This window comes from Acanthochromis polyacanthus, chromosome 19 (assembly GCF_021347895.1).
Source record: "Acanthochromis polyacanthus isolate Apoly-LR-REF ecotype Palm Island chromosome 19, KAUST_Apoly_ChrSc, whole genome shotgun sequence".
Classification (NCBI taxonomy): Eukaryota; Metazoa; Chordata; class Actinopteri; family Pomacentridae; genus Acanthochromis; species Acanthochromis polyacanthus.
Genome location: NC_067131.1, coordinates 8,085,615 through 8,156,649, shown reverse-complemented (window position 1 = coordinate 8,156,649; position 71,035 = coordinate 8,085,615). Strand labels below are relative to the sequence as shown.

General features: G+C 39.5%; 5 protein-coding genes and 1 long non-coding RNA gene across 7 annotated transcripts; 3 read left to right on the top strand and 3 right to left on the bottom strand.

The window, feature by feature from the left end:
• Positions 1-21,263: 21,263 nt before the first annotated feature.
• On the top strand, positions 21,264-31,260 carry LOC127531167 (uncharacterized). The gene is made up of 3 exons (XR_007938158.1): positions 21,264-21,591; positions 21,889-22,025; positions 31,151-31,260. It is a non-coding gene; the product is annotated as an uncharacterized LOC127531167 (long non-coding RNA).
• chst3b (carbohydrate (chondroitin 6) sulfotransferase 3b) lies at positions 29,846-36,652 on the bottom strand. 2 transcript variants are annotated; one of them, XM_022190968.2, is made up of 3 exons: positions 36,109-36,652; positions 32,219-32,434; positions 29,846-32,067 (listed from the first exon to the last, which is right to left on the bottom strand). In XM_022190968.2, exons 2-3 carry the CDS (start codon positions 32,296-32,298, stop codon positions 30,846-30,848), a joined length of 1,302 nt encoding a protein of 433 aa, XP_022046660.2. In that variant the 5' UTR covers positions 32,299-32,434; positions 36,109-36,652; the 3' UTR covers positions 29,846-30,845. The 2 variants fall into 2 exon arrangements, with proteins under 2 accessions (XP_022046660.2, XP_022046661.2); XM_022190969.2 differs by having other exon boundaries at positions 36,113-36,652.
• Positions 36,653-36,889: 237 nt separating this feature from the next.
• On the top strand, positions 36,890-42,201 carry ghitm (growth hormone inducible transmembrane protein). The gene is made up of 9 exons (XM_022190967.2): positions 36,890-37,009; positions 37,450-37,611; positions 38,382-38,484; positions 38,802-38,913; positions 39,018-39,159; positions 39,306-39,414; positions 39,648-39,836; positions 41,080-41,251; positions 41,343-42,201. Exons 2-9 carry the CDS (start codon positions 37,480-37,482, stop codon positions 41,428-41,430), a joined length of 1,047 nt encoding a protein of 348 aa, XP_022046659.1. The 5' UTR covers positions 36,890-37,009; positions 37,450-37,479; the 3' UTR covers positions 41,431-42,201.
• A 3,881-nt stretch (positions 42,202-46,082) lies between these two features.
• Positions 46,083-59,844, top strand: LOC110949104 (cadherin-related family member 1). Its single transcript, XM_051939424.1, is given in 17 exon segments — positions 46,083-46,155; positions 46,158-46,214; positions 46,571-46,716; positions 46,793-46,843; positions 47,178-47,267; positions 47,442-47,528; positions 48,642-48,758; positions 49,768-49,911; positions 49,997-50,075; positions 50,235-50,335; positions 50,437-50,640; positions 51,078-51,230; positions 51,759-51,923; positions 52,593-52,660; positions 54,146-54,374; positions 55,840-56,094; positions 58,153-59,844. Coding segments are annotated over 17 exon segments (2,559 nt in total). The 5' UTR covers positions 46,083-46,097; the 3' UTR covers positions 58,708-59,844.
• Positions 59,845-62,045: 2,201 nt separating this feature from the next.
• LOC110949088 (leucine-rich repeat, immunoglobulin-like domain and transmembrane domain-containing protein 2) lies at positions 62,046-64,352 on the bottom strand. Its single transcript, XM_022190946.2, has 3 exons — positions 64,139-64,352; positions 63,127-63,908; positions 62,046-62,917 (listed from the first exon to the last, which is right to left on the bottom strand). The coding sequence occupies exons 1-3, from the start codon at positions 64,246-64,248 to the stop codon at positions 62,130-62,132; spliced, it is 1,680 nt and encodes a 559-aa protein (XP_022046638.2). The 5' UTR covers positions 64,249-64,352; the 3' UTR covers positions 62,046-62,129.
• A 1,456-nt stretch (positions 64,353-65,808) lies between these two features.
• Positions 65,809-69,248, bottom strand: lrit1b (leucine-rich repeat, immunoglobulin-like and transmembrane domains 1b). The gene is made up of 4 exons (XM_022190940.2): positions 68,928-69,248; positions 68,127-68,584; positions 67,603-67,908; positions 65,809-67,452 (listed from the first exon to the last, which is right to left on the bottom strand). Exons 1-4 carry the CDS (start codon positions 69,047-69,049, stop codon positions 66,389-66,391), a joined length of 1,950 nt encoding a protein of 649 aa, XP_022046632.2. The 5' UTR covers positions 69,050-69,248; the 3' UTR covers positions 65,809-66,388.
• Positions 69,249-71,035: the final 1,787 nt, after the last annotated feature.

Here is a 71,035-nt window from a genome sequence, read left to right as displayed (position 1 = left end):
CTGATAGTTGTTAACAGTGTATCTTAGAACTCTATCCACAGCTATCAAATACATATTCTGCAAGGTAAAAACATCCATGCAGATATTGACTGATGTATTCTTGTTGTGGCTCTGGTAGTATTATGTGGTATCTGGTAAACTATAGAGGTGACTCAACTGCACAGCACTGGAATAGAAAACTTAACTTAACAGGCCTATGCATTAAACATATTGTAGAATACAGTGTAACATTCATCACTGTCAAGGAGAGAGTTTGTATAAATTTAAATGCACTGAAGCGTTCAGAGCATTTTTTTTTCTCCTCTTCCTTTGTCTATGGGTGGGAGTATATTTATATCACTATCAAGCTGCCTTATGTGTTGTAACCCTGCAGGATTAAAAATGAAGACTTCAACGGCACACTGTTCTTGTTGTTTTTTTTAGCACGGGTCAAATTCAAATTATTTTAAATAAGCTTAACTATTAAGGCTGCAATGCTTTGTCTTAATGTGACCTGGAGTCAATTCAATGAAAACCCAAGCAAAAAGAATTGCATTGAGATTTGTGGGAATAGCTTGTTCAAAGATGTAGCCTAGTTTAAAACCAATCATGGCCCCAACTGCAAAATGTATTGGGAACCAAGACATGGCTGTGTAAGTGCCTGACAGTTTTAACATTAAAATAAATTGCCTAACCTTTCCAACATCCAGTGACAAAAACAGGAAAAATGAAAGATAATGGGTTATTATTCACTGAGGGATCCTATACATAATAATGATCTCATCAATAATGTTACTGGGACTCATATACTAGAGCTCCTGTGGCTTAAAAAAAACATTTAATGGAATTACTTATTTTGAATCATCAGTCCTAGTCCGGTCTTTAGGTATTTGAATGGAACACGGAGAAAGTGATGTGTAAAGAGAGAATGTATTTGCTGCGATGAAAGAAAGAGGAAAAACAGAGAAAGGGACAAAGAGCAGGAGAATGTAACGCGTTATAATTCTTTTCAGCTCTGCTTCCAACCTTCAGCCATGAGTCAATTTGCCAAATAGCACAAGCAGAACCACACAAAAGAGGCACATCAGTGCAGGCTTAAAGTACATGGCAGTAAGTGGGCAATAGACTTACAAAGTATTGCCGCGTTCGCCTGACAAATGCAATAAACAGCATTATCCTTCAGAGGCGATGCTGGTGGTGGCGGCTGTGCTCCACAGCCCTGTGCCCACCTCCTCCTCACTGTGGAGGCCGGGGACAACACAACACTTGGGAGAGTTGGGGAGCAGTGGGGGTAGCAGGGTGGAAGTGAGAGTATGGAGGGGGGCGGGGGGGTCCTCATGGATGGGGGAGAAATAGGAGTTGCTGGTAGACCGAGACTGGCACCGACATGTGGGGAGGTGTGTGTGAGGCAATCTACAGAACAAATGAAGGCACTATCGCCTGTCATATTTCACATTTTCTTCGTTCTAAATAAGACAAAGACCATGTGAGGTGGGTGAGCAGAAAGCTCTTAGGAGGCATAAACATCTGGAGAATGCTGCACCTCCACTGCACCGTGACCCACGCTGCAATAAATCTGTATAAAAGTGATTATGAGGAGGCAAAGTGATCAAGCAAATGAAATATCTGGGCTTTAGCATATAACTCAGTGAGGTGAGGTGAGCTTTATAGCCCTTGCTCTAGGGAAGCCATTCCTCGCATGTCCTGGGCAATTTGCTTCTCCTGCTGCATGTTCTGTTTTTACTCTCAAAGTGTTTGTCTATAGCGTTGTTCAAGAGCTTGCTGATGTTGTTTGGATACTTGAAGGCGGTAAAAATAAAGCCTGGAATAATTTGTTTGTAGGTGCTGGAGCCAGATGCATTCTTGCTTCTTAGCGTGAAATATCTGAAACTATTTTTTCACCCACTTGCTGAGTGAGTTGACTACACTGCAGGAATTCAAACTGTGTTTGCCTCGTTTGGGTTTAGCCGGAAGCCACAAACGAATGGAAGCTTTTATTTGGTGTCGTTGCTTGTTTTTTGATTGTAATAGGTATTTAAAGGTGGATTTTTGCTGTAGTGTATAGAACATCTGAGTAGGATTTGGATTTCTATGAGACTTTTATGCAGATACAATGCTAAATTTGGTAACTTGGCATCCTGACAGATTACTACGTTGTAGGAAATTCTGAAATTTCACAGATGTTATGCCGAATTTAGAGGGTGCTGGGTGCAGATCGCAGATCATCTTCAGAGCTCCCACAAAAACTGGGCCCAGCCCTAGCTTGGATGCTGTTCTTTTTTCTTTTTTTGCTTTTCATTTTTTTCTCCAGACCAATGCAGAATCTTGGCATTTACCTCCAGGCAGTCACTCAGTCAGTGTTCCCCTCGTCAGTTCAGTCACTCAGAGTCCCAGCTCTCTCTGCTGCTGAGTCTATATAGTGATGATCTAGCAATGATAACTGGATCAATACCTCCAGCCATGTGGACAGCCGGCTGGGAGCTGCATCGCTACTCTCACAGGCGACCGAGTAGCAAACACCTCACCCCACCACCGCCACCAACCCCACCTACTCCACCCGCCGCCTGCCGAGCCTGACGTGAGCTTCACAACTCCTCTGACACACTTCATGTAATAATTTGATCAAGAAAAGTGTCACATTAAGCAGATCTTTCGGTCATAAATGAGAAATATGTGGATTTTATGAAGTGTAAATGAGTGCCCCTTCATGGATGGTTATTTTAGTGTCAAAATATATTAAATACATAGGAAGGAGAGGCTGTAGCTGATTACTGATTCCATGCAATTTGCACTGTACCGTAGTTAATTGTGTATCTGGTTGCTCTTTTAGTTATTTAGAATCATCTTTTTAGTGCCATTTCTTCCCCAGAATGTTGTAGGATAACCAGCCAAGGAATAATCAGGCATGGATAAAATAGTAAGAAATCTAAAATCTAAATCGATGTTAAGAAAATTCATAAAAATACAATGTTACTTGTGTGCTGGGTATAAATGTGAGCCAGCAGCATAGGTAAAACCAATGAGATGTTACTTGTAGAGGAATGAAATTGGTTAATACAAAGGCATGTCGGTAATAACAATGTCCTTTCTCCGGTGACAAAGACAAAGTGCCTGCGTTTGGAGCGTACAAGCGCAAGAGACAAGTGATGGCTGAAGGTAGACTTTGGGAGAGCATTTGAATTTCATGTCCAAGAAGAGGCAGCCCATCATTAAAAAACCCTAATTTCTGTGTCAGGTAGAGTTACAGGTAATCGATCATCTTGTCACACCGATTTATTTTTTTCTGCCCGTTCAAAGTGAATTCTACTTCTTTTCAATTAAACTTGTTGCTGAAAAAGAAAATGTCTCTGGCTATTAAAGGCACATTTTGCCATGTTAGGCCTTTTTCTACCAACGGTAATTTCTGAACATTTGGAAGAAAGGAGCCCAAGGGAGGCTGTGGCTTCAAGGCAGTTCCTAATGTAGAGCTGATCTGAGCAAAGCTGACCTTTTGAGATTAATGCTGGATGTCTTTGAATGTATTTGCATTGTCTTAAATAATTTGTTTGATCTTTTTAGTGGCATTTGAATCACATAGAAAGTTACCGTAGCACTGAGCTGGAGCACGAATAGTAATTTCTTGCATTATTTGTACAAATGTCACAGTTTGTCATGTCTGCAGTTATAAGCAGGGTCTAAGATGCTAAAATGCATCCTCAACTAAATTTTAAATGGTGGTATGAATGATAAAGGACAACATTCATTAGTTATTCTTAGTTTCTAGCTTATTACAGCTGATAACAAATAAAATGTAAATACATAAAGTGTGTAAAAAACTCCATATTATTGGTTCAGACAAGCAGAAATGTGGTTTCACCAAAGGACTGATAGATGCTTTAGGTCTACAGAGGGTCTTATTTTGCGAAGGGTTTCCTCCTCTGACAGCTTCACTCAATCTGACACTCGTGAACAGTGGCTCTGGCCCTGACGCTGTGTGCCACTAAGGCATTGGGATATGTCTGCATAAAAGCCATTTATTGGTACATTTCTAAATGTTAAGGGTTGTCAGCTTCAATTTCTTTAAAGACGCTTGGCTCACCTGGTGGATAAAATGCTTGTGGGGTTCTGGGGAAATACTCCTCTGCCCCTGACAGACAATGACAAAAATGCCACCGCTTATGGCCTCTGCCAGTAGCAGTGAGTGTTCACATGGGAGCTGGAGCTCTTTTGTCCCTGGGTCTAATTTATTTATGTGGCTAATCTTCAGGGGGAGCAGCTATGCTCAGAGGTGTGTCATTTGACAGAGGGGACCCCCCAGAAGAATCAGTGACCTTGCAGAGACATTGCCATATTTGCTCACCATCACATAAATACTGATTATGAACGAGCACTTTGTCTCCCAAAAAAGTCCTCAAAAGTTCATACGGCTGTATATCAAGTATCGCATTGGAGCACTTGCTGTAAATCTTCTTTTATGGTCAAATTACTTAATGAAAGTAAGAAATGTTGTTAAACAAATGTGAAACTTCTTCAGTTTGAAAGTTGCAGTCTAGTTTAATGTGGCTTGAGTGCTGCATCTCAAGGCTTCCATAAGATTCAGTGTCAGAGCCAAGACTGCATTCATTCTTACCTAACAGCATTTATTTGGACAGAGGTGCAATGGCAGCAGAAAACGAGTGGAGGAGATGGAGTCTTGATTAGCAGCAGCCTTCCCAGCATGCTCTGCTATGACAAATGACTGACTTCGAACAATATCTAAGGCGATCAGGATAAAGTACCAACCATTTCAAGGCTCAGCAAAATTCTAATTCTAATTAGACTTTGCACCACACACCAAATAAAAATTGTTCCCAGGACATTTTGGCCTATCAACTGTTTCTCCGTTCGCTGAAACAAAACGAATAAAGAAAATGATTAAAGTGATAACAAAGGCATAAAATTTAAATTATTGAGGCACCACATCTGGGATCTGTATGTCACTGCGCTGCCATTTTTACCCTCTCAATCAGCACTCCATTCTTTCTGCATGAGAGAGACTGCAAAACAGAGGGAAGCAAGGAAAAGGGAGAGAAAAGAGCAGGAAGAAACTGTAACATTAAAAGGTAGAAAGCGAGAACGCAAATAGGCCTTCAGCTTTAGCGTTATTAATGACTCTTCAAAAATCTCCGACTTTTCCAATCTCTCAGAGAAGCGCATGAAGGAGTCTGCAGATGAAGCTGACCTTCAAAATGTTCTTTGGTCTTTAGTTAAGAAATTCACTCGCCATTATGGCATCATTAAGGAAACAAGGATAAAATTACTCCATGGTTAATGGCCTATAGGATCCCCCACCAAAATTTGTTTCAGATCTAATAAAACTGTGCTTAACACACTCGAATGAATTATGAGGACTGTTATGCAGGGTATTAAAATGTGGAAAATAGATTTTCTAGAGCTTGGAGGACTGGACTTTTCAAATCAGATAGTAGAATGGGATTTTCTGGGCAATAAATTCCACCATGTCTCAATTTAATTTCTTTCAGCCCTTAAATCTGAAGATATGATTTATTGTGTGCTTTTGATTATCTTTAAAATACACTGTTTTCCACTGTAGCTAACTTTGCTACCCCAAGAAGAACAAATAGAAGTATACATTCACATGTTACACCGTAAAACATAAATCAGCTTGTTTTCAGACGTTGTTTTGCATATAGAACTACACTTAAAAGCTGGGTAATTCAGACGTGCTATTTGAGGTAATAAGTTATTATTAAGTCTTTTATTAAATAGAGGTTTGCATTTACATTTGCCTAACATGCTGTTGAGAGAAAGGATGCTGAACTGGTTATTAGCATATTGCATCAGAGGGTCGGGGAAGCAAGCAGCAAGCTGTTAAGGAGAAAAATGAAGCTGCAGGGTACTGAGGCTCTCCATTGTCTCATATACAACCACACCGCAAACCTACAGAACCGTCTCATTTTCACCACTTATTACCTGCTATTGTAATCCAGACCCTGATGCCATCGTGAAATACAGACTTATTATAAAGAGGGGGAAAAGTTAGCCCAAGATGGTGCCACAGAGAGGTGGTTTGTGTGGTAATGGCATTTGCTCTCTTTAAACTTTAATCTTTCCTATTAATTCTCTGCAACTGGAGAATGTACGAGAGTTAATGTTCCATGAACGTGTTTCTCACTCCGCAATCTCTTCAAGCTAATTACCTTCAGGTGCTAAATGGTGGGAAATTGCCATCCATTTGGATGAGAAAAATTTCACCTCCTGCTCCCTAGTGAAACATTTTTTTGCTGGGCACATTAAGAAAAAAAAGGAGGAAAAGAGGCAGGCCTCCACCAAGGTAAACAGTGGTCATAAAACTACTTCTTCCTGGTTTTTTCTGTACTCCTGCCTGAAACAGGAAACCACAGTCCCTCTCTCCCACCACATTGCTTACCGGCGGAGGTCAGGTAGAGGTCAACAGGTGCTCCTCTTGACAAGGGGAATGCAGAACAGATGTTTGATTGGCATGAATCATCTAAACTGCCCATTAGAAACTTATGATGTGAAAGGATAGGACTCCTGGTGCTAGGACACTTTTTAATTTGTCGACTAAACAGGAAGATCTTGAAGTTGCTGCATTTTTAGACGGTAATTGTTGATGTCTAGCATTGCTGCAGCCGTTTGGGCGAGAAGTTTCTCTATGGAAGGCAGCAAGCTCTTATTCAGATGTTTTTATTTAACTTCAACACATTTACAGGCAATTTCTGAAATGTCTCAGTCAATTTTATGTGCTGTGGTTATATTTCACTGTGTTCAGTAGCTTCACTTTTGAAATGTGGGTATATACATGTGACATTGATGGCATGCGACACATACGTATTTTAGTATATTCTATAAATGTGTATATTCCTATTGGTTCCGGCTGCAATAACTACACTTTCCTTAAAAATAGAAGTAGGTCAACAGTTCAAGTAGGTCAGCATTAACGAAAAAAGCTTGAATAGTAATCTTAAAATTTTTCTGTCAGTTTGTAATGTTATTTTAAAGATACAATTAAATTAGGAAGTTGGGGGGGAAACAGTAGCCAAAACTATAACAGTAAGACCGTGGCTGTTAAATGAAAATAGAATTTTCCTTCAAGCATATAACACAAACTGAATATGTTATTTTCTCACATGTAGTGAATTGTTTCCATGCTGCAAACTCACAATCAAACCATTTAGGAAACCTTAAGCACCGACTCTGTCCAACTGTATTCAGTCCCCTGTGAACCACACATGAAACCCTTACGGTGCAGTTCAGCGGGTTCTCAAAAAGAGTCAGGAAGATGCATCATACGAGGGGAGTAAAAAGGCCAGCTGGGATGGGTGGGCCACATTGTGATCACTCACCTTCATCCCTGATTTGTAGTCATTATCCCTACCAGCGTTTGAAGATCAAAAACAAGGACAGGGAGAGTGATGGGGGACAGAGAGAGGCAGCCGGAGAAAGAGAATGGGGGGAAAATGACTGAAGGAGGGAGGGACAAAGAGACGGCTGGATGTGTGTTTGCACGTCTGTCCCAGTGACTGCCATTTGCCCCTGTTTGGTGGATATAGCAGTGTAGATGGCAGCGATGTTGGGAGTGGGTGGGGTTGGGAGGAGGGTGGATAAGGGTGATAGCACCTTAAAACCAACCAAGCTGCAAAAGCAATGAATATTAAATTCACGCCTAAATAGCTGGGTCTATGTGAAGCATTACTGTATTATAATTTTAGATTTGTCACCGATGGGATGCAGGTTTGAGTTGGAACAACAAGGCACGTCAGAACAGGCTTTACTCCTCTGATAACAGCTGGTTAATATGAATTTGAGTTTTGGTGGTCATGCAGTCGGACAAATGCAAATAGTGTGTTTTATTTGTGCTGGAAAGTGTGATAAGGTGGGACAGTAAAAATAGGGACATATAACAACTATAAGGAAGCATAATATTCTCTTTACCCACCCATGTCCCAGGCTGAGTGTAAATGTTGAAGGACTCCCATCAGGCCTTTGTATAAATTAGCCAAACCCTTACTGTGCTGAAATCTATCCCCAACTGTTTGAGTGAGAAAGCAGAGATTTTTCCCTCCTTTTTTAGATTTAATTATCTTTGTTGTTCTTTTTATCTACCTTCAAGGATTGTCCTCAGTGGGGGGTTAAAAGAATGGGAAGTGGAAAAGACGAGGGGGGTGTCTGATAGCAAGCACTGGGTATGTAGGGCTAGTTTGTCCTCTGTTTGATCTGATTCCTTACAATGACACAGCGGGAAATTAAATATGAAACCGAATTTAAACCACTGCTTAATGAACAACAGGGGGAAAAAAAAAAGTTGGCTCCATTTCAATTTAAGTGAAAGTCTTTAACTTCTCCTCGGAGCATTATCTCTTTAGTTCAGCTTAGTCTGAGGTAATTTTTGCTTCATTTAGACACCACATTTAGGGAAGTGTTTGATGATTTGTAATAAAATCCCAATTTCAAGGCATTTATTTTGCAAATACATGCGGAAATAGTTCACAATACAAGACATGTACACAGACTTTGTAGTGCAAAATTTAGCAGTTTAATTGCTCCGTTTCTGTGCGACCTGGTAGAGGTGCACAGTGGCAAACCTTCCCACATATTGATTTAATAGACCTTCTGAAAGAGCGTACTTTTGTCCTTTGAGTAAAACATTGATGCTGATGTTGGTGAATAATTCAATGTGAACCTACGATGTATGTGCAGGCATTCAAGTAAAAGCACAGAAGTAGAGGACAGAGATAAAACACTGTCACTGGCAGAGGTGGACAGAGTAGCCAAAAAATCGTACTCAAGTAAGAGTAATGTTACTTCAGAATAATATTGCTCAAGTAGAAGTAAAAGTAGTCATTCAAAAAATGACTCAAGTAAGAGTAAAAAGTATTTGGTGGAAAGACTACTCAAGTACTGAAAGTACTGAGTAACTGTTTGACTGTAATGTCTGATTTATATCTGTAGAAATGATGTGATCAGACAGACAAAAATTTTAAATAATGTGCAAATTCTGGTATTTCCAAATAATAAAATAAAAAATAGCTAAATTAAATAACATCTTTAAAAAATGACGAGTTCAGGCACAAGAAACACAAATTTCCAAATCTTGGTTTTTCATAGCATACAGCCAGTCAAACAGTTACTCAGTACTTGAGTAGTCTTTCCACCAAATACTTTTTTACTTTTACTTGAGTAATTTTTGAATGGCTACTTTTTACTTGAGCAATATTATTCTGAAGTAACATTACTCTTACTTGAGTACGATTTTTTGGCTACTCTGTCCACCTCTGGTCACTGGTCGTTCCATTTGTTTTTCTCTTGTTTGTTCTATACTTCTACTCTCGTTGCTCTTTACAACATATTACAACATCAAAAATATTTGACTTCACTTGAGTTATTATTTTGCTTCATTAAACATTGAGACAAGTTAATAAAATTGTCAGAAGCTTGTATGCGAGCTAATGATAAATTACATTACTAAAAAGCTAAATCATTAAAAATTATTCACATAAACATAGTTTGATATGAGAGTTGAGGCTCTTATTCTCATTTTTCTTCACCTTGCTGTCACCAACGATATTATTCTACCTGTAAACAAATCAGCAAATTGTTTTACTTCTGACAGGTGGAAATAAGGGGGAATAATTTCAAACTGAAAGAGTACTGGATGCAACAAAAACAGTGTGGAATGATGCCTTTGGCAGGTGGAACTGCTCCCCTGCCAAACTGTCACCATTTAGGCCCTGATAACGCAGGTAATTGCATTTCCAGAAGAGCAGGAGCAGATGAAACATGCTGTGGACAGATACTGCTGGCACACTGGCCCCTTCTGTTGGAAAATTTCATTTTTCCACAAGGAAGCCATGAATGCTAAGGCTGAATCCAAATCCGTTTTTCCGCACTTTATCAGTGTGTGGCCCACCAAGTGGGGAGATGGAGGTAATTCATTCAGCTGAGACTCACCACCCTAATCCAATTTCCAGCCTCCCCCAGCAAGAGATAATTACAAGTATTAAAGCTGTTAGGACAGGGGGGAAAGGGCCCTCTCTCTGAAACTCTGCTGCAGGCCCTGGAAATATCGACTGAGCGGGGGGATTTCTGCTGGGAGAACTCAAGCTAAGGTATTGTTCAAAACTAAGAAAGTGTGTTAACTAATGAGGCAAAGGGAATCTCGAGGTATAAAAGGACACCCATAGCCACATGTCATAACAGACCCCAGGACTTTTTTTTTTCTCTTTTTCCTCGTGCATCACTTAAGCCTGCATGAACAATTGGTCATTCCATGTGTAAAGACAAGTAGGGGTTCCTGCACAATCAGTATGCATATAATAGTCCTTGGAATGTCCCCTTGCTTTTGAGTCCATATGAGCTTCAGGATTGTATGCACAGAACTTTACTGTCATTGCAGCATTTAAGAAATGCTCTAAAGTCAGTTCTAAAACCCAAAATAGGATGCATTCTGCTGTGTAATGTCCTCTTTCTTTTGCTGTTAAATCCCACTTTGTCATTGTTTTCATTGCTTTGCCCACTCCAACATCGCAGCCTCCTTTACCCAAACTAGTGGTAAGCTATACCTTTTTCATGCCTTTGAAGCCACAATGGAGGACTGAGGTTGGAGCAACACAGAGGCTCTCTTTTTTTTTTTTTTCCTCCACTGGTTCAACTTTGACTCCTCAAGGAGCGGAAGCTGCATAAAGCTCTAATTAACGGAAGCAGAGACGCTCCTGCACTCTCCCATTCAGTGCTCCACAATAGACAAACCTGTGAAGCAGAACCAGGAATGGAATATTGAAGGAATGAAAAGAAACGCACCCAAATAAGAGACCTCAATATTACCCCTGTCCACGCTTAGCTCCTGCTCTTTATTGTGCATCTTTGTTGAAGAGGGTCTGCCACAGGAGTCCCATTCACCGTTAATTACTGAAGATCAAAGAGGCACGGAGAAGAAGCATGCTAACTGAAGGAAAGGCATTTCAGAGATTTTACATGATGATTTTAAATTATTTCTAGCCGATTATATTTTGAAAAACAAACACCCTATCCTTGTAGAGATTTTAAAGGGTAATAAAAATGCTGCACAACCCTCTATAATGATTTTCATTAGGAGTAGAAAACTTTTAGACATTTTCTCTGCTCCTTCGTATGCATTTGTAGCAAAGGATGAAAAAATAAGCTACTTGTGCATTTATTAAAAACCATGAGAAATTAGCCAAAATATTCAAGAATGTTGGATCTCACAGTCTTCTTCTTGTTTAATCTTAATCTATCAGAAAGTCTGTTAGATATCCCACTAAGAGGTCGGATAACTAACCCTACAAGAGGCACTGCTTTACTTTGCCACTCGAACGTACAACTCTGTTCTTTATTTAGGTGTACTTAGTTACCTGAAGCTGACAAAATCAACATTGTTTCCTGCAACTGGCATTTTAGAGACATCCCACGGCTCCATGCATATTAATACCGGCCGTTTTAAAGAAGTGCTAATCCAGTTAATGAAACCAACCCTCCCCATTGCTATTTAGGTGTATTTAGACACCAAAATGAGTCAGTTATCCCTGTTTGAATGTTGTGGCAAATCGAGGAATAAGCTCGAAATGTTTCTATTACAGGTTCCATCAAAATAGATGGAAAAAGAAATGCGGTGTTTTTCGGAACAGTATTGTTCTAATTCTGCTCTGACCTAGTTTTAATGGACGAAATCACATTCTCCCGCCATCCAGAGTTTTAGGTCATTATTTTTCCCTCAGGTGTAAACCATAAGTACTTGAAAGGCAGTGACAAATGTTGTTTCGAAATGTTAATAAGGCAGGGCGAGCTTCGTATGTATAGCACCTTTCATCAACCTTTCAGGCATTTGAAAGTGCATGAGACATAAAGAGGTATGAGAAACACAAGGACACATGGAGGATTTAAATGAAGTAAAATTAAAAAACAGATATGAATACGCTAAAATAGAATAAGGCAGAATAAACATGAGATCAACTTGTACATGGAATACTCGATTTCATATTACAGGTGTACTTCAGAAAAGTATTGCTTTCAGTTTGAGTAACACGGGTGCTGCTAATTGTCCCTGTCATTTAAAGTAAATAAAGAAAAGAATCTAAATGTTTTATTGTCGATAAAGGGCAAGAGATAGCCTAGCTGCTTATATTATTTTAAACAGTGACATTCCTATTTTTTACCAAGAATGTCTACTATTGTTTGCAAGCTTTATTTCCTTGAAATATTACCAGCCTTGGTGCAGGGGGGAAAACTGCACAGGGTTTTGTGTGAAGTTTTTAATATGTCACAGGCATAGTGCTGCTTGGAAATGCAGTGTATTTTACTCAGCCCCCAATAATCTATTCTGTTCAGCCAGGCGCATACATTGACAAATGTTTCCAGCATTAGGTATTTACCTAGTGGAATGTAATGGATGTAAAGAGTTTGAAAATGCCTGGCGCACTAACAGCATGGGCAGTAGCAAGACTATCTAGACTCTGGAGGAAAAAAAATGCACTATTCAGAACAGAATCGATGGTTCTGAAGGATGTTTGTGTGAGCGCGTGGTCATCTGCGTGCATGCATGTGTTTGTGTTTAGCTCTGTCTCACTGTGTGTGTGTGTGTGTGTTTATATCTGTTTGCGCTCCAAACCGCTGACTGTAAACTTACCATAAGTCACTCTCGACACAGTAATAGTTTCAGCACAATCCATGCAGTGGAAATGTAAATAGGTTTCCTTATGCAAAGACAATATGGAGGTATTAATTGTCACAAAGTGTTCCTGCCTGAAAGAATAAATGGATGCCATCTCCAGGAGTTGAATAGTGAGAACTTATAGAATGAGTAGCGAGCTGCAGGTTTTTTTTTTGTTTGTTTGTTTTTTTTTCTTTTTTAGAAATACTGAGGTGGTCATTCAATTCTCGCACAAAAAAGTGGAAAATTTTGACCACACATTAAAAACCGTATATTCTCTTGTTTCTTGTGATGTGTAATAGATTTATTCTGTAATCTCAAGAGCTCTAACCGTCCCAACTTGCGTTCCTGGTGCTGTAGCTGCCGTTTTCCAGCAGCAAGAACCATCTACAAGATTTTCATTCATTTTTAAAGCATAAAAATAATTGATAATCAATAGTTGCTTGATAGTAAATGTCATTTGTGGAATTCACACCACCTCCAATCATTCAATTTTCCAATTTAAAGGGCGGAACATAAAGGACGATGTTGTGTCCTCAGTGGGCTCAGTATCATTGCTAACTTTAACTCTACTGAGTATCAACATGTTTTTTGAATGTAACAGTGTGTTTTTAGCAAAATAAGCAGGAGCATTTTGTCTGAATACAATCAACAAAATTATGATTTCAATCAGGAATCATCCTATCAAATTCCACATTCAGTATGACAGTTTTCACGTCCATTTTTTTTTTATATCTGGCTCTATAATCCACATATTGAAGCTTCATATCCAGGTTTAACGTGGCAGCTCTATGGTCCTGGCAGGCTGAGAGATCAGAGTTTCTGCTGGGACGGAGGCCTGTTTTGGGACAGTTTGAAGGGGATGATCCTTGGTTCAGCTTGGATTCTCCTCATCTGTTAACTGATCCTTTTCTCTCCCTCTCTCCCTCTCCCTCTCCCTGAAACTACTTTTTCAGCTCTATAGAAGCCTACATCAGCCATCTCACTCATTACATGCACCATGCATCCTGTCAGACGTACAGACGGGCAGGACACTTTGAGACAAAAAAAAGGGGTAAGCTAATTTCAAGTACACAGATTTTATAAGTCTCCTAGAAGTATTACTGACACTGCATGTTTCTGAGTAATTACTGTACAAGTACTTTTAGTTACTTCAAAGTTTTTTAGACTTGAAACTGTTTTGGAAAATTGCATTTCTAAATGAGAAAACAATCAAACATATGGTTAGACTAAGGAAAAAGCAGGCCGTATACATCAAAAGTCTCATATATCTTTTAGAAATGGGATTTATAATCCAGCCTACAACATGAGGGCTGCTATGATGTGCAGTCAATATATGGGTGGCACTCCCCATAAAGGCCTTGGCCTTCTTTCTGGGTTTGATTTATTGTCACAGTAGCCAGCTCAGATGGCCTCACGAAACCTTTGTCAGCCCACTAATGACACTGTTTTTGTCTATTTGTTGCAACAAAAATCTGATTTTTTTGGCCTCTTTGCTGTCCTTTAACTGCTTTGTTGTGTAATCCTGCTGCTTTACTTCTATATGCGGCCACATTAGGTTGCATAAATGGTTTGTTGTCTTTCATTCTGCATTTTATAATTGTTCAATTCACAAAATGTAGTTATTCTCCTGTTGTTCTCTGAGTATAATGGAATTAACTAAAGATCACCTTAATGATTTTAATGCCAAATAGTAATGACATCTTTAGTAAATATTGATGTCATTGCACAACATGCAATTCTTAGTCATACATACTGCTGGATACAGTTTAGCCGAATAAATAATAATAATATATTTGCTTCAGTAATTATCTAGGTATAGTAGATGGCTCATATTCAACGGTGTAGTTTACCTTACTTGCATTTTTTTTATGTAAACACATAATCCACATTCTCTCATTTAGTGCTTAACAACCCTTCTTTTTCCTGTTAAATTTTTAATTACTCTAGACTAAGCCTGAATTTGTGATGAAATTAATTAGCAGATTTGCTTCCCTCTTTTCAAAATGTGTGGGTTTAAGCAGAGCAGAGGTTGCAATTTTCTTTGAAGCTGTTTATTTTCAGTCGTGGCAGTGTGTATTTCAGTGTTTTTTTAGTGACAGAGTTGACTGACCTTTACCAAAATCCCCCTTGTAATTTAAGCTCAGTGTTGCTCCAGACGAATTAAGTACAGGTTAATGATTAAGCTATGAATCCATCAGACACTTGGTATGGGAAAGTTTTTCGGGAGGAACAGCTCGGCCCCGGCTCGACCATCATTAAAACGTGCTGACAGCGATGGGAGAACAAGTTCCCACTTTGATCCGATGACAGACCTGAGCTCAGCGTAACGTCATCCTCCTGCTCCGTCTCTGCTGCTCTCTCACTCTGAGGTTCAGCCAACAAACGGCTTCCACTCAAAAGCTGGCAAATACAAACCTTTAACACACATATAAAAGGTATTATAGCATATAAGGAGCGTAATCCACCAAGAGTCCACTATCTACGCAGCTTTGGTGTTCCATTCAGATTTGTGTGGGAAAAAATAGAAACTAGAGATATTGGGACATGGCTTTGTTTCTCTGTATCTCTTAATTTTAGTTGTCAATATCTGTTCAGATGCTTATATTTAGTATTTCACATCCAACAACCAGGCTTCTTAGTGCCTTTTTATACAAGTAATATAAACGTTTTTCTTAGCGGTCTCACAATTATCTCACACTGATCTCTTTTTATGTTCGTATGATCAGGTTTGTAGGAATAAATCTAATTTATTAATGACATTTTTAGTATATACGCATAATTGTGAATATGGGAACACTGGCACCAAGCAATCTTTTGTCTGTTTTGGTTATAGCAATGTCATATTTAAGAAGAACTTTGCTACATGGCATTGAAATCAGACAGAGACAGAGTAAGAATGAAGTTTCTATGAAGCCCTTGCTTGCTTGTTTGTTTGTGAGAGAAAACTTTATTGTGTCTTTTGGAAGGATTTATCAGCAGCTTGAATCGTGTCCTGACTTGAGCCTCAGCAATAGGTGACAGTGGTGTAAGTCAGCCGTAAGCAGCTGCACTGGTGGAGAAATTAAGGTCTTCTGCTGCCCCCCAGGGGTTTATAGTGGAGATCACAGACAGCTCTCGATGTATATGGTCACGCTGAGGGAACAGAGCTCAGGACAGAGAGGTGAACATAACCATTTGTAGGCTTTTATATAAATATATCATGAGTCAAAGTAAATCCAACTGCAAATCCACAGTCGTTTTTTTCTTTAATAATTGTGAAAATGCTAAAATTTCATTTCATTGCAGTTGTTAAGGCTGTAATTTTTCTTTATGTGCATTGTCACTGTGAAAATTAATGCACAAAATTCAGTATTATAACATTAAATATTGTTTTCTGACTTTTTAGATGAATTTGACATTCATCTGATTGATATTATCACGACAATTAAAGCATCAATTTAGTAGCAAACAGCCTCTCATTCTGGTAGATATTTAGTCTAGCAGCAGAAAACAACATCCTTACAGCAAACCATTTCTAAATTGGGCTTCAATTCACTGTAAAAAAGACGAAAAGCTGAAATACATTAGGACACAGAAAACGCTCCTAACATCTGTTTCCTTTGTGTTACAAAGGATATTGCTTTGTAGCGAGCAATATGTGCCATCAGTGACTGGTGGAATAATATTTGTGTTCCCCCCTCAAACAGACACACTGTCATAGAAGCACTTGTCTACATTTTGTAGTTGCTTGAGGAAAATAATTGCCTTATCTGCAACTGTCAAAATGATGAATGCCCTGGAGAGCACCGAGAATTGACTGATGGAATTGGGGGAAAATCTAATCCCTGATCTGAACACTTTGTATAATACATTAACCCCTCTGGTACAATAGGCTGCGCAGAAACAGATTTGTATAGACTTGTAGAAATAAATTCAACAGAGGCTGAAGGATCGATAAACGTCAGGAGTTATGGCCTCGTCTGTACCGAGTCAAAGGGAGTGTCATGAAAACATTAAGTGTATTGAGATGTGTGCTGGAGTTAGTCAGGGAGCAGATGCAAAAAATATAACAGAATGCAGAAATATCCACATTATGAGCCACATATAAGCTGTAATTGACATGGATTAAGGGGAAATTGTAGTGTTACAGCAGCCAAGTCACAGAAATTACACAAATAAGAACCAAAGATAATTTTTTTTAACCTAAAATACAATGTATTGTGAATTGACAGTAGTGATTAAAAAGTGGATTTTTAATATATAAAAACTATGTGTAAAGAGTTACTGTATTTTAATGTTCGGTTTTAATCATATTTTACCTGCATGAGGCTTATTAGGTTTATTAGACATAAACAGATGGGCAGCAGAATCACCAGATTTAATTTCCTGATTGTAATTAATGCAGAGTAAAACCAAAAACCTTGTGACAGGTGACTGACAGATCTCCAGTAAACAAAGCAGCACACACACACACAAAACAAAACAACAAAAACTAGCACCTGCTACACTAGACTGAGATAAGAAATTATTACTTAATACATATAGAAGCCAGATCGTTAAACTGAGAAGCCCAGTGTGGTGCAACGTGCGCAAAAAAAGGCATAATTAATTTAACGTTCAGTGCAATGAATTGTGTTCTGCTGTAATTTGTGACGTCTAACAAATCTCCCTGCAGTTGTTTATTTTTTAATTACCATATGCTTGGAATCAATACGATTTTGTCAAACAGTATGTTCAAATTGTGATGCTACAATTATCATCCGGTCGCAAATGTGTCCTGCACAAACACAGAAATTGTCACTAATAAGCAAGGAATAAAGGCAATGTTTTTGTTTTTATCTATTTATTTTTTGAGCTATAAGGTGTTTGTATGCAGTAATATTTTAAGCTGTATAATCGAGGGTCAGTGGCAAAGAAAATATTCAGAATGAGAATCCAGTGCTATAAATGAGCACACTGTGATATGCACAGGAGGATGATGAAATGATCTTGTACTCTTCCTCTGTCGGCCCTCAAGCAGCAGAGTGGAAATCTCACCCAGATATGAAGGGATATCGCTCCTAATTAAAAACGATATTAACTTTTCATAACCTAATGTTCTTAAATGAAGTTTTCTGAAAAACGAATCGCTGGCGCCTACCCGCGAACGACTTTCTCCCTCTTTTTTGTCACACTCCAGTGGAATACATTATCCCCAGTATTAGGAGAGAACATACCTGTAACAGGTTAATGACCTCACACTTTCCACACCATTTCACTTAGCGGACCATAGTCAGGAAAAGCTAAACGCTTCACTCCCAGTTCTCTGAATTATGAATTAGCCAAAAGGTGAGGTGATTAAAGATTCAACATTCTGTGGTTTGACCAATGAATGGTCTCCCTGCTGAGCTCTGGTGGGACCTTTTCAAGCATTAGCTGAGAAGTGTCTTGATATCCATTACGGTGGGCATAAATATTGGAAGAGCAGAACAAATAATCCTGAAATTACCAATCGAAGTGAAATTACTACCTGTAGTATAAATAAAATCAACAGCACAATCTCCATCTATGTACATTAATAAATAAATAACACATTGGAAAGCACTGAAATGTGGATTGTGAAATTATTTCCTCATGAAATAGTGTTTTTTTAAATCACATAACTCAGGACTGAATGATTTAAATTTGTGTCATCTAGCATTTTCTTAGACATTACCCTAAATTTTGGTTGGAACTGGTCTAAAACACTGCCTTCTTCAACCATCCGGTGCATACAGTGGCCTCGGCGTGTCAAACCTCCTTAGTCTTATCCGTCCCGTAACAAGGGCTGACAGGTCACATGGCACAAACTGAGATGTCTGAATAATTTGAACAAATGCTAAATCATTGCAAAGCAGCCAGAGAGATCAGCGACGTGAAAGTGAAGTGTTTGCGCTTCCCCAAGGCTCAGTGGCATCTGTTCTACATGTGTGCAGCAAAAACATCCATGTTTCACTATATTAATTCCAATTAATTGTGCTTGTATTAGAGTAAATATTTGAGTGTGAAGCGCTAAGGCGTTAATTGGGGTCCCTTTTCTGGAGAGAAAGAAGGAGACTGAGAGAAATCCGTACATCACACGCGTAATGGGAGTTATTTAATGAAAAATCCTTTAAATGGTGTAAGCAAAACCCTAACTTGCTTACATTACAGGAGCTCGGTTTCTCTTTCTGGCAACCCCAGCTTTTTGTGACTTTCTTATACGTGTTAGTCTTGAGCACAAATCAGCGGACTAAAAACAGGCTGATGTCTCTCCTTAATTCTGTAAATTGAGGAGTTGTGAGTCCAATTACGGTCTGTTGGTTCAGCCTGAGGCCACCAGGGAGAGCTGTGCCTGTTTCTCACAGTCACTGGAACATCCACCGCTCCTCAGCCTCACCATAAAGAAAGCAATGATCATCCTGTCTTTCAAAATTTCTCATTCTTTTCAAGTGAAGTTGTGCTGTCTCTCCACATTTGACCCCGTGTTTTATCAGATGCAATCACAAGGAGAGGACAGACAGTGGTATTTATTTTTCTTTCTGCAATCAAGAGATCTCTTCAGCAGTTTTTCCTGCCTTTTTTTTTTTTTTATAAAGTGGGACTCGCTGCCTTATAACCTAGCAAAGGAATTATGTACATGAAACCTCTGCAGGCTGTGAGGTTGTTGGGGTCTGTTGCTTCTACTGGCCATTAACTGGGGATTAGTGCTGGTGGGGCACACATCTCTTTGAAGAGGTAATTCCTCACACTTCCTTGCTATAGAAAATCAGGAAGCAATCATAGAAGAAACCATGCAGATGGTACAGACAGGGGAAGCCCATGACCATTTTTTTTTTATTCAGCCACAATTAAGACTTGGAGTAGCCGCGGCCATTGTGCAAACTTAGCACATCAGAAAATTCAAGGGGACACCAGAATTAGCAGGAAATGCTGCCAGCCCGTCACGCAAGCATGCTTAAAACTGGGGAGGGGAAAAGGGTAACAGCGAGATCAAATGTTTCTTTTTTTTTCTTCTCTTGTCTTTGTTTACAAGCTTGTGGAATCGCTCTAACTCAGCACGGTCGCTTCACAGTTTCCCATATATCTGTCAACACAATATATTTGAGCGCGCGCGAGGCTGTAAATTAAACCATAAAAGTTGTTGGAGAGGAGATCATCATGATGTCACAGAGAAGTCAAGAATATATATACGTTAGTCAGAGTGATGACTGGGCATGAATCATTACGCTGCTGCTGGAAAAAAGCGAAAGTTTCGCCTGTTAGTGGTATATGTTGGAGCACACTGACCTCTACAGGGACACGGTGTTTCCAGGCAGATTTCTTTACATACATTTTTCAGATGGGGGGAAAATGATCTGTGGATTTTATTTAAAACTCTTTAACATGTTTTTGTGTGTGGAAGCCTCAGAAAAAAACAGCAGGTTTCTCGCTGGTTTCCTCTGGTGGTCTCTCTGGTAAATTGTTAGCATGTTGTTGAATCCGACCATACAGTGTTGTATATAGCAGTGAGGGTTTGTTCGCTCTTTCAAAGCTGTCTCTGTATTTCTGTTCCTAAATCACTGACTTTGTAAAACCAGGGGCAGTTTAAATTGAAGGTTGGAGATTGCACTTGTATTTAAAGTTTGCACGTAAACCGAGAGTGCTTGCAGTGTGGGTGTTTACTCAGTTTAGTTTGACGTGCAGTCAAAACACAAACATATGAATTATCTCTTTTATGAGGTGCAGTTATGCCCTTACAGCTTTGCTTTTTCCCCACTGTGGTGTCTGTAAAGTCATTCGCTTGGCCCGCATTATGTGTACTTTATCTTTGTTCTGATTTTGTTACTAAAAGAGCAACATTGATCAATGCTTCCAAACTTATTTGCAGTTTCTGCTGGTTTCTCAGTTGTGTGATGCAAAAACTAAAAGTAAATGCTAATAAACCAACTATAAAGGAGGTGTAGCCAAGGCAACCATTTACAAAACAAACAAGAGAATAAATGCTAAAGTGTTTTAGCAAAAGAGCTTTTCACATTTGTAATCATATCGCCCTACAGTAAAACCAGGTTTCTGTTTTATATCGAATGTACTGCCCATATTTCTATTTTATTCTATTCTATTCTATTCTATTCTATTCTAATATAATGTAATATAATATAATATAGTTGAAACAATAGCTTTTAAAAATATAATTCAGGGATTTTAATTTGAGCTTTAATGTACAATAAAAGTAAATATCTGAAGACAATTACACAACATGTAGGTTTTCCTCACATGTAAATGATTTACTGCTTAAAAAATGCATGTAATTCCATGATAAAACTATTAGATCTGCTTCAAAAGAGGCAACAAGCCCAGCAAGTTGTGTGGTGTGCGATGAAGATTTTAACCACAAAAATTATCCACATCTAATTTTAGGAAAATTGTGTAAATCTTTACCTTGTCAGGGTTCAGATTCTTCTGAGGTTCACTGACATTATTAATATACACACATATAGACTATTTATATGCATTTAACAAAGACAAAATTAGCAAAAAACAAGATGTTTGTCAGTCCACACATTAGATAATGGAGCTCAATCTCATTTACAACTTTATTTGATTGATATAGAAAACATACAGTTGTTTTATTGTGTAAAGAATAATGTGTGAGTTTATGAGTTTGTCATTTTCCTGCATCTACAGCAACTGATATTATTAGAGTACAGAGTTCTTTAATTGAATATTGAATGAGTAGATTTATGGATGTGAGACCAAGATGACAGTCAAGATTTTTGCTCAGTGAGGAAATGCTTGCTATCACATGTCATGTTATCTTTCCCTTAGCCAGACACCAGCAGCACGACCCAGCTGGAGAGGCCCCCGGAGCCACAGTCGCTGCTCCTTCTGCTTCGAGCTGCTCCCATCAGATTATCAGCCGCTGGGTTACACGTCGGCCTGCCAGAGATTTGATTAGTGGCATCTGTGAAAGAGAAAAGTCAAGGGTGAGCATGGGAACCGACTTAACCTGACTGTGAGTCGCTAGCCACGTGAGAGGCCCTCGTGCTTTGTGGCTGCTCATCGTCACGTTATTTTGATTTTACATCATGTCATTTACCCACACATTTTTCAATTTATTGTTTCACTTACATTTATCAGTGGCACAACAAATTCTATTGCTCCTTTAGAGATATGTGAGATTAAAAAAGAAAAAATCTGACATATCATCCTAGTTCCTACTAATTTTGCGGATGTAAACCTTGGATGAAAGTCATATTAAATTTGTGTTTTTTCCCTCCCAGATAAACTGCACCAAATTCCCTAAATACAAGAAACTAGGTGTTTCGTGATCTTCAAAGTTGAGCTCCTGCCCTTGGAAAAGTAAAGAGAGGTGTGTTTTCCCCTCAGAGGGGCCTGATTCCTGCACAAACTAACCAAGGTGGGTGAAAGAGGGTAAAGAGAAGAAGGGGGAAGGGGCTCTTGAACTTTCAGTAGCCAAGAACCAAAGATAGAAATGTGCTGCTCAGGTGGTGGAGTGAGTTGGCCATTAACGGGGTTGCTGACGCGATCCTTGACTCCTTCTGTCCACATGTTGAAGTGTCCTTGAACAATAAAGTGAACCACAAATTGCTCCTGATGAGGGTGTTTTCAAGTCCCAAATGAATCAGTGACCTGGCAGCTCTTGACTCCAGAGCCCTTAAAGTGTATGTTTCCTTAATGGTTTACATACCGAAACACAAAAACCTAACGTTATGAGTCATCACAAGAGAAGAGCTTTGAGTCCGATCTCACTGGTGCTCATCTGTCATCAAGCATTAATGAAGGGTCCTGGCCTTACCACCTGTTCTGCACATTATAGTGCCACACAGATGTTTTTGTAGCTGGAGGGGACATCGCTCTGAGGCCAACAGTGGCTTTGCTATGCGGTATGTGCAGCGCCCATCCAGCTTTCCCTGCCTCTTTAGTAATGATAATAATAATATAAGTCTCCTGTGTTCCCTGTTAAAAAGTATGCACACCTGAATTTGACCTCCCTGGGACACGCAGGTGCGCAGCACAAAAAACAGCCTTTTAAAGTACAGAGCAGTAACTATTCACGTTTTCAGGCTCTCCGGTACACCATGTGGCTGAATGGCTGAAATGCTTTTATTAAATGCATTTTCCCGCCACAAAAGCATTGTCATGGCATCAATAAAAATGTAATTAATGCACTTTGCCTTTAGATAAGCTTTGCTACATTCTCAAAGACACTTGATTACCGACAAGAAAATGTGTTCTTTACTACTTTCTGTATTACGTAATTTACGAAAATGACATTTACTATGATATCTATTTTGATAGATGTCAAGCAAATTTATATTGAAAACAATATAGTAAATACATTTCAGAGTTATTGCATTTTAGTATGTGATTTAAAGGTAAGTTAACAACTCAAGTCAGAGTTTGCCAGCAACTAATCTGATCTGCTGATCCCAGTAAATGTTGATTTGTTCACCATGGTTGGATTTAGCTACAACTTCAGTTCATATTGGAAGCGGTAACTGAGCCAAGATGGATGTTTTTATTCATAAATGACAAACAAATAGTAAACAAATAACTATAGTCTGAGCTTTAGTTAGGGCTAGCTGTGACACATGCAGGGTTAAACTGAAATTTCTTGCTTTTTCTAGTTGAATGTTTGTGAGTCACTGGGGGTGTTAAATGCACATGTACAAGCAAATGGAAAAAAAGTCAAATCTTTGAAGTGGACTGATTGTACTAATTAACCATTTTGATTGGCCAAATAATTAGCTTTTAGCAGTGGAGCTCCTCTCACTGGTAACTGAGAGGTCAGCTCAAATATATATTTCACTGATCAACAGGAGGCAGTGACAGTCCAAAATATGTTGTGCAAAGACAGGAAAAAAGAAAAACAGAAATAACGGATGGAACTGCAGTTTGCATATTTCTTAGATTCCACACACGCACACATTTTGATGAATAACACTGAAGGTAAACTTTTGTCAGTTTACAAAAGTTCTCCTTTAACTCTAAAAAGTGAGCAATTATTGTATCTAGTATATGTTTATGTTTTAATTATGCATTATATGTATTGTTGCCATTAACCAGTTTGACTCACACAAGGAGAGACAGAACTGGCTGCCGAGGTGGAAACAATGTTCATATCGTAGATGCCCTGTTCAAAGTGGACGTCAATTTTTTTGATAAGAATCTTGCAATAAGAGAAGGTAAATGTTAGCTCTCTTGAAGCATTGCCCTCCTTATATAACATGTTTTCCTCCGAGGGGAATTTTACCCGTACTTTATCTGCACCCACCAGCCATATAAGACCACAGCCTTGTGCACTAGAAATAGAGCAGCTTTGTGTACGAGAAATGGCAGAGGCAAAGGTATGAAAATGTTCCCTTCCTGCCACTGCAATCAGAGTGAGTTGCCACTGTGGAAAGGGCTGACTTGTTTCCTCCCGTGTTGACTCCTCTCAGTTTTACACAGTGTATATTTAGCCGAGGCAAAGATGGAGCAGGACAAAAGACAAAACCATGAAGAAGAAAACCATGATGGCTTTTATTGTCTGTCTATTGCATATCTCTACTTAAAGTTTCATTGTTTGGACTGAATTTGATTGGATGCCCTGGAAATACCTGCTCAAATTGTAGGCTGGATGGAATGTGGTTTGATTTCTTTTCATCATCACCAAAAAAACTGTTTAAATTGCATTTTAAGTGCATGTTTGTAACATTAAGTTTAACAAATGCAACTTTTTGCTCTTTTAGGCGCTCCGTGCTGGCCTGCCATGGCATGGCACGCAGGTCAGGGGAGGATTCAGTTATTTTAGCAATGTGGTTAGTGGGAAAATGTGGACATAAGCATATCATTAATACAACACGCAACTCTATTTTTGTCACTGACCCATATTAAAGTGTCACAGTATTATAAATATATGAAAATCTGTTTAATGTTTGCTAAGATACGTCCAAATTCAGAATCCCACAACGGGGTGCAACGTTCTGTAATTATAGTCCAACTTAAGGATAAAATAAACCGTCTCCATTCCTGGGATGAATGATTTTCTGCAGCTTCTCCTCTAAGAACAAAAAGACAAACCTCAAAGGGAGAAGAAAGGTGGGAATAAAAGCCCACAACTTGGACTTATTTAATGACTGTGGTTTCATTTCTCCACACACATTTCCTACATGTAAAAATGGACAATGACTGTCTGCTCCCAGCGGTCACTGTGGTCTGCAGTACAAACATTTTTCAGCATCTCTATTGGTTCCTTTCATCTGTGGCAGCCATGCACAGCAGCATCACATGGTCGGTGCTCACATGGCATATGCTACGTCAAAAAGGGAGAAGGCCTGTCATTACACCGTTGAGGCTGGAGATTAATCTATAATTGGTAAATGCACCGGCACCACATCTTATGGGAAATGAGGAGATTCTTTGTCGATGCGTAATGTTTCTCATTAGCAAACCCTTGTGCCTTCTGCTTCTTTTAAGCCCTTAACTGTGCTGCCTGTTGTATTGTGACTAGTAGTGGCAGTAGAAGGGCACTTACTGTTTCTGGAGCGAAGCCAGCAGAGTGGGACAAATGGAGTGACCCATTCAGTGGCTCTAATTTTTTTTTTTTTTTTTTTTTTTTTTAAGGCCTCTTCACTCTGGCTTGGTGCTGACACAAAAGGAGGTATTGATGTAAGGAAAGACTGAAGCCTTGTGGCAGAGAAAGCAGCTCTTTCACAAACCCTAATTCAGAATGCAAATGGTGGCACCTACAGTGGGCCCATTTTGTTTTTGCTATGCTGTATTTTTAGCAACAGACAATACAGACTTTTAAGGAGCGACGCTGTTTGATATATGCTCTATACAGTAGCAGCTCTATGCAGTGTTCTGTAATGTGACAGGAGCATGACGTCAAGGGTCCTGGCCAGCTTTTCAGAGGCTTAAAGAAATAAAGAAAAATCTAGAAAATACCAGATGGTGTATTATTCTGTCGTAGTTTAAATAAATGCCGTGCCTTTAAATTCTTTCACAAAGGAATTTGGGTTGTAAATGCATAACAAATGTAAGGAAACAGTCAGTAAATATGGGAATGACACCTATTCAGAGAGAATCAGAGAAGTGCTTTGTCGTCCTGTTTTCTTTGCACCACCTGCTGACTTAACCCCAAGTATTTACTTTATCTCTCCCCTCACCCACAAAGCCATTGTTTGTGTTGCAGGGGGGAGCTGACTGAAGCTAAATGCCACGTTAGCTTGACAAAACCATGAGATGTCAGAGTTATTTTAAACTAGAATGAACATCTGTATTTAGAGAGGGTGTAATGCTTTATGTTTTCTTGTGGGACCGGGTATAAGGGTTGGCAGTGCTTTGCATAAATACTGAGGTCATAATTGAAATGATAAAGGGTGTTCCAGTGAAAACAGATGCAAAGAAAAGAAAATGGAGAAATGAAAGATTTTACTATGTTTGGTCAGAAAATCTCTGGTGTTTGTCACATGTCACTTCCAGTAAAGCACTTTTCAGACATGGGAGCATTGCTGCTTGATTAATCTGTTAAAGTAACGGCCTTCTGTCATTCAGACATCGGTCACTTTTATGTTTATGTCCCTCATGGCTTCATTCAGACGTCAAGTGACATTATGCATGATAAAGCACTAATAAACAAAAACCTAACTAAAATCTTCCATTTTACAAATAATTTCATTGTAGCCTATAAAGTGTGGCTCCCTGTGTGACGGTTCACCTGTCAGATGTAAAGAAAAGTAGATCCTGATCAGTCCTGTCTCCATTACAGGGGTAATTTATAATTTAAGTAATTAATTAAGTTGCTGCTGTTGTTCTATGTGCGTAAATCTCTCCCACTGCTGTTTGATGCTGCAGGTATGTAATAAACTCAAAGGAAAGGCTTCTATAAACAGCTGGAAGTACTTTGCTTTTGCATGCCTATCCTTTAATGCCACAGCATGCAGTTCAGACTTGTGCTGTGTTGAAAGTGATCCAAAAATGTTACTAGGTCTACCCTAGTAAACTCGCCGTCGCAATTTTTATAGAAAAGTTACCAGGGTGCTCATTGAGACATGACGCCAACACATTCAGATGCATCACATTAATGGGAAGGAGTGTCTGTCTTTAAAGGCCTTGATACTCTTAATTGCATGTTTTGGGCACCAGTGGTCACTCATCCATAAACCAGTAACCAGAATCAAAAACAAAGTCATAACAACATGACTACAAATTGAGTTTTTATGAATTCACATTTTTTTTGCCCACAAAATGGGAACTTCCAGATTATTTTTAAAAGTAGATTTTTGGCAATCACCTCAGAGAGAGACCATCAAGACTTTGTTGTTTAGAAAATCAGGCACTGCATTTTTAAAGCGACCACATTCATCACAATTATTGTTATTTTGTTTCTTTATACATTTTGGTGGCTGTAATGGTCAGACAGCTCGAGCCTCTGCCCACATCTCAGAGTCACTTTTCACATGTTTTTGCAGAGTCTAAATCCAGAGAAAATGGGCATCCATTTCCGTTCTGTCGAAGGCTTTTACACTGTGGTCAGCCACAACGGAGCCCTCAAGGAGAAAAAAAAGGTTCAAAAGTTTTGTAATGTAACTAAGAAATTTCAAAATGTTTCTCAATAGTTGAATGTGTCATGATATTAAGACATTAACATCTTGAGGCCAGAGTTCCCTAATTGTGATTTCTAAAGTCTTGTGTGATGCAGCATGATGAAGCAGTTGCTAGCTTCTGGCTGCAAGATGTGTGAAAACATAGATAAGGGTAAAACGTGTATGTGGACATGTCTCTGCTAATATGGTTATTGGTATATTAGCATGAAAAACAGTGTTAACCCTAATTGTGTCATGGCTTTGTCGACAGCAGACGCATCAGTGCTGCTGTGGGAACCCAAACCACATCAGATCTTTGAAGTCTGTCCATGGCTGTATGTGAAGAAAAATAAACCCGAACAGCTCTCATAAATCCCCAGGTTACCATATCCTGTTAAAGCACTGAATTAGAAAAATGTCTGGCCTTAATAACGCAGAGACAGTTCACATAGTCTATAGCGTAGCAGCTTGATATTCTCCAAGAATTGCTTCCTATGCAGAGTTTACCACTGAGCTTAATGCAACTTCTGCTGATACACTGGAAAACTGCCCATGTGGATTTTATGTACAGTTGGAAAATTGTTGAAAATGATTGAAAAGTCAATATTAGAGACATTTCCAATATGCCCGTTTTACATGACAGATAAAACCACTCAATTTGTCTCCACATCACTAATCAATTGTGTGCTGCGAGTCTTGCGAGGTGAAAATTCTCTCCTCGCTCCTTGCACTGTCGCTCATTATCACTTGCAGCAACCTGAGTTTTATGAATTGCATTCCTCAGTGTGAGATAATTTGCTCCATATTTAGATTTATGTCTCCTCCTCAACTATCATTATCGCGTACAACAGTTTTATGTGTAGCTCTGAGACATGTCTGCATTACCTTCATTTTGTGTCTGTTTATCGCAGATCTTGCAGCACGCTATCGTTCCGCTGCTCGGCTCAGCCTGTTTTGCATATTTCTAACCCCTCATGGTTGATGTGGCAAAACACCATATAACAGAGCGGGAGGGTGTGGTTACCTAAATGCCCTCATTTTACTGCTGAGGAGGGGGGCTGAGAAGGCTTTAATTCAGTGGAAAGTGGTTATTCTATATTTGCCCCAACCGTACAGTGACTCCACCCTCCACACGTCCCACATAAAGCCACTCTAATATAAGAGCTTGTGAATACTAAGCCTCTCCTCATTAGGTTTGGAGTCAGATACTGCAGACTTGGCAATGCTTTTTACAAAAATAAAACCTAACCAGACAATGATCTGTTGATATGAGTGAACTCACGTTAAGTGCACTTGGCAGCGAGTGAGAGCATAGATGAATAAATAGTACATGTTTAATTTAAAAAAAAAAGTCCCTATTTTCTGTTAAAGGAGAGTAAAGGTAAAAAGAGAGAAGCTGCCTCTTTGCATTTCTGGAAGCGGGTGGGGTCAGGTGGACAAAAATGTCTTGGACCACATTATATGTAAAGTTTGGGTAATTACTAGGTTGGGTGACTTAAATAGCTGGGCCCGCAGTGGTAAACACACTGGAAGTCAAAGCAGCTGCCTCTGCAGTATCCTTCCTTCTTGCCTCTCTCGAGTCAAACCGGTCGCTGTGCAGAAAGTTTAAACATTTGGTTAGATGGGACAACAAAGCCAGAGTCACTTTAATTAACCACTCAAACAAAAAGCAAAGAGGAAATCAGTAAGTGGTTGTGTTTCACAACTAAAACTATGGCATTTACTTCAAATGTTTATAGATTTTCTTTAGATTTGTTTTTCAGGTTTTTTTTCATAGAGATCCCTTCAAAGTAAAAATAACTTGAGCAAAACTCTTCCAGAAAATTGTGAAGCAGTCACAAAAAGCCTTACTGGTAACAGACCAGACAACAGGAAGACAACTAGTGGGAGTGCAGTCACTCGAGGAGGAGTCCTACTGACTTATGTGATCCACTGCATTTTCCTGCTACTCCTCCGTGAGGTTGACATTTTTCTTTTTAGTGACATGTCTCAACAGCTGTTATATGAACTGTCATTAAGTTTGCTATCCATGATACAGACATCCTTTGTGCCCATAGCCTCAAGCTGACACTTGTGGTACACACATTCATGTCCCCCGCAGGATGTATCATCAGCCGACATCAGGTCAAAATTTCAGTTCAGTTCTGCCAAATGTTCACAGTGAACAAAGCACCAGTGTGCCACAGTACAGACTTTTCAGACATCAGACTCTTGTTTGAGATTTGACTGTGACCATTTATGAAGCTGCACTTTGTAATCCTGTTTAGCAAATAATCTGTGAAGGAACTTTAAACTTGGTAAGTCTACTTGTGCCCAATGTTCCTTTTTGTTAATGTAAATATATGTTTGCATATAGAGTTTAGCTATAATCAGTTTCTCCCAGTAAAGCTAAGTGAAGTAGGATTCGGTCTTGTATTGACAACATCTATATATCTTTTACACTGACCTACTGCATGTATTTCCTGTTACATTGTCATTGTTTGACCTTTGTCTGACAAAAATGACAAACTGTGATGTGTTAATCTCCAAAGTGCTCATGTGATCTGAATCTAAAACAGTTTCAGGCCATTTAGTGAGTTTTGCCACTTCCGGAGGCAGTATTTTCATACCAAAAGCTTGTCCTTCCCAGAAATGAGATGTTTTACAGTTAATGTAAAAGAAGGTTTATTGCAACAAACAAAATTCAGAAAGAACAGACTCAACATCAGCAAACAGTCTGGCATTTTAGAGTATCAGGGCCTCTTATTCTCACCAGCCAAGAGACTTGTGTCAACAGACAGAGACCTGGCGACAAACCTCGCACAATCCTGCAAACCAGCTGCAGTTGGAATGTTAGCATACAGTAGCAGTGTAAACATCTGTTTTACATGATTGGTCCTTACAGTCCTGAAGACAACTTCAAACAACTTTTGGTCAAATTACAAACATGTATGTACAATAAACGACAATATACGTGTGCAAAAAAAAACACTATCCCTGCAGAGGGGGAAAGAACCTGTGGAGCACATTCAGACCTGGGGTCATAATGACCTTTTAGCAAAGGGAAGACATAAATAAATTAGCATAGGCAGTACATCTAAATCTCATGAAAAATAAAATTGCCTGGCAAGACACTGGTATTTTTTGCAAGTATTTTGGTATAAAAGCAGCTTATGTTGCTAACGCATGAGTTGTTGCACAAAAATAGCTAATGGAGAGTCCTGGAAGTGTTTGAGACAGTTCATGATTGTTCACAAACCCACAAGCATCTCCCCCAGGACTTTCCTATATTTGCTCAGGATTTATATTTGGGACAGACTCGCAGGACAAGCCAATGGCACTGTTTGCATTGGAGAGAGAAAGTAAGTGAGTGCAAAAAAACAAAGGTATGTTCCTGTTATTACTGTGCTATTCCTATATTTCAAGGTTTCTTATAATTCCAAACACTTTAGCTTCAATAGTTAAAAGCTTTATATATCTATATTTTCTGCTCAACAATCAATTTTCTTCATCAAACTATTTTAAATAGTAAAAAAAACTTTAAATAGCACAAAATATATAGCTCTGTATCAGGATAAAAGATCCTAATAAATACAATTCATTGCTGAGTTTCTAGAAAGGTTTCCTGCATAAGGGTTAAGGTGTTTGGAGTTTAGGTCTATTGAAGTTTATAAAAAGTTGAACACTTTATCTTCAATTAAACTGACAGATTTGTCAGTTAGCATCTCTTCGCTGCTCACAGATTTGTACCCAAAAAGCTTCAGTGTTGGCCCACAGGCTCTCTGTACAACTTGGGCTATTTTGAATGGTAAACTGAACCTCCATTTCTCTACTTGTTCAGAGGAGTTTTTCTGTGTTGAATAAACACCGCTGGTCTCCTTAGAAGCCTGGATGTTCTTCAGAATCCAGGATTTCACTTGAGGAGTGAACGGGATTCCAGTAAACTTGTACATCTCTGTTGCCTTCCTCATAGGGAACCGAGCAATGTCCTCGTACCGCACCAGCATGTAACGCCTGCGGAGCCACGGCGGCTGTCTGAGGCCGACTTGGGCAGACATCCTGATGTTGTCGCAGTTCCCTTTCAGCTTCCTCACCTCATCATCGTCGATGGGTACGTCCCCACCCATGGCCCAGTCCTTCCAGTTCTTGTATTTGGCTGCAAAGGCCACCATGCGTGAGGCCAGTACTGCTCGAGGATCCCGAACCAGCTGGATGAATTTGACGTCAAGGTGTGGGTCCTCAGCCAGAGGACGGAGAGTCTCAAGTTGGCGCACCCTTACCGACTTGATGGCCCTATGCTCCTTCTGGAGGCATGATTCAGAGGCCATGGTCAGGTTCAGGGGGCCACAACGTCTGGTCCTGCAGTGATATCGCTCAAAGACCCCTTTGATGAAGGGGCTGCAGACAGAGTCCTCGCACAGAGAGCTGCTGGACTCCCTGCGGAAGAGGGCTGTGGTGATGTGGTTCACCGGAAGAGGTTCGATGAAGCTTTCTAGGAGGGTAAAATCACACAGGAAGAGCTGCTTGAGCACATCGCGGTATGCCTTGGCTGCCGCTGTAGCATTAGTGCCTCCTGTATCCAGAGTCAACATCTTTTCCACATGCCACAATGGCTCGAACAGGTAAAACATATTGTCACCCTGCTGGTTGAAAAACTCACCCACAAAGGAGGAGCCTGTCCTGGTGGTGGCTAACAGTAGAATGTGTTTTCTGCCCTTTGTTGTCACCTCCTGGTGCTCACTGTATTTCTCTAAGCGCCGCTTCATCAGCATGAAGTCCATCTTGCCGAATGAGGGGAAGGAACCATTGTGCTTAGGCAGTGTTTGGGAGATACCACTGTGGTGTAGAGGGGTCTGGGGGGTCTGCTTTAAGGTGAGCTTGTCTGACACCCTGAAAATATGAAAGGAGCAATATTTCTGTTACCAAAAAGTCATCACCTTGTTGTCAAACTCTACATCTGTAGAAATGTGTGTCAAGTGTCTGTTTCAAGCTGAGAAGAGATGGAATAAAACTGCTCCGTTGATGACTGAAATGGGCTTACCTTGAGATAATGTTGTTTTCTTTCTCGATGATAACAAGTGCCACAAAAAAGACGACGGATAGTGTGTATTTGATCCTCATTCTTGGATGTAGCTGTGCCTGGATATGCTTTTACAGACTGCTTCTTAATAGATTCTGCCAATCTCACAAGTCTCCAGTTGCCTTCTTAAAGAGCCTTCCAGTTATTTGTATTCCCCGTTGTAGGCAATGTTTCATCCTGTAAATGAAATGAACATCAACCTGTCAGTTACACATTTTGCACATTCGAGGACAGCTCAGAGCAACTACTTTGTCTCAATTCTTTCTGTTGTAACACTTCTTGGTTTTTGTTTTAACAACTCATGAAAACGGGGAAGTTGACACTTGATTGTACAATACGTAAAACCGCCCCATGATGTTGAGTTTCCTTCACTATCATAAGACTCTTTTCTTCCTCAATTTGTTAGGTGTGCAAAGCATTGCTCAATTATACACTCTAGAAATAAGTTGGAGGCATTTTCTCACAGACAGAAGTATCCTATATTAAGAAGATAAGAGCAGAAAACAGCTGAGTGTTCCACTGGAATCTAAGCGAGTCTTTGCCACGAGGAAGTCCTTGTTATCTTTAAGTGCACCAGTGCATTTCAGGAACATGCCCACCCACCGTGCAAGACTGAGGGTTGGTGCAGACAGAGAAACTGTATTTATAAGTAAGTCTTTGCGGAAGTTACTTAAATAAAATGAGCCGAAAACAACGACGGGTGCACGAAAAAATACGAGCGGCAGACTGCAATCAAGCACAATTTTGCCAATTAAACTAATTCCACAATTGCAAGGCTGCTTGCCAAAAGACTCAAGACTTGTCTGGCTTGGTGTGATACTGTCTGCCTCCCTCTGATGTAGGGAAAAGAGCAGCCTAATGTCCAACCTGCTATCTGCTCCTCCATGTCAACAATGAGAGGATATCTTCCAACAGAGGCCATCAGTGACAGCAGCTACTTGTAGATTTGTGCTTCTAAAATACTCACTGAGACCGACACGTGTCCTAACACTAATAGGTATAAGTGTGCAGTGCTGAAATTGAAGGGGAAAGCCTGCTTGTCACAGAGCTATAAATTGTAGTGCAGTGAGCCTGGAGGCCATTCAGTGATTTTATAAGTCTGCAGAGGGCAGGCAGTGGGTAGTCAAATGAAGATAAGGGTGGATTTAGTGGGGCCTATTTGTGAGTGTCTTGCACATTCCTGAAAGATTAATATTAGTCTTTTTTAAGATAATAGCAGCCCGACTCAGATCCCTGACTAATCTTTAGATTTTAGCATAATCTCTGCCTACCTTGTCTGCCAGTGAATGGGTCAATAGCATAAAAGCGTCACAAAGCATCGTCAAACTGCTGCTGTTAATTGGCCGGCATCAGATCGACCTTTTCACCCAACTTCATCGAGTATTTGACAAGAAACAAGCAGCAACAGTGTGGTAAACCCAATACATGGCCGTAATTTTCTGACTGCTTGCAAGCCTGAATGACTTTTGAGTTTCTGTGTAACACATCTGGAGGTCCAGGTCTCACATCCTGTTGTGACCTCTGCCCTGGGCCAGTCTCGAGCACAGAAGTCGGTCCAAATGACTGCAGTCTAAACACGGGGAATGGTTGGATACTGGCTGCGAAATTCTCCGAATGGGAACGGGGAAGTTTACAGCTCCAGTAGAGCACTGTTGACGTGGAACGCCGTGTAATGAAAAGGTGAACGGCCTGTGTACTGAGGCGTTTTCACTGGGAGGAAAAGTCAACTCTGTCTTGCACCACCCTGCTGCATGCCACAACCACAAAGGTCTCTTTACACAGGAGTGACTCTAAACCCCCTTTGGGTTGAGATCGCAGAACATAAACTGCCAGGTCATTCACACGTCACAGGGTCAGTGACTAAGCCCCTGGATGTTACAAGTCATGTAGAACCGGTAAGAAAGTCGGCTGCACTGGAGGAAATTACTAAGTCCTTACAAACACAGTGATCGTTTTACATTGTGCAAATACAGTCAGAGCTTGTCTGAGTGCAGTTCTAGTACAGCATATTTTTTCTGCTGTCTGTTTTTTTCCTGTGACTGTACCTGAACAAATTATGACAAACACCAAAAATGATTTGTCTTATTTAATAAGATTATTGACATAAATTTACAGCACTCATTCTAAAACGCTACAGTTGTGTGCGTTTGACTGTGTAGTTTTCCCCGTATACAGTGCCATATAATATAAAAAAACAAAAAAAAACTACAATAATTCATCAAGAAAATAAGTAATCTGATGTTTTGTCATTGATATGGTAAATTAGTTGTACACCAATTATCTCAGCTTATTGCATCTGCTGTGTTAAAGTAAAAAAAAAAAGAAAAAAGAAGCACATGAGCTGACATTCTTGAATATTCACAAACCACTGAGGCATATGACACGTTTGATCATCTGCTCATAACAAACCCGCCACTGCACCATTTATCATCTTGTTACAAATGCTTTTAATAGCCGCCTCTTATTTAATGTAAATCTTATGTGAAGACAAATTAAACGCCAGTCCCCCAAACCCATTCGGCTCGAGACTGTTAGTGCAAGTGGCCTATATAGTAGACGTAGGCATTCATTTACAGAATACAGTACAAAAAAGGGGTTTTAAAAAAACTCTCTGAAATACAGCATGTAGGCGAGATAATTACAGGATGACATGTCTCAATATATAAACAGACTAGATTTTTTTTCAAACCATGGCAAACAGTGGCATCTATCTATGTAATGTTTCTGGTTGTATTAAGTCATTGTGGGTAGTGTAGTAGTCAATAGGGACTTTTTGCATTAAGATTTTACCTTTAACAACACATCTATGTATTAAAAAGTAAGCTTTGCTATAGATTCAACTATATTATTGGTAAAAGCAGTAGAATAACAAGTACTGCAATGAATAAATTTGCTGAAAACATGGATTTGCATCTGATTATTTTCTCTGTCAACTGTTTTTGTAATTACTTCCCAGAATATTTACAGTAATCATGCGTGGTACACCTGGGTATAGTGTAAACACTGTTTTTACAGTCATTTCTGTTGATCTCCGGACATCTAGGGGTGTATATTTTGTATTAAGTGTGTACCTTGTACCTTGCCCACTTGCCAAAGGACAACAGGTTGCATTTAATCATTATCTGCTTGTTTGGAAAGTTGGAATTACTAGGCAATAGAGTAACATCAAACAGAGTTAGTATTGCCATGGTTTTCAGTCGTTTCATAAATCAGGATCTTTGTTTCAGGTGGTCATGAATTGTTACTAATTAATGAGGTAGGCTAGGAATCTTGGATGATAAATTCTTCATTTAATAGTCAGTCAGGGTATGCGAAAAGACAGGAGGAACAGAATCTGGAGAAGGTCCAGTAAAGGGAAACTCACCTTACTGCTCTCAGTGAAAAGTGGCATGCGGGCAACAGGTTTAATTAAAATCAGAGTGTAGGTGAGGTGCAGGTTTGTGGATAAATTTGGCACATTTTGTTGATTTTTTGCTCTTGGACTGTAGATATTAAGGTCATGCGGGATATTTTTAAGCCAAAAACTCATGCCTGCCTGGTTTTACTGTAAATCCAGAGCTGTAGTGCTGCTTCCAACTTTGCTTTGAACTTAAAAAGTGGAAGTAAACCCCGAGGAGAAAAGTCAGACTCTAGTAAAACAGCGGGGTTAGGTGTGTGGAGAATGTCACAAGGACAAAGTGAAATCATGCCTCAGTCATTAAAAAGACACATCAGGAAAAGTCACAAGGGGTTTATTTGTATCCATGTGACTTTCTTGTACTCTGAAGTAGTTGTCATTAAAGTTCAACATCTCTGAGTACTTAAGAAGTTTAATTTAAACGTGTAAAGAACAGTTTGTCCGCTCTCCATACCCACTATAAAGATGAGCAGCGCGGTGTCTGAACGCGTCCCGCTTCTCATCCGTCAAGTTGATCCTCAAACAGCGATTCCGGAGAGAAATTAATTCCATTACTTCCCGAAAACTTTACTCGTCCGACAGAAAACAATCCAATCCAGAAGAAGCTGAATCAGTGAGTGAAACCTGTGCATCAGATGGAGACATGTTGGAGGTGGGAGGTTGCTGGGCAGGCTGCCCGGTGAACTGAATGAGAAAATCTTTACAACAGTTGCGACTCACTGAATCACACGAGAAAGTTTGGACCAAAAGGAGCGGAGCCTCAGCCAGGAGGCGCACTGACACACACAGAGACCCCCTGCTGCACCGGGAATAGGCAAAGTAACTTCACATACATAAACCCCATTAAAACACTCTAAAGTTACATGGAGGGCCCAATTCTTCCATTAGATGTCTGCATTTTAGGCCAATTTGAAGTTTTAGTAGTGTCTGATGTGTGCGCAACAAAAGGGCCAGCACTCCCCCTAGCGGACAAAAGCACAACTTGCATCTCAATTTGTAGACTAAGAATATTACAAAACATGCAGTTTTCAAGACATAGTTGTATATATATATATATATATATATATATATATATATATATATATATATATATATATAGACATGCAGTTTTCAAGACATAATTGTCTTTATATATATATATATATGCTAGACTAGAACTATATATTATATGCTGCGTATTGTGTGTGTAAATGTTATTTTACATTTGCGCTTACTGACTTGGAACTACGCTTCCCATCAAGCCTGTCGCTTAATGATGACGTACGAATTGAGAATTTTCAGGAAGGTTGCAAAACAATTGCGTCAGAAACTTGCGCACTTCTCGCTGGAAAGGTGAACGACGAACGTCTGACTCGGTATGTGTCTTTTATTCACTGCTCAACGTCTTACGTGTAGTAATTTAACAGCTGAAACCTTATATTAACGCTAATAATTACTTTATTTGAGTGCACCGTTATGCCAGAAGGACCAAACGTTTAGCTAGCTTGCTGCTAACTTAATCAGTCTGGTGTTCACGCTGCTATAAGATGCTACACGAAATTAGCTAGCTCCGTTAAGTAACATGAACTGTTATGTCAGCAATTGTTTTAGCATATTGTATTTTAGTAAATGGTCAGTCCAGTTGCTAAATTACACTCACTTTGTGTAGTAACTGTCTTTGTGTCACTTTTAGGTAATGCGCCTTCACTAAGGACACACATGCACATTTGGATACTTGTTACCCACGAACATAATGTCACACTAACTCCCTGTTACTGTTCTTGACCTTCTATTTACTGTTTTTTTTTCCATTCAGATTGAAGCAGGATAAATAAATATTGTCACCATGTTAGTGGCGAGGCTGACATGTCTGAGGAGTCTCCCTCTCGCCGGGCTCCGTCCTGTGCTGACACAGAGCTCTCCAGCCCTGAGAGCTCCCACCCTGAAGGCCTGTCCGCCTCTGCTCAGGCCCCAGCAGGTACTGTAAAGCCTACAGGATAGCATATATGGCTGTTTATAATTTCTCAAAGCTCTCTGATTGCTGCATTCATTATATATTCTGATTAGACCAGGTTGCAAGAAAAGCATATTATTCTTGTGTCTCCACATCACCACCGCCAGAACAGTGTCTATCATAGTTTTAAGTATATATTTTGTTTTAATTTTACTTGATTTTAGTATAATACACATATACATTGCCTTTTAGTGATAAAGCAAGGATACAGAAAAGAATAAATGGCCACAATCTGCCTAGAGACTAACTAAATGTCTCCTTTTTTAATGTATTATGCACACAGGATATTGTTTGACACAAATTTGATGCTTCTGATTTTATCCTTTACCTCAACCAAAGTAATGGACTGCATAAAAGTACCTATCAGTAACCTGTTGTTCAGTCTGATTGATCTCATAGTTACAATAACACATTTCTGACAACAGGGTATATGTCTCAAGCAAGTCTAAAAGCTGGTCATTAGCAGATGGGTCACATCAGTAGTTACCGCTAATGTCTCTGTTCACTGCACCAGACTTCTGGTGTTTACAGGTTTCTCTACAAATTACTCCTGGCTAAATACTCGAGATGGATCATGATTAAAATTGGTTTGCCCGTGTGTGAATTTGACAGTGAACATTTACTAAATACAAGAACACACTGATTGTTTTGAGTTTTGTTTGGTGACACTGGGTGTGAAATCTCTTTATCAGTATTTTGCAGCTTAGTGTAAAGATTTTTCCTTCTTTTGCCAGAGTTATTCCTCCAAGGCCAGGTTTGGTTTCCGTCGTGCAAAGACGACCAGGGACCAGCTCAAAGAAGCAGCTTTTGAGCCAGCAACGGAGACAGCCATCAAAAGTAAATGCTATGCTTCATATTGTTGATTCATAGTTATACATACTGTTACATATTTTGCACAATTCCATAACAGTAGTTTCATGCTATCCATCCTGTTAGACAGACAGATGATAGTTTTGCAGAAATAAATGAGCCACATGGTTTTCAGAATATAGTAATGGTAAACTGAAATGTGTTTGTACAGTGTCAACATTTCATTTGAAGGCACAAACTAGAGTCACTGTTGAGTTGAACTGTTCTACAAGAAATTAGGTTGCTACAGAAAGCAAAAGGAAAAAATAAAGATGTGGCTAAAATGTTTCTTGCTGTTTCCCCAGTTGACAGCATGGGAAGGATGATCCTGGCTGGAGGTGCTGCTGTTGGCCTCGGAGCTCTGTGCTACTATGGACTTGGAATGTCCAATGAAATCGGCGCCATTGAGAAATCAATGTAAGCAGCAGCTTTTTGTACTTTAACTTTTGACTATTTCATTTTATGTTTACGTCAATTCAGTAGAAAGTGTTTGTGTCCTACTTACATTCTTCTCTGTGCAGGATTTGGCCTCAGTATGTGAAGGACAGGATCCACTCCACCTACATGTACTTTGCAGGCAGTGTTGGATTCACTGCTCTGTCAGCTGTGGCTGTGAGCAGGACCCCAGCACTGATGGGTCTGATGATGAGAGGATCCTGGCTGGTAAGATTTACAGCTCAAATATGTCCAATAGCAACAGTTTAGTTTTTATTTTTAGTTCCTTACTGCAGTGAAAGCTTTATTTTTGCTTTAAATGAACATTTTCAGGCAAATTAATTTATATGAATGTTTTTTTTTTCCTAACCCAGGCAATCGGAGCAACTTTTGCAGCTATGATTGGTGCTGGCATGCTGGTTAGATCAATTTCATATGAGCACAGCCCAGTCCCCAAACATCTTGCTTGGATGCTCCATGCAGGTTTGTATCGTTGAAATGTATTTTTCTGTTGTATTTCAATCTAAGCCATGTGACTTCTTCAATGTAGTTGCCTCGATTGAACACTAGAAGGCAGCCAAGTAAAGGCTCAGGGACAGCAGCTGTTACTGTCTTTTAAACCACTGCAGTACAATTGAGATTTATGTCGCTATTTAGTTTTGTTTGTTTGTTTTAAAATGGTATTCATTTGTGTTTTTGCTGTGTTTATTGATAAGGTGTGATGGGTGCTGTTATCGCTCCCCTTACTCTCCTGGGAGGACCTCTGATGATCAGGGCAGCCTGGTACACAGCAGGCATTGTGGGAGGTCTGTCTACTGTGGCCATGTGCGCCCCGAGTGAGAAGTTCCTAAACATGGGAGGGCCACTGGCTGTCGGCTTTGGAGTGGTGTTTGCCTCTTCTATTGGTTAGTATAATGCAAGTTCTGCTCATGAACTCATAAAAGTGTTAATTGCAGAACAGATATCAGGAAACACTACAAGCTAGTGGGCACTACAAATTCAAGAAAATGTGAAAAGCATCTGTGTTGCAGTCAATGGTCTTATTGAAATTAGAAATGAGAAAGCTGCTTCTCGGCATCAACTGGTGTCTGCACTATAGACTTAATATTGAGTGCTTGCCAACTGTAGCTTTCCATTTGCATTATATAGTTTCTTTGTTGATGTGTTTACATTGAATGACATTTGAAAGATAAAAGTGAGAACATCTTAGTTTTATGTCACATAGTCAAATGATGTGATGTGTACATTATAAGTATGCATCATTTAGTTGGATCCTTAATTAAATGCTAAAACAAATTCTGAAATGTCAGGTGTTGACTGTTTTTCCTTTGATCGTGTGTCTGTAGTGCCACAGGAGAAACATGACTTACTCATAATGCCTGAATCTAAAAAGAACGACCCTCATGAGTAAATCACACTCAAAGTGTTTAATTTCACACAACCAGACAAAACGACTTGTGCAAATGAATTTCCTTGCAATCACATAATAACAAAATATCTGCATTGTGTACAATTTCATTTGCATTTTCACAGTAATTAGCTGATAGCAATTAACTTCATGATCATGCTGCATATTTATTTTCTAATGAACCTGTACATAATTGGCATCTGCTTAAATGAGGTGAAGTGGTTAATATAATGACAAATTAAACTTTATGGGTGAGAATGTCCTATATTGTCAGAAATTGTAATGACACTTTGCATTTCCTTTTCAAAGTTGAAGTTTTCTATATGATAATCTAAATTCAGTCTGTGGACATCCTTTCTCCTTTTCTATTTCAAAAAATCTAATGTTTTCATGCAGTTTTGATCAGAAATCTGGCAGTCATGGCCAAATGCCATTACTGTGTTCCCTTAAATTCTGAAACCATCAAACATTATAATCCTGTCAGACACATTACAACAACTGTTAGTTAAAATCTACACATTTCAATACATCAGTACACACATTGATTAATGTATCCTTGATAGATTTTTACAGAAACCACAAATAGGTAGCTGGCAGGTATTTGCTGCCTACCCACATGCATATATTTGATATGTTAATTGATCAGCTAATGAAGTATGGGGATATGCTACTTATTTAAATCCACAGCTTCAGAGAATATACACTTGTGAGTCTCAAAACAAATATCCTCTGTTCTTCAGGATCCATGTTCCTGCCGCCCACCTCTGCGTTCGGAGCCGGCCTGTACTCAATTGCCGTCTATGGAGGTCTGGTTCTGTTCAGCATGTTCCTCCTTTATGATACACAGAAGGTCATCAAGAGAGCAGAGACACACCCACTCTATGGTGTACAGAAATATGACCCCATTAACGCGTAAGTCTCTCCAGCAAATATTGCTTTAAGCTGTAGAGATCATGTACATGTATGTGTGGATCTCATTTCATATATTTTATCAATCTTACAGGTGCATGGGGATCTACATGGACACACTGAACATTTTCATGAGGCTTGTGATGATTCTTGCCGGCGGCGGTGGCAACAGAAGGAAGTAAACACCTGAATTCTGAGTTCAGTTTTACGTTCCACAGAGCTGAACAAAGTCATGTTTTATTACTAGCAGCATACAACCAGGTGTCACCCTTTAGAGACGAAGCTTTTCTAACTGGTAGATCAACATCAAGGCTTTGCAAATGTGCAAAGAGGAGGATTGCACTCTGGTGCATGTTGCCAGTACAAGTAAAGAAGCAAAATTGCTGTACATTAATAGCACACTGAGAAGGGGCTCTTGCTTTGATTTTGGAAGAATCTGATTAATCCTGGGGCGTCACAGATGACTTAAATCTGACTGGCTGTATCATTTTTGCCTGTCTCAGATGTACGTTGTATTATTCTTTGTGCTTTCTATTTATTTTCAGTTGTTGATGTTTCTGTTTTAACCAGTGAAAATTCTACAAAATAAGAACAAAAGAACAGAAATGCCACATATGTTAAACATAGGCTGGTCCATAATAACCATACAATAAATGCTGTATGTATTTTGCTCCAGTACAATGATGCTCTTCTGTGATAAGTTAACTGGATATTGGTTCATATATTTCTGAGAGAAATGCAGTTGTTTCAACAGTGGAATCTCCTAATGAACACGTCAGAAGTGATGGGTTTTGTAAGATGTTGGTCTTTGAGATTTTTGTACCCAGTTTTAGAAAGTGGTCATTAAAGGAAGCATCGAGTGAGATAACATGATTTGTTTTCACAGTAGACATTATGACATGTTGAAGTGGCGAAAGCACGGGTGTAAATACAATAAAACACTTAAAGATTAATTCTATTTAAGAGTCCTGTTATTGTGTATGCTGACTCATGTCCTGCTGTGGTGGTTTACTGGGACACTTGAGTAGAATGAAATATTACCAGTCAGAGTAGTGACATTCATAATATGCACTGTGGCCCATCAGGTGTCTTGCTACTGGATTATAAAAAAGTTAAACAGTTTGTAGGATTGTTTTTTTTTTATGTATATATATATATATATATATATATATATATATATATATATATAATTATGAGCTATAATGGTTTAAGTTACAACTTATCCTTTTTATGATTACCTGTTTATTATTAAAGCTGTATGACCCACATAAAGTAGCCCCAAAACAGTTTTCTACAGCTAAAAAAACCTGCAAATGTACCTGATAACTGTGAGATTTATTCCTAACGGGCTGCCAGTTGAACCATATAAATACACACTGATTACAGTTGGGCACAGCATGAAATTGTGACCTCTTTTTTGTGTAACTGTTGTATACTAGTGTTGGTTGAGCAATTTTTCAAAAAGAAAATGGCTATTCTAACTATTTACATCTATCCGGTAGCTGTTGAATGAATGTCACATCTGTGACTTGCTAAACCATCAAACATTCAAACAACCCCCTTGTTTCTGAGATTAATTACTCTGAGTTTTGGTGTAAACTTCAGTCCTAAACTTCTCATTTCTCTCACTAAACTTGCTTCATTTGTCATCCACACTCTCAGACCAGACTGAGCGACCGACGGGGGTCCACCTTGTATTTCCCTATAAACAGTCAGTGTGTAGCAGCAGATGACAAAGGCTTAGCGTAGTAATCCTCTTGTCCACCATCTGGCTGCTCCTCTAAAATTAAACCTTCAAACCAGGGCACTTGCAACAGATGCTAACATCTGTAAATATGCAGGTGTTTCATTAAAGCGTGTACACGTGAAGCACGCAGCTGCCAACCAGCGCTTTAAATCTATTAGATCATGCTCATGTGCTGGACACATATGATCCATATATGCTGTGTGTTGAAAAATCCTGCAGATGGGAGGGATAAAAAGGGCAATAATGGATGAGATTGGCGAAAGCTTCAGCATACCGACATGTGCCATTACGGGGGATAAAAGTTGCCCTCTGTCAGTCGTTTTCAGATTGATGACCAATAGCTGGTGAGGGTCCAGGGTTTTTACTGCTTCAAATAGACCGTTGTGGTATAGTTATAGCTACACCACTTCAGCTCACAATACCTTAAATCCATGGAAAGGAAATTTAGAGATTTGCTTCTAAAGATAGTATTGATATTAGAAATGAATTATTGAAAATGTGATGTCTTTTTGATTATTATTTTACTTTCATTATGATTATCATATATGTCAGGATTTTCACTGTGTTTTTCCAGTTAGATGGGCATAGAGCAAAGACAACAAAAAGATGCATAAACATATACCTATTATTTACAAGTTAGTGGATGCAAAACTGGATACAAACGTATAGTCAAATAAAAATGTGAACATGCTACTATTATATTCAAGCAATGGGGTGCAAAATAGAAACAAATATTTCACTGTACATAAAGTGGAACATAGAAAATCCCAATCCCAATAATGAGCTGAAGCTACTTAAGCAAGTTTGTTGTTCTTGTAGTTCAAAATCATACACCAGAGCTAATGAACATGCACCAGCATTGCACTGTAAGTATGCTAACAAGTTCAAGTTGGGACTGTTTTTTCTCTCTTGTGTCTACAACTGCTTTATACTCTTCAAATGTATGTCAGTGTTGTGAAATCTATAAGTTTAGAGGGGCTTTTCTTGATTTCTACAAAATTACACACCATTTGAGTAGAAATGTGTGCTTTATATTACACATTTGTCTTTGCATATTTGATTTTTCTGTGCAAAACCCTTTATGATCAGCATCATTCGCATAATTTCCAACACAAAGCAGTATCGTGATAATTAGTTCCATTTCAAGCTTTATCATTCTACTGTTTTTCTCACGCTATCATAGAATATATATTAAACCCCTTTAAAAGGAGCTTAATTTGCGTTTGTGCTTTTCATACATGCCTATATTTTTCTGTTCTAATATCTTGAATTTAGCGGATCTACTTGAAAATGTGCAATTTTATCTTCCAATTGCTCTTCCTTGCATATATATTTGTCTACCCGAAATGTGCAACATTCAGCGAGAGTCTATTTTTATACCTGCAATTAGAGGAAGCGCACACTTTACACCTGCCAGTGATTAAGTGAACACAGTTAGCATACGTCACTATGACAGCAGGTAAACGTGACGCTCACATGACGCTTGATTTATTTTTTAAAAGGTGCAAAACTGCCTCTGCCACAATGGAAATCATGTTTAAAAATATAAGAAGTTATGACGTTTCTCTTTCTTGACGGCAGCGTGAAGGTTTCAGGATGAGAGCGTCATACTCCACTCTGGTGTCACATTTTGTTTTCCTTTTTTAAAAAATCAGACCAGCTGTTTATTTTTGGGCTGCACCTCTCTCACATTGAGCCCTGTGTTTTGGCTTTGACCCGCTTAAGCTGCTCGAGATTCATACCAGGAGGGTGTCTTACAATTTTAGATCCTGCACAGTTGGGAACATCTGTAGCATGACACGGCTCTGTTTGGATGGAATGAAAATGCAAATTAGGGCTTGCAGCTCAGAAATGTGAAATCAAACAATAAATTGCTGGTGATTTTAGCTGCAAAACCGTGGGCCGTGACGCTTGAGGCGTGGTGATTGACAGGTCACTGGGTGTCCTGGAGGAAAGTAAACCGCAAAGACCAAAGAAAGCCTCTTGGCCATAAGTGCATCAGAGATCTACAAGTTCAGCTCAGGCTTGTTGTTGGCCAGGGAGGTGCCAAGGAGGGCGTCCAAGGGAAGCTTAGGCCACTGGGACTCACTGCATGTGACTAATGACTTCGTTGAATGCCTTTAGAACGGCAGAGAGGGGAGCCAAATGTGCCAGGTGTCCCAACAAATGAATGCAAACATGTGGCATCAATCAGGAAGGATATTTCCTTCCCAGCATGTGAATTTAATGCACTACTAAAAGCATCACTTAATAAAACCAAGCACTTTATTTTAAGATGTAGCGGTAATCATGCCTGCAGTACCTCCTGTGCAAATTGTCACATGTGTGCCGAGGTGTGATGATCGCACCATATTGTGTGAATCCTGAAACTCTCCTCGTCCCTCCACGTGTGGTTTTTCAGGGGGTATCGGAGTGCGAGCGCAGAAGATGTCTGCGGAGGGAAGAGGGATGCGTCACTGGATTAGTGCCTGAGAATCTGTCCCAGCCTCCTTCCTCCTGAGCTCGCTGAGACGCCTCCAAGAAGGGCACGACACGCAACTGCTCGCTTTCCCTCCCGACCAAGCCTTCCACATGAGCCAGCCAAGCCTTAGCTCCGCACCAGGATGAAGAAAGAAAAGAAAACACATGCTTTGCTCTTCCTCCTCCTGCTTCACTTCACCTTGGGTAAGGCTCTGCTGTTTATTTTCTTTCTCTTGTTGTCTTTGTGTGTGGTTAAGACTTCTTGCTCTTATCTGGTTAATCCTCTAACACACAGAGGGCATGTCCATCTTAGTGTGGACTGCTCATGCTGCTTGTGCTACATTCAATCCAATGTGTAATCATATGTTTATTTGCATTTTAATGGTATAACTTTAAATTCAGTTATATTTATAACTCATCTCCTTTCTTTTTCCTGCTTTGGATTCCTGCCCTCTGTAGCAAGTGAGTGCAACGGTTCTTACTTAATGCTTAATGTTACATAAATATTAGAAATAGATCAACATATGAAGAATTACACATGATTTATGTGACATTTTTAAGGTTTTTACATGGCATAGAATAGCTGTCTGACTAAATTAAGGCATTAAAATGTGTATTTCTCTTCTACACAAATAACTGTGCATGTTTGTGTTTTATCATATAGGGCAATCAGATTATGCTCCATATTTTTATGATAATGGTCCAGCAGCACAAATGGGAATATGGCCTTGTTCAGCATTTCTGAAGATACACCCATCGGTAAGCGTCACTTGCAATTAAATAAATGTTTGTAGTGACAGATTTGGGATGATCTTTTTTGTATTTACTGCAAATAGAGATGTCATATTTATATGGTTATGTGTAATGAAAAGATGACACCTGGTATGGAGGCTCCAGCTAATCACTGTAATACCTTTTGGATTGTGACGTACATCAAGACTTACGGGAAGAAAACGATATGGGTGGTGGCTCATCTGACCTGACGACCAAATGTGCCATTTACGCTGAATAAGAAGTGGAGAGAAATGAAATAAAGGATCTTACACTTTCGCTGAGGGATTTCACTTTTTTTCTCCATTTCACAGTTTCTCTATGTGTCTCTTGTTTCCTCGTAGGAACACTGATATACGTCCTGAATGGCACAGATCCAGAGGGGGATCCGATACGATACGGGTTGACATTTGAAAAAGGCTCCAAAGAGTATTTTAGGGTGGAACCCAAATCAGGAAACGTGACTCTGATTCAGGAGCTTGACAGAGAGGTGAGCCTGGTAATGAAGACTTGTTGTGAAAAGAACGTTTTGGCCCCAAGTGATAATAATAATCTTCTTTTTATAGAAACAAGATGAAATCTCAGTGCTTGTGAGCATAACGGACGGACGCAATAAAGTAAGTTTTTATTGACTTTGTGGCATATTTCAGTTTTTACTGTTTAGATTTAATGCTTCAATTATTAGTCATGTTAGGAAACTAGAATGCAATCGTGAAATACAACAAAAATAGCAAGAAAAAGTAAAAAAAATACTGATATGTGAAAATCATTTACTGAAAACAGCAACACACTTGCTATGCTAGCAGTATGTGCTTGACAAAATAATGCATTTAAATGTGTACAGTATTATTGTGACCATGTTATTATAATTTGTTTTTCTCTACGGAGGAGGTTTTAATTTTAAAATTGTTTTCATTTGCAGTTGAAAATTTATTTCCTTGTTGCTTTAAGGTTGTTGAGACTGTGCGAGTGTTTGTCACAGACGCCAATGATGAGCCACCTCAATTCCAAAACCTGCCTTTCATCATTGACGTTCCAGAGGTGTAGTACAGCAAATAAATACACATAATGTCACTTAATTACATCTATAAATGCCTTCTAGAGGTCTTGCTATGTCATTAACAAACTCAAAATCTGACAAGTGAGTCAGACAGATGATAATAATTAAGATTTAATTGGGTTGCTGCGTTGTTAAGCCTTGTGTTTTTCCACCAGGACACCTCTCCAGGAACTAGCATCTACAGAGTCCAAGCAGTGGATAAAGATATGGGCTCAGGAGGCAGTGTATCATATTATCTGCAGGTAACTCCACTGCTTCATTGTTATGCAGACGATGCACATCTGTGACCCTGCCGACTTCAAAACCATTTTTTTGGAAAAACTGAAACTGTGTATGAAATTTGAATTTTAAAAAAGGCTGCCCAAGGCTACTGAAGTTCAGGAACATATTAAAGGCTTTGTATTGAATTTTTAGCATTGAATTTTGTTGTTTATGTTGATTCGAAGTACATTTTTGAACATCAGATGAAAAGAGTATCTAATTAAAATTCATAATGCACCCAAAAGCTAATACTTGGTGAAGTATTCACACTTTTATTTTGTTCAGCTAAGGCTGCTGCATCTATTTTTTCCATGGCTTTAGACCATGTGCATGTACAGCTAGGCTTCTACAGCGACACGTGCATAGAAAACCGATCTAATGTAATCTAGGCTAAAATAGTTAAAGCTTTTTCAGCCTCTTTGCACAGCTTCACGTTGAATTCAGAGGCCGATTGCAGTACAATGTGCACTAAAGTCTGCAAAAAAAGTTTAACCTTACCCAATTTGAAAGCTTAAACAAGCACAATTTCTTTTTCTCTTCAATTTTTCTAATCATTTATTATAATATTGCACTACATTTTCCACGTAGAAACCCTGCTAACTGATTCAGTCTGGCCCAAACATGCAGGGGTAGAACCAGAGGTCGAACTGCCATGTGGAGGGAGGAAAAGAGCATTCGAGTGATGGAACAGTGTGCGGAGGGGAAGATTAATCTCATACCAGAGAGCAGTCTGGAAATGGTGTTACTTTAGTGGATTAAATTTCAATTACATTTGAGCAAGGCATTGAGGGCTTAATAGGGGCTTAGGTTTGGTCGAGGCCAACAGCTGACAGCACAGTAGCTGTTGATGTTCATGTGTCAACTGTGAGATAAAACTATTCTAAAATGCCAAGGTTGAAGTAGAGCAGGTTGAGGGTTAATACTGATATTAGAAGCATCTTTTAAATTAGCCCAATAGCTAAATTCAAGTAAAAATGAAACACACCGTTGAAGTCATGTACTTTCACCATTTATTGCATTTAAATGCTTTTATTTGGGGATTTGCACATGCATTACCAACCCTAAATACTAACAGTCACTGTTTTTATTATCAGACATCCCCATTTGCCAAGTTCACCATTGATGGACACAGCGGGATCCTCAGAGTCAAACCCGGAGAGACGTTGGACTACGAGACGACACCAACACATTTTGTGACAGTAGTTGCAAAGGTGAGCTGTCGCTGTCACCTTTTATATTAAGTTTGCCTCATCATTTGTTTTCTCAGCTGCTTAAAATACACTTTAACACTGTGAAAAACTTGACTTGTTGGTTTCTCTGTCTTCAAGTTTCATTCATGTTTTGGGCTCCAACATTGAAGTCATGTATTTTTGCCACTTTTGTTGCATTGAAGTGCTTTTATTTTGAAAGGTTAACACAGAAACTAGATAGCAAATCTAAAGACAGGAAATATATAAAAACAATAAAATAACAGGGGTTTATCAATGACCCTAACAGTCTTTCACAGGGAGCATAGTTTCTGACATGTTTATTTAGGTGGACTACACAGAAAAACACGGAAAGTGTTGCTCCCAAAGTGAGTGCAATTCTGTCGCTGCGAGTAATAGTTTAAAAGACGATGAGTGGTTTATTTTGCTTGGCCTCAGTCCTGTTCATAGATGATACTTCAGTGATACTTGGTAAATAACACATCAGCTCATTCTGGGTTTAATCTGTGATACAATTCTCTCTTTCTCTAAAATTATAGCTTCCATACTCCCAATGTTATAGACAAACACTTGACTGAAGTTTAGATTAAGACCTTCATGTACCAATTTTAAACAGACAAAACTAAACCATCTTACTAAACTATGCAAGTTTGAAGTTGATCAAAATATGTACATCCCTTTTTTTTCTTTGCTTGTTTCATTTTGTTGCACCTTCTTTGATTCTTAACAAAACCAAACTCATAGAACCATTTTCAGACAGATATCTGGCTACTCTAAGCCATTTTTAAAACCTTTATTCTTAGCACTAAGTCATTGGTCTTATTGTTTAGTTATTTAAAAGCATGAAAAATACTTTTTTAAAAAGCAAAATACTGCTACGGAATTCAAAAATAACTTATTTGGCAGATATTATGTGGTAAGAGCCTACTTAAGGATCATAGAAACCCTCTAAGTGTCAGCTAGAGTATACATTGTTGTAACCATCTTCTTTTTTTAATATTTGTTCTCTCAGGATGGAGGTGGAAAGTACAAGGGGAAGCACCAGGTGATGACCTCCACAGCCACCATCACAGTTAATGTTGTTGATGCCCAGGACATGCCTCCATCCTTTGTAGGAACACCTTATTTTGGCTACATCTACGAAGTCTCAGTTCCTGTAAGTTTTTGTCTTGTTTTCAGCAGTCAAGCTGATTATTGCTTTTCTGTATTTACAGTAAATACACATTTTTCCCCCCTTTCAGGGTTCTGAAATATTCACAGTGTATGCTAAAGATGGTGACCAGGGCAATCCTAACCCCATGCATTACTCCATTATGAATGGTAAGAACAAAAAACAACAACAAAAACAAGAAATAAATGTCAAATTGAGTTCTTTGTTGTTATGAATAAAGTGCATAACCTCATTTGCTCTGGTTGATGTGGTTAACAAGATCACAATCCAGATCCTAACACCTCTACCACACTGTCATCATCTTTCAGGGAGTGATGGTGTCTTTGACATAAATAGCACCAGTGGATGCATCACCCTGACAACCCATCCCTCTCTGCTGAAAAATGAACTGTATGAAATTAAAGTCAAGGTAATGTTCTTGTTTCAGGCTTGCTGTCGTTACACTCATTCGCTTTAGTTATATTTACCCTTGCCGCTGAAGGTGTTAATTATTGTAATTTTTAAAACCAGGCGTCTGAGGTGGGACCAAACAATCAGCTGCTGGACTATGATGTTACCACGGTGACGGTCCGAGTGGTGGATCTGAACAACCATCCTCCGACTTTTTATGGAGAAAATGGGCCTCAGAGCAAGTTTGAGGTCACCATGTACGAACATCCGCCTGCAGGAGAGATCCTCCGAGGGTTTAAGATCACAGTCAATGACTCTGATCAGGTAAACTTAGCCCCAGATCTCACCGATCCTTTAAATTTACCCCTCAGGGTTTGTAGTAGAGTGCAATGAAGTGGTGTTACTCGTCAATAATTGTGTCAGAATGTGGGGTTTCAGTAAGAGGAATAGAAGTGTGAATAGCTCTGGCTGTATCGTTGCATAAATATCTGCCAATCAGTCTGAAAGTACGAACAGTTACGCAACACTGTTTAAATATGTTGAGCAAATCTGTTCGTTAATGCAAGGTAAAGATGTTACTCATGCTATTGTGTTTATTCTCTCCATTCTGCATCAATGACTCATCTCACAATAACTGTCAGATTTTTTTAAAATCCACCAAGGTGTGCTGAAGTCAGTTTAAGTCTAATCGACCTTCCATTTTAGGCAGCTTTTTCTGAATTTGCTTCACACGATTTCTACATTCTGCTGCTGTTTTTTAGGGAGCAAATGCTAAATTTAAACTGAGGCTAGTGGGGCCGAGCCGAGTGCTTCGAGTGGTTCCACAGACGGTTCTGAATGAAGCTCAGGTTACCATCATTGTGGAGGACACGTCTGGCATCGACTATGAAAAGGGACCAACCCTTTCTTTTAAGGTCAGACTTCATATAAGCTACAATTCAATCTGCGGTACATTACTGATGAGTGCTGATATTTTACATTTTGGCTGGAAAATCTGTTTCTGTTCTGGATTTGGTGCAGAAATGTTTAGACTTTTATGTTGATTCCTTAACTTTTCATCTGGCAAGATCATTAGAAGAGCATTTAGTGTGTATAATATTTTAATTTGACATTTTCATCACCCTCAGATGCAAACCCTGAATTTAATCATAAAAATCAATTAAATTGTAATGTAATGGCTTAAATTTTAACCCAAACAATGAGGGTAAAAATGTATATTTTTAAGCCAATTTCAAGCAAATTTCTAGCTAGCAAAGCATTTTCCAATATTTTCATATAATTTGTGACTGTTTTCTTCCTCCTCCCTCCATCCTTGGATAAATTCTGATGTGAACTTGGCACCATAATGCTTAAATATGCAAGTTTTGACACCTCACAGACCCTCTAGTGTTCCTGTCAATAAACTAACTGATCAGCCAGCACTAATTTTAACCTCTCTGCAGCTGCTGGCGGTGGAGATCGACACGCCAGAGCGTTTCAGCGCGACGGCCGACATAGTGATCAACCTGCTGGACACAAACGACAACATCCCCACGTTTACGTCCGAGTATTACATCGCCAGGGTCCCTGAGAACTCTCCCGGAGGTTCCAGTGTTGTGTCTGTTACAGTGAGTCAATCACGATTAAACTGTGCTTTCACCCGACCAAAGTGATTACATAAGCCATCAATAAATCCCCAAGAAATGCATATTACTGAGTGCAGTTCATTCGATGAAAGCAGGCTGGTACCAGTCAAAAATAAAAACGAAAGCTTACTGCTTCCTTGTATTGATTTTGCCATTCCCGGTTATGAAATTTAATATCTCCATGTGACATTCTGGCATATGCTCGGTGCTATTCCTCATGGAGGGGGGTTATTAATAGAAGTATTGGTACTTTTGTCGCCTGCTAGCCAACATGCTGTATGTACCCTGCAACCAGGCAATATGCCCAAGCAACGCACTGTGAAGTAAAAAGCTTAATTTTGCTCCAAGGTTAGTCATGCTGACCTGCGCTTACGTCCCAGTGCACACAGTAAGAGACTCCACCCACTGCATATGAGCTTAAGACCCTAGCTGGTTATCCATAATGAGCTCTAGTAAATAAAAAAAGACTCAGTGGACCACGTGCGGCCATCTTTGTTGAGTTTTTTAAACCGCTCACATTGTAATCTTATGAAACTGAATTTGTCAGATAGGAAAATGCTAAATATTGCTTTATAAAATTGTACATTTTCAGGCTGTATGTGCTGTAAACATTGAGAATATAATCTCCATCCTGTTTTTTTTTCCATCCAGGCAAATGATCCAGATTCAGGGCGTTGGGGGGAAGTCAAGTACACGATTTATGGATCAGGATCAGATTTGTAAGTAAAAACCGTTCAACCCTGCCAGTTGCGGTTCAATCTGATCAGATATTTAGCCCTGGAAACACAGACGAAAAAGTTATTTTTGAGGTGCGATCCCAGTGCTCAGAGGCGATTTGCTAAACTAAGTCAGCAGGACACCAGTCTTGATTTATCTTCGTGTCTTTGATGGAGGCGGTAAGCAGGAAACCAGTTTGATTGGCCCCCATGCTGCACAAACAGCTCGATCTAAAATGGCTGCAAGATGCTGGCTAATCTCCTAATTGGATTGGAGGGTTAAAAATAGACAGCCTGGCCCGTCTCACGTAGGCAGAGCCAATTAACATGCAATGTGACAGCTGGAGCCACAGAAACGGCAGCTTCGAAAAGCAAGGCAACATGCAAGAAGGAAAAAGTGAGAATTTATGCTTGTCTGCAGGCAGCGACCTGAGTTAATTGTGCGAAAGTTATCGGTTTCGAGGCAACTTGTGAATTTTCACAGTGGAAAACAAGACAGGAAAGATGGCAGAACGCCCGAGGTTGAGCAAGAAAGAGCTCAGAAAATACTGTATTTTCCTTTAAATTTGCAGAAACTGCTATTTCTGTATATTCATGCATTTGTAAAATCTTTGTAGTGATTCTGAAGGTGGTTTTGCAGATTTGGAAAGCAACACAATTACTGAAAACTAGAGCCATAGTAGGGGGTGTATCAGCATGGTGCATCTGCCACATTGTCTGTTTTTAATGCAATCACTGGAGAGAAAATCTAAAATCCTAAAACACAAGATCCTTGAAGTAGGACATTAATTTGAAGTTTTGTTGAGCCAGATCTGCAGGAAAACACACAAAAACCTAACAGACCAAAGGTGACCACGAGAAATAAAGAAGATTACTGCATATATAACAAATTTGTTGGAAATTTTAAAAATATTTAGAAGAGACTTTCAACAGTTCATATTAGTGTTGCCATTTCTGGATGATTTGGTGGAAATAGCAAAAGAAAAACACAATGATCTAATTAAAAAAAGATGCTTTCAAACTCATCTAATTTATTCTTTCTATCAAACCTGGTGATAATTTGAAACGAAAATGTCATTAAATGTGTCTAAACAGATGCCTACTCAGACAGATTTGACTTTAAGAGAGAAACCCAGCCCAACAAACAGAAATATTTTAGTATTTACTCAGGAGATTTGGACCAAAACACAAAGTATTTTAAAAATGGCTAGTCAAACCAGATTTGGACCAAACATCACAGCTTCTTTGTTTCACGCATATTGGTCAGTCAGCTGAAACAACATCTGCAGCACGAGAATATTTTTACAACATCTTCCCATCAGCAGGCTCAAAATCTGCTTTGTATCGCTAACGATTAGCGTGAGTCATAAAATGATGTAAATATCACCTGTGCTGTCAATTATCGTGCCGTCAATAGAAACACCTGACATGCTGAGATGATACAGAACGGACGTCTGCGGTCATAAACTGATCCGATGTGATCTGCAGGTTCGCCATCCACCCGATGTCAGGCCTCATCTCCACGCAGCCCTGGACCAGCCTGGACGCAGAAGTCCGGTCCAAATACAACTTCTACGTCAAGGCTGAGGATTCGGAGGGGAAGTACAGTTTAGCTGAAGTCTTCGTCACCGTCCTCGATATGAACGACCATTCTCCAATATTTGACGACAAGCTCCTGGAGAAGACCATGATTATTGGCACACCGGTCAAAGTAGAGGTACATTGCGCTGCATTAATTCCTCCCTGCACTGATAATCTATTTTTATATGAGTTATTAAAGGTCTTACTTATATTGAGAGCCTATTGTGTTAGAGATTGCATTATTAGTTAATGTACAAAGGCATTATTTGGCCCACTTTGTCAAAATATCCTGATTTGGCTCTATCAAGTTTCAGCTTTTCTTTGCTGCTTTCTTTGTTTCAAGAGTTTTTGGACATTTTGGAGTTGAAACAGACAGCTCTGCTTGGGTATTTTATGGACTAAATTATGAATTTCTTAATTTAAAAAAGATAATTGGAAGAATAGTCCATGATTATTTTATAATTGTATGGAACACAAGAAAATCTGAATAAATAAAAATATTACTTCCTGCTTGTTTTCACATCATATATAACAAATGATATTTAATTTTTAGGTTTCGTTTCAGTGATATTCTACTGTATTGTTTTTTTATCGTTATCATTTGTCATCAAAAGACTTAAACCGTCAGTGAAATGACAGATGTCTCTTTATACCCACAGACCAGATAAAGCTCATTATTCTGTGCTTCACTGTGATTCAGAAGCTGTTTAAATCAGCCAGTGAGTCACATCAGTACACAGAGTGACGTGTTCCTCCTTTACTATGTCAGTATTAGTGTGCTAAAAATGTGAAGTATTCTTCATCTGAAAATCGGTTTTAATAATATCTGATAAAAACTACAGCATTTGCCTGTTTAGTGAGATCAAAAACTAAAGTGTACATTTTTGCCTCATCTGTAAAGATTTATCTCTTAAGTACTAAGAAGCAGTTTTGGGGCTTGGTGACACATCCACAATAAGCAAATATAAAAGTATTGACAATTTTTTCGACTTTTGTTGCCTGTTGTACTACATTTCTTTAGCGGTGATGGGGTAGAGAAAGGATTTAATTATTTAATGTCTTTACTTTTTAAGATATGCCAAAAAAAAGATTTAAAAATTATCTTTGAAATCTAATTTTTGTTTTCACACTTACAATGTAAAAAACTAAACAAATTGAAAAGTGGGCTTCATTTGAATTAGAAGGAGGTAATATTTTGTGGCAAACATGAAGAAAAAAACAAAACAAAAGCTTTTTTTTTAGTACTAGGTTTGCTTTGTCTTCTGATCATCACTGAACTTTATGGACTCTTGAATTTGAGGTGAAGTGTTGTTGAAAATTTGCCTTTTTTCACTTGTATGGCTTTTTTTTGGTGATGTTTGTGTAAATAAGAGAGCTAATTACCCCACAGAAACATCACAGGTAAAGTCTAAACCATCCCCTCCTTCTACCCAATCACTATACATGGTCCTCATATGCGTGCATTTGTCTGGAGTTTTATTTATAATTTACAAAGCAAATATTATTCTTTTGAGGTAAATTTACCTATTATTGCCAGCCCAGTGTTCAGATCATTGAATCCTTAAAACATATAACTATTCAAACTTTGCTGCTTTTTACAGGCAGTGGATGAAGACGCAGAATCTCCCAACAACGTCATCGAGTACTCCATCATGACAGCCGACCCTGACAACGCGTTTGACATCAACTCCAACACCGGTGAGATCCAACTGAAGCCCTACATCAAGTCCATGGAGATAGTGCAGAACATCACCAAGCAGAAGGACTGCAAGTGGTCTCTGGTGGTGCAGGCCAGGGACCGAGGCTCTCCGTCCTTCAGCACAACAGCTGTGGTCAACATCGACATCACGGAGGCGGTAAGTCATCTTCTGACCTGCAGCCTGCTCGCTCTGCTTCTTACTGCAAACCTGAGCTGTAGATTGAAGCACTGTATTATAAGACAATAGGCCTTGTTGGCGTGCAGCTGCTAAATGAGCATCCTCGTTTCAGGCAGTCACATTTCACTGATCTCATCTTCTTTAAAGGATAAAGCTGGTAGTTCTAAATGCTTTATGCAAAGACCAGAACCAACAATGACTTTATCCTGCTAACAAGTGATGTCTGTTGTTACAGCCTGATGAAGCGATTCCTCTGGTGTTGCTCCGGAGCTATTAAAGCTGCATTAGCTGAATTTTTGAGGCTACTAGTTAATTGGTTGTGGCTAATAACCATGACAGTGTTACCAAACAATTACTATATATACATATGAAGCGACATTAGCATTCATTTAGAGGCGTTTCTGTCCATCTGATGTCCAACCCTGCTAATCCAGCTAGCAATAAACAATGTCGGATTCCCCACTTTTTGAAAATAATCTAGTTCACAGCTGTAATCCTAATTAATAAGGCAGTTTTAATCTATTTTCTCTATGTTTGTAGATGTTGTTAATAAATGGATTTTGACCCAAGTAAGTGGTCAAACTGTCCAACCACTTGAAAGGATAATTCATATCTCAGTAGTAGAAATGTTGCTCTTTTTAAGGCTTGGACTGATCCATACAACATTAGTTAAAGTATTAATTAACCACAGAAAAAGCCACAAATCTAAATTGGAGTGCCAGTATTCCTTCACTACAGTAAAAATGCCCTGTACAGGATCTCCATCCCAGGAACTACTTCAAAAGAAAATTATGAATGATTAAATATATAATTGAAAAAGGAAAAAAATGACTGCATGTAAATCACTTTTTCCACTATGCATATCACTGCCTGGCTGGACTTTATTAGTATTTCTAGTAATTCTTGGACAATACTTGAGTTTTAAGATTGCTGGGATTAAATTCTAAGGCTGTGGCTACACACAAAATATTCATTTGTTTGTTAAATCCATTCTGGTTCTGGTCTGTTTGTCCATTTTTTTTGAAAAAAGCGTATAAAGTCTAATGGAACAGCAGTATTATCCTTCAAAATTTTCAGTCATTTACATGAATCCATATTTTTCTTCGACTTCACGTTTTCACCATTCATTCATTCATTCTTTCTGTCTCTCTCCATGATGACTCAGTGTTTTTGGTTCTCTTTCTGTGTTGTGTATCGTGCTTTTCAGATCAAAGGTCGAATTATTTCATACTTCATGGGCCTCAGCAGGCGTCCGCTGACCGTTTTTGGAATTTTTTTCAGCTTTGTCACGTCCCTCGTTTTGCTCACAATCTGCATATCCACCATCCTGTACTGTAACGCTGTGAAAAAGTCCCGAATCAACCCCGAGAGTAACTATATAAAGGTGGTCCGCAGAGTCAAGTGAGAAATAACTGACACCTGTACGTCATCGTTCATTCATTTAAAGGATGTTTACTGGCTGGTTATCGTCTGTAAAAGAGTACTGGAGCGCATTTATAAGACTTCTATGAAAGCACAATAACATTTTGTAAAGCTTTTTCCTTTTTTATTGACATTTGTTTTATTTTTTGATTGGAAAAACAGTTACAAATGCAATATTTTTCTAATGGCGTAGGTAATGTTAACTCTACTGAAACACTTAAATACAAATCTTTTTTACTCTATGGCTGCCAGGCTGACTAAGATGGAGCCTTTTTGCTTCGGATTTAAACCTGGATTTGCTCACTTTAATCTCCATTTTTCCTCCCACCATCATGCACTCCATTGTTCTGGTCTCATGAACTGTCATCCTTTTGGTTCAACCCTCATCAGAGGAATCCTAATGCACCGCACTGCCAGACGCATTCCCAACAACTAGTGCTAGTTCTTAGCTTTGCATGAGCTGCGCTGTTGGTCAGAATGAGTGTGAGAGTGTGGGTAGATGTTGTTCGGGCCTCCTCTGCCAGTGCTTTGCCATCTGTCATGCTTGCATGCTTTGGTCGAATGCTGCGCTCAAGGGCTCGGAATCAAACTTACTGTATTTGTGCTCTTTTACAGACTCCTCTCAAGGGGCCTATGGCGGCCTTTTTAATGAAAAGTAGGGACAATCCTTTGAAAGCTCTAGGCATGGTCACGGTTATCATTAGTGTGTTGGTAGGAGTCACGGTCTTGATCTCTACGGCTATGTACATGCGCAACTCAAAGTCCAACAGGATCATGCCGGTGCGTCGCATCATTAAGAGGCGACCGAGGGACCAGCAGCAGCAGCCGCCCTGGACCTTGAAGTTGCCTGTTATCAAATTCAGCAACCCGGCGGATAAGTTCCTCATCAGCGACCCAGAGAGCAGCCCCCAGCGGGATCCAGGCAGCCCCAGGCCGAAGCCCCCGCCTCCCATCGCTCCCTGCCTGCCGCCTCCACCTCCGTCCAACACAAGGCCCACTGACAGGCCTCGGGCGGTCCCTACAATATCAGGAGCTCTGGCCTCCAAAGGTTCCAAAAAGGCAAAATCCAGCCGCCGCAAAGAGGGAAACATCAGCTCTGCTTTAGTGTCAGAGCTTAAAATGAAGCTGGAGCAGAAAATCATCGAGAGCAACCAGGGAGGTTATTATTAACTCGTTTAAGGTCTGACTGCTCTCATCTCACCTGAGCTCCCTGTGATGATCTGGTAGGATCGAGGCCTACTTTTTACATTATTCATGAGTGAATGGAAGGTTTACAGATATTCAAGTCTTAAGACAAGGTGTTAAAGAAGTGGGCTGCACTGCATCCTCATCTGACCTGGCTTAGGTAAAGACGGGAAGAGAGCTTGAGTCGGTGGATGATTCACCACACTGCCATCTTGAGGAGGATTATGTCATCTTAACAGCAAGAAGCACCACTGTAAATTGTCCAGGAGGAGGATTACTAAGACTTACTGTTTATACATAAGTTGCATAACTTCCTGAAAAGCGTGTAATATGCTTTCAACACCAGAAATAGGATTTTTACTTGATAAATCCTAAAAGAAATAACCTAAAAATAAAAAATCTTCTTGGTCACTGAAGCATGCAGCTAAATGACAGTCGTGGAATTAAACAAAAACACCGCTGCTCATTATGAAGTGCTAAAAGGACCTTGTGTGTTACTCTTTTTACCGTGTTACATCAGCCGCTTGACAGCTGAAGTTGCTCTTTTGTATGATTACAATGTGCCACTGTAGGTTCTCTCTGTAACATGAGCTTGCTTTTCTTTATTTGAGTAAGTCTAGAAAATGCTTTTATATAAATGTACTTGGGTCCATTTTAAGTGCACAGCATTCCATTATTTTGAGTATATATATCTATAAATTTATGTATAGACAGAGAGAGACAGTTGTATCTCACAGCAGTACAGAACAAACTACAAATAAAATCCTCCACTAGTGGGACATTGGTGGTAATAATTAGTCATATGCTTGAAATTTTCAAGCTCAGATGTATATAATTTCCTTTATTGATAGATATTTAAATGTAGCGACTGTGTCAAACACTTAGGGTCCACACACTGTTACTGTCCATGTGACTCTTCAATGCCTTCAAATGTAGGCAAATAAAATGTCATCGCCGTAATAAATATCTTGTATCTGACTATATCTTAACTTATCTCTATTTTAAATAAGTTGGGATATAACTATATATGTTAAATATAAATTACACTTGCCTGTTCCTTCAGAGTAACATATTTGTACCGTCTTTGTACTGTCTTGATTTTGAATAAATATTTGGAAATAATTTGGATTGTGTTCCATTGTTTGCATATTTTGTTTTAATTTTTTGTAGCGCTTAAAGCTAGTAATTAACTCAAAATCAAAGGTTGTCAATCATTAAAGAAAGTCATTCAGTATTCCATAGTTTTAAACAGCATGTTGAATCAAAGTTAAAATATATTAACCCTTTGAACCCCAAAACCTGCCGGCAGGTTTGAAAAAGAATTCACCAAAGTTACAGCGTTTGTCTGAGCCACCAAGTGCAAAAATATAAAGAATCATCAGATTTTCAACTTTCCAACAGTCCTTGAAATAGTCATTTGTGATGTACAGTTTCATTAGGAAAGTTATCCAAATTTAAGCTTAGAAATGTGATATTTTCTCAAAATGACTTTATATTTTGTGTTTCATTTTTTTAATGACCAAAAACAAACATTTTGCAACAGATCCAGTTAAAAAAATAAATAATAAATAACTTTTTGTTTCTGCTAATGGAGAAGCTATGACTAACAAAGACTCTGAGATTGTTTACTAAACTGCAGGCTGTGTTTATCCAGAGCAGAGAGGAGTAAAATTATAATATATTTGGTAAATGAAATGAATGCAGCATTGCTCCAAAACAGAACACAGAGAAGCAAGTTAATGGAAGTTACATGCAGCACGGTGAAACATCTTTTTAGAGCTGATGTGCTGAGTAGTGTAAAAAAAACAAACCAAAAAAACCCTGGTTTGTAGAGGTTCCACCCGATATCTGGACTCACATTTTTTCCAGTATTACTAACACCTGTATGAGCAAGTTTCAGTCTTTTTCTGTTTTTGTGAAATACATATTTTTACAAAATGTATTTTAGTCGTTTTTTTTCTTGTTTTGTTGCCAGTGGCAAAATAGCTGTTCTAAACACTGCACATGTGACCGTACTTCCATGGGTTTGCTGTTTTCATATAGGTGCAGGACTGTATATTAGTGAAAAATAACGCTACTCTTCTACTCCCCTCCCTTTTATGATCAAATATTGCCATAAAATATCAAATATTTTATGATCAAACTACCATTTGGAGGGACCCCTCCAAATGGTAGTTTAGTCCAGGGAGCTCTAGACTAAACTACGTCACTGTATATTAAGTAATTTATCCCTGCTCCTCCTTAAGCTGCAAAATACCGCTTTGTGTTGATGTTGAATAAATCACTATAAAATACCTGCAGAATGATTTTAGGTTACTTGTAATGCAACATTTTTTATATCAAGTGTCCGACTGCGTCCTCCAGCATTATCGTACATTTGTGAAAATAATATTTATTCTCTCCTCATATTTAACAATAATCAGTAGCTTTTCATTTATCTGATAAAAATCTAAATTGTATTGTGCAATGCATAAAGCAGTGATTTTGTTATAGGTGCAAACATCATTTGGAAATGTGCCACATCCTCTCCGTACAGCCGTACAACTTGCTGTGCAGACACAGTGAGCTCAGTGCTGTCATTAAATGGAAATATCATGTCCTGCTGACTAGGATTCAGATAGAAAATCACTTTAATCTGCTTACCAGTGTGTGTATAAATGCATGGGAAAACACCGCTTATGTAACAAATCCTCTGAGTGATTGTGCTGAAAAATCATGTCTCAGCATTCGTCTTTGACTTGCCTTTAATCCACATCAAAACACATTTCGCTCCATTACAAGAAAGCAAATCTGGAGAATGTAGAAAGAAAGCAGTAAACACAAAGTGGATCACAATAAATTGCGTGTGCACATATTTGCATTTAGTATCAAAACATTAAAAAAAAAGATTCAAATAACCTTTTTTGTACATGCATGTTATAACACAGATAATAAACTTTTCCTATAACAAGGAAGAAAGGCATCTCATTTTAAGCTGATAGCTTTAGATAGACACAATGTATACACTCAGAATAACCTCAGTTTGTGCCTGTAATGTATTAGTACAATAACAATCAAAGATTTTATAATGTTTGAGTCTCAAATTAACAAAACTTACTGCTGTTCTGAAGGCATTTCTAGCGGGATTAAAAAAAATTTCCCTCATTTTTTTCATATTTAACCCATTTCAAACAAAGATAGTAGCTGAAAATGAAAAAGAGCATATTTTAAGAATAGAAAAATAAATATAGAGTACTTTTCACTATTTTACACGTTTTTTTAAACACAGAATTTTTCTCTTAAATCTATTCGGATTCTGGAAATAATTTCTCATGTTTGGCTCTGTGACTCCTACATGACAGGCACCAACCCAAGCTACACTAGACACTGCAATTATTTACATATACACATGTGTACACAGTTTGTTTCTAGTACAGGTGAGCTGCACTTCCTCCTTTGCACTTGTCCTCGGACTTCCGCCTCTTTTTCGGCTTTTCCTCTGAGTCCCTGCACAGCCCTTCGTCGCTGGCCGCCTGCAGGCTGTCGAAGGTTCCCTGCCTGTCCGTACCCTGCAGGTTCTCTCCTTGCATCCTTCGCCTCCGCCACAGATCGACGCAACGATCCACACAGCTGAACCTGGCCTCCGTGGTGCAGGCGTACATGCCGGCCGGTACTGCCAACACCATGGCCAACACGATGACTATGATGTGGATGAGTCTCTCTCTTTGCTCCATCTCGCTAATGTCGTTACCGGTTACAAAAACGATGCACTGACCTTCCCTCGGCGGGTGGTTCTTCAGGGTTACACACACTTCGTATTTGGTGACAGGTAGCAGATCACTGACCGAGTAACTGTTGATGCCGGGGCCGATGTAGATCATCTCCTTCTTGGGCGAATCATATTTGCCAAAGTGGATGGTGAACCAGGTTTCTGCGGGGTTTTCTGTCACTGCGTGCCACTCCAGGGTGATGCCGTAGACCGTCTGCTTAGCGATGCGGATGTCAATGAAGGCGTTCTCGTCAGATGAAAGCATGGGGACGGGTGGAGGCAGAGGAGCCGAGAAGTTGGAGGAGCTGATGTTGAGTGCAACGCTGACAGAGGAGTTGCCGATGAAGTTGTTGGCCATGCAGGTGTAGAGTCCTCGGTCTGCCAGGTGAACGGAGGGAATCACCAGCTGGGAGGTGACAGTCTCTTCGTCTATGTGAGTCTCTTTGGCTGGAAAGCAGAAAACAGAGCGTCAGAGTGCTGAATTTAAATCAGTGGCTTGATTTCTGGTAAAAAACACATTGCCAGGTAGCCTTAATTATTGTTCCTGTATCTCTACATAAAACAGAGCGGTCTGATAGCTCAAGATTTACCTTGGTAAGGGCTCCAACAGCAAGTTCACAACAATTAAATGGATGGTAGTGATATAAAAATCTTACCAGCAAATCCTCTTAGAATCTTCAGACTGTACATCCAGTGAATAGTTGGGTCTGGCCTGGCCTTGACTAAGCATGTGAGTGTTGCATTTGCTCCAAGAGGTAAAGTGATGTTCGTCTCTGGAGCAGAGGCCACCGGCTTCATGCATGTTTTCAGCTGGACCTCGTGGAAGAACTTGTCTGCTTTGGAGGTGGGGCCTGAGCACATCAAGTAGGAGTTCATGAGAATGATAGGAGGACTGACTCCCCGGATGAATTCAACGAAGCCTTTTAGGCGGCAATCGCACAACCAGGGGTTGTCATGCAGTGCCAAAACCACGTTGGACACCAGCCCTTCTTTCCCCCATGCCTTCTCCGCTGTTTGGTAAAGAGGCCAATTGGTGAAGACTTCTTTTGATATGACACTAAGCTGATTGAAGGATAAATCTAAGTAGGTCAGTGCAGTTAAGTGTCTCAGAGCATGTTCCGGTAGAACATCCAGTCGATTGTGCTTCAGGTCCAAAATCTTGAGTTTCGGCGTGTTCTGAAATGCCATCCACGGGACTGAAGTCAGCTTGTTCCCTTGCAGCCTCAGCTCTGTCAGGTTAGCGAGACCCTCCAGACTTTTGATGTTCATCAGGGTGATCTCATTGAAATTCAGCCAGAGGAACTCCAAGGCACGAACTTGGAAGAAAGACGCTCGAGGTAGTTCGGTCAGATGGCAGTTTTCTATCCGGATTTTAGTGAAATCTTCTGGGATGTCCTTTGGGATTTGTCCCATGGAGGTTTCCATACATAGTAATGACCTAGAATTGGAGAAATATTTTGACAAGAGAAGCTAATGGCAAGGGCTTATTTTATCTAGTATACACAACTACTCAAATAGTATGTGCACACATTTATGGATAAAGTTTGTCTAGAGGCTTTAGACTAATCTGACAAGCAGGTTACATCTTAAGCAACAATTTGGTTGTTCAAAACTGGGTTATAGCTAACATATAACCTTACAATTTCAAGAGTTTCACCGTTTTCTTACCTTCCCAAGTGGTCATCTGTGCAGGAGCAACCGACTGGACAACTTGATGATCCAGGTGTGATGAGATAAAATACCAAAGTGATGCGTAACACAACATAAAAAGCGTCCATGTTCCTGGACAAACATGTGAAATAGGCCTGAGAGTGTAGGACGTGCTCATGGGCTACGTGCAAGAAAGCCTATTAGCTAAATCTCACTTGACGTAACACTTAAGACACCAAATAACATGTGAGACGCAGGATAGGTGTATTAATAGCAGTGGTCCACTTTGTGTGGAACACATTGTCAGATCTGTTCAAAAACCCACAAATGCTGAACACTTCACATTCAAGTCAAGAGGTACGTCAAGTTAGGTTTGAGAGCAGTGCTGTTCTTCTTTCAGACACAAAACCGAAAGTCTTTTCATTAGTCTAATTTAATTTAATTTAGTCGGCTCCCAGCTAAGCAGTAGCATCAACATGACAGGAGACCCATATCCATTAAGTGGGCCGAAGCCCGTCAGGCTTAACGGCGCTGAGAGGGAGGGCTGCAGAGGGACAGAGACAGATGTCTGGAAAGAACTGTAATCTGACCTCAATAATCTGAACACGGGTCCTCTGTCAGGTTGCTAAAGGCCAAATCAGCATATAAAACAAGTGTGAAAACAACCACGGCACAGAACAGAACAGTTTTCCTTCAACGTCCAACCTTTTTATAGATCAATGATCTAATTTAATTAAAACAGGTTGGTTTAGTAATGAGGGCAATCTCTCAGCTCTCAGATCAGTTTGAAATATAGTCCACTTAAATACTAGATAAATTGTTTTGATTTAGGAGTTAAACTGATGGAAATATTTGAGGATGAGCGAGTCATCACATTTATTTGTATTCTAGGTTCTAATACATAAATCCTACATTTTTATCAGAGCACATCATGCCATTATTTATCATTCACTTTAATTATTAACAAGTGTACAAGTCTGCAGGTTACAGGCTGTTCTGTAAAGTTATATTTAGTGACAGAGCTACTTCTGTGATACTGACATCAGTAGACGATTGTGCTCGTAATCACAATGCTAATATTAGCTAATTAACATTTAACATAACCTACAGATAAAGCTGATGTGGCTGTCATTGGTTTTGCCGGCCATAAACCAAAAGCATGGCACAAATTTAAGTTTTGATTTGATGATATTTCCAAAGGAAAAGATTAAGCGGCCGTCCATCTAATAGTTGCTCAATTTCATCTAAAACTGCAAATGTCAACCTCATGGTGGCGCTAGAAGAGTCAGCATCACCAAAATGATTCTGATTCATTCTCTAAAACATGGATATCTGCACCAAACTACATCTAATATTTAGTTTTGCTTTAATTTAGATCAAGGGATGACTGAATAACAGAACATTGATATTCATAGAGTCTCACTGTTAGCATGGCTAGTAATAAAAACTGAGTGTTGTAACGTAAAATCTTAACTGACCTTCAAAATCGTTATTCAAAGGGGAAAAAAGTATTTTCGGTATGTGATTTGTCCGCATTCATCTCGCCATTTATAAATAAGCCGCTTCAAATTAGCTTTATGTTGCTGCTTTCATACATTTATGTTCAATAGATGAGACATTTCAATGCAAATGACTACATTTTCTCTACACATTTACTAGATGTAAGAAAAAAAGCTTGTGAGCATGCATCAATACAAAAATATTTATTTATATACAGTACATTCATACATACACATACTGCATATTTCAGGTTACAAATATTTACACATTATAAAATTAATGTATTTTAGGCTGGCACATTAACTTACATACAAAATAGACTAAATGGGCAGTTGGTTCTCTAAATACTTTCTCTTTTAAATAAAGATTTCAGTACAATGCAGAAGTTAAACCTTGGAAAAAAAATACTTTGGGTTTCAAAGAGTTTAGGGCATTGAGACATTTTTACTCTGTAAAACATTAAAAGTGCATGATTAATAAAAAAAGTTATTTTTACACATTTACAATGTAAATTACATGTTACATGTAAATATTAAATCCGTGTCACTGTGTGTATGTTCCCTTTTGCTGTCCACTAAATGAATGGCTGTTTTTATTTCCACAAGGCTGTAAAATTAATATCAGACGTCCAGTACTATCAGAGGTACCAGTGTCCCCTTTTAAGATGCCTAAAAGAGGAACTTTTGAGTCTCTGAGCACAGTTTTTTTCTTTGATCTATTCACATCACAGGCCATGCATCCTCTAGAAATTGAGGCGTTCATTTGGTTTTAGCAGAAGTACTCGTTCGGTGGCCCTTCAGTCCTGACTGTGGCCTCTGAGTCAATACTGGACCTTGCTGAGAGCAGCCTGTTGGATTCATCCGGGTTTAGCCTGGTCAGATATTCACCCTCCATCCCTTTAGCTTTGGCCGCGGGGCCGAGGGTCTCGAACGTGACATACGAGTCCTGAATTTCCTTGGATTGTCTCCCCAGCAGCTTTTGGCAGCGCTTCTTTATCGCCCCGCAGCACACGATCAATGTCAGGGGGACGGCGATCACGCATGCCACCGTTATCACCACCACATTAATGAGCTTCTGAGTCCCACTGGCGCTGGCCGCTTCATCTGTTGAGAAGATTACACATTGCTCCTTTTTTGGGATCAGACCTTTGACGCAAACACAAGCAATGTACTTTGTCTTCGGCACAAGGCCATCGATGGTGATTCGGTTCTTTCCAGCACCCACATTGATCCTGCGCATGTCCCTCTCACCAAATACAGCGTATAGGACACTGAATTCTGTGGTGTTCGTGGCTGTGGGGGCTCGCCAGTTCAGAGAGACGGTGTGGTCGGTGTCGCCGATCACCTTCACCGAACGCACTATCCTTTTCTCAGGAGCTTGCTGTAAGGAGGAGGCGTTGGCTGCCAAGTTGCTCAAAGCATCCGCCTCCACCGGCTTCTGATCCTCTGATGCTTTGCCTCGTGCCTGAGAAGCATCATCAGAGATGCTGTAGCTCTCGATCTCATACTTCCCAGTCACGCCTTTGCTATTGAGCGGTTCAATGATAGGTTGTGCAGCCGTGGCTGTAGGTGGAGGGACATATCTGGCAATAAGTTTCTCCTGGTAGGCCGCCCTTCCGATGCCACCAGGCTTCTTCCCTCTTGTCCTCTTTGATGCTCCGCCGCCTGCCTCATCGGCCCGTAGGGAATCTGTGATCACCAGGGAGATGATGGCGTCTGCAGTGCCAACAAAGTTGGTCGCCTTACACACATATTTCCCAGAATCCCGGTAGGAGACGGCAGGAACGCTGAGAATGGACCAGATGATGCCTTCCTTTGAGATCTCTTCTTGAACTGAAAGAAAGACAGAAAGCAGACACACACTGAGCTAAGCAGATTGGCACAAAAAAGAAGCAACTTTAATCTCATTGACACATTAAATTGGACAGGAATAGACACCACTTCTACTTTAAGCACATCTGAAATTAGTCCAGGACAACTCACCGGTGCCGTTCATCTTCTTGCCGTCGGCTCGGCTCCAAGACAGCTCGGGGATGGGCACCCCAACTGTTCCGCACCGAAGCAGGACGTTGTTGCCCAGCGAGCTCCGAACTCGAGCCACGGCCGTGTGCACCCGAGGGCCCTGGCACCTCTGAAGCTCTGCCTCGGTGAAGAGAACCCCCGAAAGACTCTCCGGATCGGCACACTTCAGCCTGGTGTCGATTAGAGCCACGGATGAGGAGGGGGACTTCTGAAACTGAACCAAATCGTAGAGTCGGCAGTCGCACAGCCACGGGTTGTCATGGAGACCTGCAGATGAAACCAAGAAGTGCTGTCAGTGAAAAGAAACCCTTTGTGCGAAATACAGAGTCATTTTAGTACCAAGAACTTGACACACTGCTCACATAATTAGACTAATCCCTAACTCAGCTTTAAATACTTCTGGTGTCAAACTACCGGTTGTCATGCAGGCCAGCTTACAAAGAAATACTTCGCAGCGTCCCGATATATCACAGCTTTGTCCTCACCGAGAATTAGTTTGGATTCGCTGTCTTGCGAAGGCTTCACACTCAGCCACATGGTGAGAACGTCAGCGGGGACGGTGGTGAGGCTGTTGCTGGATAAATCCAGATAGGTGATGTTCTTGATGTACATGGTGGCTTCAGGTGGGATGCTGGAGATCTTGTTGTTGTGCAGGTCCAGGAGCCTCAGGTTGGGCATGTCGGTCAGAGACTCCCAGGGGAAGGAGGTGAGGGCGTTTCCGTCCAACCTGAGCTCGTCCAGGTTGTAGAGACCCCGGAAGCTGTCGACGCTCAGCGAACTGAGCGAGTTGAAAGACATCCAGAGGAACTCCAGGCTATTGAGGTAGTGGAAGTTGTTGCTAGAGATCCGTGTGATCGCCGTCTTCTCGATTCGGAGCTTTGATGTGTCCAAGGGGAAATTTGCAGGGACGACTGTGGTCTCTGGATCGTTGCAAAGCACACTCCTGCAAGAAAAAAAAAAAAACGCAAAATATGATCACTTATAGCGTGACATTAAACTGTGACAATAATAAAGCAAGTTTAAATTAAAAGCAGATTATCACATTGATTTAAAACATGTCACACCTACATTTTCGATTTTAAAAACAGCACATTTCAGGTTATTTAAGAGAAAAAACTTAGTAACCTATTGTTCAGTAATAAGCAAAGGAGATTAAAGAGCAACTCCAAGTTAATCCTCCACTCTACAGAGTGACTGAAGAGAAGGAAAGCCGCAGTGAAAATCAATTCTGCACGCAAGAAACAGTGAAACACTTGTAATGAAAACAGAATTCTAATTATTCTTACCTTGCTTTGGATCCATCGCTTAATTTGTGGAAGAAGCAGCTGCATTGCACAGGACACGAGCTGCACAGCAAAGGGAGGAAAACTACAGCCAGACAAAAAGCAGCAGTAAAATGTCGACTCATTGTTCTCCTGCAAGCTGCTAAACACGATGTAACTAAACTACTAATTAAAAAAAAAAAGAAATGTAAAGCGTTTCCTGGTTGTTCTAACGGGACATCGGATGCATAGTGGTGGTTTGCAGGCTCACAACTCCACACTGCTCTGACTGGTCTGAATCCTGAGATAAAAAGGATAGGCAGGGATTAGAGGAGGACTTGGGTTATTTTCATTCACACGATTAGGCTACTGCTTCCTCCGAGCTGATAGGCTGCACAGTTTTTACTTTCATTCTCCGGGAAATACTTTCTGACACTTGATTGGTTGGTTAATTACGACACAACCAACTGGAAAGTGCAGTAGCCAAATAAAGATGGACAAATTTGAATACTGGAATCTACCATTAGAATCCTGCATATTTTGGGCTTTTTTTTACCCTGACATTTTCAAGTGGGGAATTGTAGCATAGTTTTGAAACATTTTTGCTTATAATGCTGCCAAAATCTTTTTTAAATGTCAATAGTTTTCTTTTTAAGACCTTTGCGATGACTTTTCCTACCTTTTTAAAGGTTTATCACTTAAAATGCAAACAGCTCTGATATGAAAACACAGGGATGTCCCCCTAATAATATTTTTTTAGTGTTACATGTCTCAAAACTTCTTTTGCACATACTCTGAAATATTTAATGCACACACAGCATGCAGTTTGCACAATAGCTGGAACTTAAGTGGCCACTAGATGGCAGAGAAGAGTTGCTGAGGGTGTACATTGTTTTGTTCTCCTCACTTTGTTGATATTATACGCAGATATCCAACAGTAGAATTTTTATCAACTTTTTGTTTTCAGTTGTTTTCCTTTATTTGATCGGGACAGCTTAGGAGAATGGTACATATATTTTTAGCTGTTATTCTATAAAGAATGTCCACTTGTTTGCAAATAAAATGTTTTCTTTTACATTGTGTCAAATTAAAATACACAATGTACCTATTTTTAAATCAGCTAAAAAATATATGTAGAATTAGTTTATAGATATCTGCCATTATTTTCACAATGTTACTGTGTGTCCAAAGTTTTTTTTAACCAAATTTCTTTCTACTGTGCACATTCATCAGCCATTTTATTAAGTACACATGTGAAAGAATTAATCTGATACAGCAGCTCTGCAATAAATCCTACCTTTATTATGTCACTACACTTTCATTTTTTGTTGTCAAAAAGGTGGTAATTCTAGTTTCTTTTTATTATTGAGGTTAAAGTGTGTTGTCGTGTACTAAACTGCATTATACTAAAAAAGTGTTCCTCATATTTTCTCTATTAGCACACATGATTTGTAAACCTAAACTAGAAATATCACCTTTTTAATAATGTCAACAGAAGCTGAAAATGTAGAAGCTTTATAAAACTAGTAGCAGAGCTGTTGTGTTCGATTGATGTCCTTCTCGTCGTTTCCACTTCCACAACAAAAGCAAAAATTACAGAATGTGAGAATAATCTCCAGGTTTTAAACCTACAGTCAAGCGGATACATGATGTACTATTTATAAATGTGCGTAGAATCTCTCAGAAAACATCTCATGGGTAACTGTGTGTCAGAGTGTGACACACTTTGCGACTGACAGATGTGTTGTCACAGTCTCGGAGGGTTTTTTCACAGGTGCAGCGGTTTAAAGACACAACGGCCGGGCGGGATTTCAAATCCTTTAATCCAGTCATCCCTTTGTCTCTTATTAATACATCTTTGTTCCATTTCTCTGAGGAGGGATGTCTTGGGCAGGAAAACCTCCAACCCTGCACATGTCCCCACCAGCCATCCCCCACATGGCCTTCACACTGGGAAAAGGTGAAATAATGAAGAAATGAGGTAGGAAATGTGATCAGAAATCAGACGTTTACCATCAACTGTCAAGATGTTTGGATACATTACAACTTTTAAACTGGCCTTTTTTTTGCTTTTTTTTTTTTGCTTTGCTGCAGCAGTGAAAAAGAAAAAAAAAATAGAAACACTGGGGCAG

Bases quoted from the DNA above. Each gene is read 5' to 3' on its own strand.
- chst3b (XM_022190968.2), bottom strand. From the start codon at position 32,298: ATGAGGATCAAATACACACTATCCGTCGTCTTTTTTGTGGCACTTGTT. The intron at 32,068-32,218 runs GTAAGCCCATTT...TCATATTTTCAG, and splicing joins GAAAACAACATTATCTCAAG to GGTGTCAGACAAGCTCACCT.
- ghitm (XM_022190967.2), top strand. From the start codon at position 37,480: ATGTTAGTGGCGAGGCTGACATGTCTGAGGAGTCTCCCTCTCGCCGGG. The intron at 37,612-38,381 runs GTACTGTAAAGC...TTCTTTTGCCAG, and splicing joins CTCTGCTCAGGCCCCAGCAG to AGTTATTCCTCCAAGGCCAG. The intron at 41,252-41,342 runs GTAAGTCTCTCC...TCAATCTTACAG, and splicing joins AAATATGACCCCATTAACGC to GTGCATGGGGATCTACATGG.
- LOC110949088 (XM_022190946.2), bottom strand. From the start codon at position 64,248: ATGGACGCTTTTTATGTTGTGTTACGCATCACTTTGGTATTTTATCTC. The intron at 63,909-64,138 runs GTAAGAAAACGG...CTCCAATTCTAG, and splicing joins ACAGATGACCACTTGGGAAG to GTCATTACTATGTATGGAAA. The intron at 62,918-63,126 runs GTAAGATTTTTA...TCTGCTTTCCAG, and splicing joins GATTCTAAGAGGATTTGCTG to CCAAAGAGACTCACATAGAC.
- lrit1b (XM_022190940.2), bottom strand. From the start codon at position 69,049: ATGAGTCGACATTTTACTGCTGCTTTTTGTCTGGCTGTAGTTTTCCTC. The intron at 68,585-68,927 runs GTAAGAATAATT...TTTTTCTTGCAG, and splicing joins AGCGATGGATCCAAAGCAAG to GAGTGTGCTTTGCAACGATC. The intron at 67,909-68,126 runs GTGAGGACAAAG...TTTCATCTGCAG, and splicing joins CGAATCCAAACTAATTCTCG to GTCTCCATGACAACCCGTGG.